At 37.9% G+C, this 72,089-nt stretch overlaps 1 protein-coding gene and 1 non-coding gene across 5 annotated transcripts; both read left to right on the top strand.

The window, feature by feature from the left end:
• Positions 1–13,134: 13,134 nt before the first annotated feature.
• Csnk1a1 (casein kinase 1 alpha 1) lies at positions 13,135–54,336 on the top strand. Of its 4 annotated transcripts, none has more exons than XM_047554695.1 (11): positions 13,136–13,759; positions 14,385–14,491; positions 32,784–32,910; positions 35,272–35,373; positions 37,694–37,777; positions 41,884–42,023; positions 44,194–44,272; positions 44,495–44,569; positions 45,366–45,472; positions 46,162–46,274; positions 53,574–54,336. In XM_047554695.1, exons 1-11 carry the CDS (start codon positions 13,637–13,639, stop codon positions 53,579–53,581), a joined length of 1,065 nt encoding a protein of 354 aa, XP_047410651.1. In that variant the 5' UTR covers positions 13,136–13,636; the 3' UTR covers positions 53,582–54,336. The 4 variants fall into 4 exon arrangements, with proteins under 4 accessions (XP_047410650.1, XP_047410651.1, XP_047410649.1 ...); XM_047554693.1 differs by having other exon boundaries at positions 13,137–13,759; positions 46,162–46,310; XM_047554694.1 differs by lacking the exon at positions 53,574–54,336 and having other exon boundaries at positions 13,135–13,759; positions 46,162–46,315.
• On the top strand, positions 29,557–29,629 carry Trnav-uac (transfer RNA valine (anticodon UAC)). The gene has a single exon. It is a non-coding gene; the product is annotated as a tRNA-Val (tRNA).
• Positions 54,337–72,089: the final 17,753 nt, after the last annotated feature.

Here is a 72,089-nt window from a genome sequence, read left to right as displayed (position 1 = left end):
AGATGAAGTGTGAAAGAATCAAGGTGATGTGTTAAAAGGAGCCAGTTATGGTGGTGCACACCTGTAGTACCAACAACTCAGGAGACTAAAGCTGGAGGATCTTGAGTTCAAAGGCAGCCTCAGCATCTCAGCGAGGCCCTAAACAACTCAACAAGACCCTGTCTCTAAATAAAATATTTATTAAAAGGACTGGGGATGTGACTCAGTGGTTCAGCACCCCTGGTTCAATCTCCAGTACCAAAAAAAAAAAAAAAAAAAGAAAAAGAAAAACCCAAATGGATGCTACAGTGAAAGTTTGATGTGGAACAGGATCTTTACATAGTTTCAAAATATTTACTTACACATTACTGATTAATTACAAAGACAAAATGGTAGCTTTACAGTGGAGTAAACTTGTGGACATAAAAGCTAATATCACCAGCTGTTAAAAGTTAGTATCTCCAAGTATGGAGATACCCTGACATCATGTGAACCCTAATAGGATGCAAAGGAGATGATACAATGTTACTTCAAAGGTATTCCTACCCCAAATGTAGAACCTGAATCTAATCATGTGGAAACATAAATAAACAAAGTAAGGAAATTTTACAGAGTATCTGGCCTGCAGTCTTAAAAAATGTCAAGGTGAAGAAACAAAGACAGCCTGAAGATTCCAGGTTGAAGAAATCTGAGATGACAAGAAATAATGTCATGCTTAACACTAAACTGGATCCTGAACTGCCAAAAAAAAAAAAAAAAAGTAAGTCCTTATTGGAATGATTGGTGAAATCTGAATATGGACTGTGGATTAGTTGATAGTATCATATTGTCATTAAATTTCCTGATTTTGATAAGCTGCTATAGTTATAAAGACAATGCTCTTGTTATTAAAAATACACTGAAATATTTAAGAATAAAAGAATATGAATATACATATTTATAATTAGAAGATTTGTGTGTATATATATACATTCATGAATGAGATGAGAGTTCTGTTGGATTGATAAACCTGCAAGAATCTATGAGTGAATAAACTGGTCTGTCACATAATGGCAAGACAGTGAACTTGAAAATTTATGAACTGGCCCATCTACTTATCTTTGTGACTTTGAACAAGCTAAGTAGCCTTAGACTTAGTTTATTTTTATTTTGGCATTGAGGATTGATTCCAGGGGTGCTTTACCACTGAACTACATCTCTGGTCTTTTATTTTTCTATGTTGAGACAGTCTTGCTAAATTTCTGAGGCTGTCCCTGAACTTGTGATCCTCCTGCCTTGATCTCCTGAGTTGCTGGGATTACAGGTATGTGCCACATCACCTGGTAATTTAGTTTCTTTAGTTATTTGGAGTGAATATAAAAATCTTTACCTATTTTACAGAATCAGTTGACAAAAACTAAAATAATCTATGAGGAAAAATATCTGTAAACTTTAGAATGATGCAAAATGGGGTAATAATGATACCTGCCACATAGTTTTGTGAAGATTCGGTGAGTTTGCACTAATTCTGAAACCATAGATGAAGGAGATTTTTACCCTGTAATACTAAGACCAGATCTTGGAAAAAGATGTCTTTGCCAAGCAATGACCCCCAGGAGAGGCCCTATTTGATCAGTAGTATAGTCTAGATCTAGACTGTAAACTTCCTAAGGACAGGAGGAGTGACTGATCCAAAATTGAACTTAATAAATGAGCCCAGTGCTCATAGCCTCAGAGATACACCTAATGACCACCCTTCTCCATCACCTAGCAGGTTAGGTGTATTTCAGTTTTTCTTAGTAGCCAACATACATTGGCCACTTACAAACATATGTAAGCATAGGGGATGGAATACTCATCTGGACATTCGAAAAACTGGCTCTGCCACGACTCTGAATTTGTCCTCTGCTGCCTATGTCCTTTATTCATTAAGTCACAAAATATGTACTGGATACTTATCAAATATTGCACTAAGGCTGAGAATACAACACCGATGTTACTATAAACAGGACTTGATCTGTGCTTTCATAGTTCATTGTTTACTGGGAGAGAGAAACCAGTTGAGTGATTATATACAATGTGGTGGAGCCGCACTAGGAGGAAGAACAGGGTGCTTTAGAAGTACACAAGAGGCCCCTTCTCCTGTCTGCACATATTATTTGAGTGTACCCTGATTTGGTCCTTTTCATTTACCTTTTTCTGAAAGCCCCACAAGTTTTCTCGATCTTATGACATGTACTAGCTCCTCAAGGGTTATTTTAACCTGCTTGAACATTTAACATTTGACTCTTTAGATTCAACTAGGTAATTCTGACTCTACATGCTGACACACAGGCCTGGCTAAAATAGTAATGAATGATCATATCCACAAGATGGCAGCATTGTATAATCATTGAAAACCATGACGTTGCCTATTTCTGGAAGAGATTCTTTTGTGGCATGTTCTAGAATCTATTAAGTGGATATTTGTTTTTGTATCTTCTCAGAATCTTAAAACAAGTGAGCAGTTTCTTTCCAAAGATGTTTATCAGTCCTGAGATGCAGATTGGGGAAATGAAAAAGCAGGGTCTTTGAAGTAAAAAAAATCTTGATTTGGCCAGGCCTGGTGGCACACTCCTATAATCCTAGTACCTTGGGTGGTTAAAGCAAAGGATCACAAGTTCGAGGCCAGCCTCAGCGACTTGGTGATATCCTGTCTTAAAATTTAAAAAAAAAAAAAAATTAAAAGGGTTAGAAATGCATCTCAGGGTTGGGTATCCCTGGGTTCAATCCCCAGTACCACAAAAGAAAAAAATAAAATAAAATAAAATCTGAGTTCAAGTACAACATGCACCATAACTCATTTAGTATACTTGGACAAATTAAGGAAGATCTCTGAGCCTCATCTATCATATCTAAAATTTAAAACAATGAAATTTCCCCATGAAATCTTTTTTTGTGTATGATATTTGATAATATAGGTAAGAACAATGTTGTATAAAGTGTTATATACATTAACTATAGAAAATATTTATGCTAATTTAGCATGGGAATATCAATCAGGATAGATGGCAGTGATAACTCAATATCTTCATGTTGATTAGAAGAAAGTTTCTGAAGCCTTAAAATAGCCTAGAAATTTTGATGGTTCCTGAGATACATTTAAAAGCCTATGTGGACCTTTTTGAAAATAATTGTTTACACAAAAAAAGTCCATTGTAGTAGTGTCATATTTGTTAAGCATTTCTTATTTTGGGCTTCGGACAATAATTGTGAACTTTCTATTTCAGCTGACAGCCTGTCTCCTTCCACCAAGAAGGTTAGAGAAAGTCACCTTTGACTTGAATTGCCTAATAATAACATCAGCAAGTTATATTTCTATGAGGTTTATGGCTTAAAGAGCTGTAACATATCCTATTTCAACTATGGTAGGAGCAATGGCAATCAAAGATGTAGTGTGAGACAGTAAAATATAGGCTAAGAAGGATCACAGAACTTGAAATTCCAAACATAAGAAAATATCATAATCTGAGTTCCATATAGGTTAGAGAGGCTAAGAGATAAGTAGAAAGGGTTTAAAGTCCATCATCTGCCTGCATAGAGAACCAAAGATAAAAGAAATAATTTTAGGAGTTAAGATCAGGTTCAGAATCTGACAAGAAGTAAAGAGGGTCTGGAAAGTCTGGTAGTAGCTAAGATTTAAATAGGTTGGTTGGCAGGAGGAGAGACAGGAGAAATTAATACTCCTAAAGCAGGAGTAAGCAGACTTGTCTAGGGAGGTTGGCTGGTGGGGAGACAGATGGAGATAAATAAAGAAAACTAGGTATCCAGGATCAGGAACCGGACAGAGAGCCAGAGGCTTCTGGGTTTGAGACTTTGACATTGAGGAGAATGGGCATTAGCCCTTAAAAGTGCTTAGGAACCCAGACCCTGATGAAACACCAAGCTGCAGAACACAAACAATGAGAGTCAGTCATCTGAGCTGCAGATGGGTTGATTGAATAAGTTGGAAAGGGAATGACTTAAGTAAAATGTAGGCCTATGGAGGTATTCACTGATAACTTTTCAGATCCTGATTTAGAACAGGCAGAGAGAACTGGACAGGGCATGCTCCCTGTGAAGGTGAACAGACATACATCATAGAACAGGAGTGTGGAATGCAGAAAGTTCTCAAAAACTGGTGTTCTTGGGAAAATCACCACACCTTTCCAGAGCTTCAGCTTCCTCACACATTAATTGCTCTACCTGGTTCTTAGAACTGGTCAGGAAAAGCATGAGTTAGTGCACCACAAGATACTTTATGAACTCTAAAGGGCTATATCAATACAATCTCACTTTTCATGCATTCTGGATTAGGGATCTACAATTCAAGTTCTTTTTCTGTCCAGTCATCATCCTGGTCCTGTTCACAGCGGAAAGTCTTTCTGTAGTGGTACTAGGTTTAACTGAGACCAAGTGATGCACTTACTCCATTTTCTGTGATACATATCAGTGCTTTCTGGTATTAGTATGGAGAGTTGAGAGTTAACAGGATGTGTTCTCAGGACCAGCTCCCCTCAGGAATGGCAACTCAAGCGTCTTCCAAATTTAGTTCTCACAAAGAAGAGTAGATTACTACAGTGAGCAATAATGAGTCACAGGGAGCACAGTTTCATGCCCTTGCTGATGAACAATGCAGAGGAAGAGAACAGGGACTGAGAAAAGAAAGAAAAGAAAGGGACATAGAAAATGCAAAAATTCCAAAACATTAATAATAGTCTTCCAAATAAAAATAACTAACACAAATAATCCAAAATGTCATGCATGTGAGAGCACATTTCCAGGAATTAATGGTTCATATGATTAAGATAGAAATTTTTAAATATTATTTGATTATCTAACTATTGTCAAGTCAGTCTGACCAGAATAAAAGGAGTGGGGTAATAGATGAACTGCTACAATTCACTTGTGTATCCCAATAACAGGAGTGGGGTACAGGACTGGCCTCAGTAAGTTTTTTCAATGAGTATACGGAACATCAATGATGTGCGCTTCCTTCTTGTCAAGACATATATCCAGCATTTTATATATTATCTTACAGAATGTTCCTTTCAGTCATTATTTCAGAATAATTCTGAAGGGGAGGGGAGAGGCTTGTGGAAATAGTATTCCAAGAGGCTACGAAACATACTGTTGGATTTTTCACTTTGTTTCGATATTGGGGATGGAATCCAGGGATGCTCTACTACTAAGCTTCATCCCCAGCCCCTTTTATTTTGAGACAGTGTTTTACTAAATTGCTCAGATTGACCTCAAAGTCCTCCCACCTCAGCCTCTTGAATAGATAAGATTATAGGCATGCACCACCACACCCAACTGACTTTTTCTCCTTATAAGTTAATCATCTCAGGTATTTGTGCATACTAGGCAATTGCTGAGCTACATCCCCCGTCCTTTTTATTTTACTTTGGGACAGGATCTAAGTTGAGGCCTCAACTTGTGTTCCTCATCCCTTAGCCTCCTCAGTTCCTGGATTACAGGTGTGTGCTACTGTTTCTGGCAGTGAATCTTTCACTGTTGAATCTCATTTCTTTACTGTTTGAAGGGTAGAAGTTACTTCCTGGTTTCTCTCTATGAAAATTGAAGCAAGAATTTTTTTAAACAAAAAGGGACTTATAGAAGTCATTTAAGTGATGTTCTTCTCTGACTTCCTGGAAAAGCTACACTGAAAACTAAGGTATAATTACTGCCCTTCTTAAGTATTTTGAAAAGGAAGATAATTCCCAATCTTTTCTAATTCAGAAGTCTCTCCTAGGTATCCATCTATTTCTATGTTAAAAGTTCTGATTTTCCCGACAGTTTAATACTAAGGAAACACAAGTGAGTATCTGCCCATCATAATTTAACATTTTATCTCAATTTTTAAAAAATTATAAAAGGGAAAGAACATGTTAGTTTCTTCCTTCTATAGGAGTCATCTTCAGTAAAACAGGATTTTTAAAACTAGGAAGAACCTTAGACTCTGACTTCTCTTTTCAAAGATAACACCATTTAAGCCTTTAGATTTCTTTCTTTCTTTCTTTCTTCTTCCTTCCTTCCTTTTTTGGTCTTGCTGGGGACCCAACCCCAGTCTCTATGCATGCTAACTACTTAGGTCAGGACACATTTCTTACAAAAATTTAGCCTATCCCTTAAGTACACAACTAAAGAGATTATTTGGTTTTTCTTCTCCCACGTCAAACTAATTTTAAACAATAATTTTCACTACTTTAGAATTATTACTATAGGCATTTTGCTTGGAGTTAGGAAAACTTCACTGTCTTCTACATACTCTAAAAGTAGAGGGCAACATTTGACTCATCATGTAGATCAAAAAGCACATTTTCTCATTTAACAGAGTTCACTGAAATGCCTAACTCAAGCATTTTAAAGGTTTCTGTAGCTGGGCCTGGTGGTGCACACCTAAAATCCCAGCCACTCAGGAGACTGAGGCAAGAAGGTCGTAAATTCCAGGCCAGACTCACCAAATTAATGAGACTCTGTCTCAATATAAAAAATAAAAAGGACTGGGGATGTAGCTTGATGGTAAAGTGCCTCTGGATTCAATCTCCAATACCAAAAATGAATAATAATAATAATAATAATAATAATAAGGTTTCTGCTGTAAAGTCTGTATTAATCTCATTTTGGAACAATGACAATGGAATTCTTCTGTACCCCAAGACCTTATATATTTATTTCTGTAGGAAGACTTGAGCTCACACAAAATGTGGAAGATTACACGAAATTATTCTTTTTTCATTCTTAATTAACTGTATTTTTGATTGAGGCCCCTTGATCACCATTCTTTAACAGGAAACTCATTTCCCACTTCCTTCAATGGAATCAAAATATATGTATAATTCAGTTGCTTCATTAATGGACAAGAAATGTCTTGTTAGCTTGTTATACAAGGAACATTCCATAGCATTGGTATAACCTTGTAACACACAAACTTGCAAAATTCTTGAGACTGTAAAACGGAGGTGGGGTAAGGGAATTGCAAAATTAATTTTATTAGGTTTATAACAATATGCTGGTCAGAAAAGAAAACTCTTTGGGGATAGAACAAAAACATTAGAATTTAAATTTGTAAAGTTAAGTGAGAAGATCAGTATCTCATGAATAGGGTCTAATTACCATAAACTGTACCAAAAAAAATCAGAAGCTGGTTTTTATGATACCAGTGTTTTTTAAAATTAATTAATTAATTAACTTATTTTTGAAACCAGAGGCACTTAACCACTAAGCTACATCCTCAGTCTTTTTTTTTTTTTTTTTTTATTTTGAGACAGGGTCTCACTACATTGCCTAGGGTCTTGTTAGATTGCAGAGGCTTGTCTCAAACTTGCAATCCTCCTGTCTGAGCCTCTTGAGCTGCTGGGATTATAGGCATGTACCACCCCATCCAACTGATACCAGGAGTTTTAAGACTAGTAACATTTCTAGAAATATGTCTTAGAGGTGGGCATGGTGGTGAACACCTGTAATTCCAGTGCCTTGGAAGGCTAGGGCAGTAGGATTACAAATTTGAGGCCAACCTAAGCAATTTAGGGAGACCCTATATTATGGTTTGGATATGAGCTTTACCTTGAAAAGCTCATGGAACAGGCAATGTTCAAGGGTGAAATGATTATATTATGAGAGCTATAACCTCATCAGTGGATTAATCCATTTGATGGATTAATAAATTTGAATGTACTTGGTGGTAACTGTAGGCAGGTCGGGATGGCTAGAGGAAGTAGGTCTCTGGCTCCCTGTGCCACCAATGAGCTCTGTCTGTACTTATTGACTGCCAAGAATGGAGCAGCTATCCTCTGCCAAGCCCTTCCACCATGATGATCTGCCCACCTCAGGCCCAGACAATGGAGGTAGCTACCCATGACTGACCCCTAAAACCATGAGCCCAAAATAAACTTTTCCTCTCTAACTTGTTTTTGTCAGGTATTTTGGTCACAGGGTGGAAGAGCTGACTAATATATCCTATCTTGAAACAAAAATAAAAAGGGATGGGTGTGTGGCTCAGTGGTAAAGCACCCTGGGTTCAATCCCCAGTACCACAAAACAAAAACAAAATTATATGTTAATCATTAGTTTTGGATGTGAGAAAAAAAACAGAGTAATATTTATCAAAGCATGGTTTATGCATACCAGCAAAGTCTAAAACAACAGAAATAGTCAACTGGAAACGGTCAAATTTTGTTCCAACAACACAAGACATATTTAATAACAGACATTGAAAATGATATATTAGAAGATTATTTTAGCTAAATGGAAACATGTCTCAACAAATCATCAAGTGAAAAAACATAGGTCTCAAAGCAGAATGTACACTATGACCACTTTCTGTTAATTTTAACAAATAAATTTAAATATATTCATACACACATATATACTGATACATATACCTGCTAGGACTTAGAGAACAATACCTGATAGTGGAGGCCTAAATATAGCCTCAGAAAACAAAGTTTCTGATCTACGCTTTTGTCTCTTGCCCCTTGTTCGCCTCTAAAACAAATCATAGAAAGCAGAATCCCTTTTCCCCAAAACCAGCCATAAAAAACAGAATCCCTTTGCTCCACAACCAGCATAAAAACTAGAATTATTACTTTAACCTCCCCCACCTCCTCCAACCTTTCTGTCTCGGAGGAGACCATAATGACATTCTTGAACCTACCTTTTTGATACCAGGTAATAAGAAACCCCCCTTTCCAGAATGAGTACTACCCTGCTGGAACTGAGGGGCCAAAAAAATTCTTTACAGGCCTTGTTGGGTTTTCCTACTCAGTCTATTCCTATTAGCTCATATCTTTTTTGTCCAGTCACATTTCTAACATGATCACCCCTACTTCATCAGACCTAAGCATAAAATCTGGGGATTTTGGGTCACATAAAACTATAATAAACATTTTCTGTTTTGGCTTTTCTCCTGTGAATCTTTCTATTGCCAGTTGTTTTCATAAGACTCACATAACAAACCTTCAGAGGGAGAATCTGATCTTCCCAATCACATGCACACAAAAACGACTGGACATTTATATGAGGAATTATCAACATTTGGCGCTTATCTCTTAAGAGATTTTTGTTTTCTTTTCCTGATTTATCTAAGTTTTCTAAAATTTTTCAAATGGATATTTGCCATGCCTGTGAGGAAAAACAACAATAAGCATTTTATATGCATACATGGTTTTTAAAATATTGTTGGGTAGTAAACACATGGAGCTCACCTTTAGAGTCTAGAAACCATATGAGACAAAAGAATATATAAGTTCAAAGAATGAAATAAGTGTATGGTTAATAACTCCCTAAAAAGTAAGAAATGTTTGCAGATATCTAAAATGTGTTTGAAGTTGCTATCACAGATGTTGCAATCTAAGAAAACTCCATGAACAATGCAAAGGGGGAGAATAGGGGCTATAGGAATTGCTCTCACTGTCAAAAACTGGAAAAAAACATTTCTTATGTCCTCATGTTTTCTTTTCCTTTTCTTTTCTCTTCTCTTCTCTTCTCTCCTCTCTCTTCTCTTTTCTTTTGGTACTGGAGGTTGAACCCAGGGGCACTTAACCACTGAGTCAGATCCTCAGTCCTTTTCACTCTGTTTTGCGACAGGGTCTCACCAAGTTGATTAGGGCCTAACGTGCTGAGGCTTGGCAACCCTCATGTCTCAGTCTTAGGAGTCACTTAAATTACAGGCTTGTCCTCATGTTTTCAGTCACTCCAATAACTCAGTTACCTGATACTTACTATGCACAAGGCTATGAAACAGTTAAACAACAGGGACAGTGTTTGCCATATTTTAAGTCACTGCATTTTTCTACTTATTCGTACCCGGAAACTCTAGAGAGGGGCAGGTCACCCTTGTGTATTTAGCATACAGCTAAAACTTCTTGTGCTTGTCCTTATCATTTTACTTAAGACACATGCTGGTTACTAGTAACCTTTCCTTGAATAAATACTAGAGGCTTAAAAAAATTTTTTTTCTATTCATCTAGACCTCTCTATGAACACAGAAGTAATCACTAAGATGCGATTGTCCCAGCTGTGTTCTTCCCTTTCTAAAATTTTTCTCTTTCTTTTGGTTAGGTAGTTGGGGTGAGGGGTCTAGTCCTGTCTTTGCCACCAAAATCCGTATGATCTTGGGCAATTCAGGTTGTTTGGGAAGGGCACAAGTGATATGTGTGAAAACACTGTAAACTGCATTTGACATGTGATGATTACTGAACTAGATGATCTCTAAATTTCTCTCAAGGCCAAAAGTTTAATTTAGTACTTTTATTTTTAGTGAATTCATCTATTCTAGCCAGCAATTGCATTTTGGTACATTTAAAAGAGGACTTCCACTGTAGCAAAGCTGCTGCTAATTCAATAAATATGGAATGATTTGTGACTTTAAGACAGCAGGACTAAAAACAGGCAATTTTTCAATTATTTAGGATGAAAGTTATTGCAAATCACACACAATTTTAAGGTTGAGTCATAACCAACACATAAAAACATCATTATCTACATAAAAGCACACAGTTTGCCCTCCTTAATTTTATAAATTTAAATTAAAGTTTTAAGATGTATCCTACTAAAATCACATTTGAAAAGACTGTGGACATTCATATAGCATTTTAGTACATTTAGTACATTACCAGTGCTGGAATAGTGACTCTAGTTGGCAGGAAAAAAATAAAGATACACATCAAATGCATATAAAAAAATTATAGAATCTCAGAATTAGAAGCCTAAGTCATTTAGACTAGTGGGTCCCAGAAGTGGGATTTCATGGGCTTACAACAGTTCCCCCTGCCCAAAAGGAGGCCACACATATAAATAACATTTTATTATCAAATAGTTATTTTTAAAACAATAAAGCAACTATCTACCATCAGTACCATTTTATAAAAAGCCATTTTAATGACATGTAGAAAGATAAAATCTAGGCTAAAGTATAATAATAATAATTAGATAAATGAAAAATGTATTATATTGCTCTTATTTCTCCAATATCTTTATGGAAAACACTGTTAGACTTATACCTGTGCATACTCAGACCTTTGGGGATCACTCAGTCCATTCCATGCTCCCCCATTCTACCATACCATTTGAACATGTGTCAGCATGTCACAGGAAAGCAGGAAACTGAAACTCCAAATCTCAGTTCTTGTGTTCCAATGAAAAAAAAAAAATTTAAAGTCAGACACCAAGTCATACAAGAGAACTTTATTAAAGGTGAAAGTAAAGTAAAAGCAAAGTATGGCTTAAGCAGAAAGCACTTTTGAGAGAGTGGGCTGTCTCCAAGCAGAGAACAATGAAGGAAACAAAGCTGTCTCCACTTTTATTACTGTTTGATGTTAACCAGGAGAGCTGGGGACCATCTTGTGTACTCTGCCAATCAGGTGTTCAACTCCTCCTTCACACAGAGTTTTTGACCTTAGTTGGTCTTCTCCAGAAATGTCATGATGGCCATCCTATTTAGGGGGGGGCTTCATTTACAAGTCAATTCCATGTTATTGTGGGTACTGGGGTCAGTATTTGGTCCTATGCCTGTGCTACTAAGGGCATCTTCCTTCCCTGACAAATGGAGACACTTATAATTTCTAGTTTCACATCAACATCAATGGACCCTGTCAAGAGTCCCATTAATCTTTTTATCTTGACATGAGTTTCAACCAGCTCTCTTGCTTCTATTTATTTTCTACAAATTAACTACACCCTTTGCTTTCTCGGCTACTTTGGAAGTTGTTTAAAGAAGACCCTAAAGTAATTTAAAGAACACTTGTGACCTTGCGTACATTTACTGCTCATTGTTAGCTACTCTCTAGCAATTACACCATAAATCCCTTTAAATGTATATATCCCATTCCCTTATTCCTCAAAGTGAGGACTTTATTAAACTTTGTATGACTACGATAGAAAATCAGCAAACAGTGGTTATCCCAGGAAACCTCAAGATGCTTAAACCTGGCTCTTTTAAAATTTATTTATTTTAAAGGTACTGACAATCGAACTCTGGGGAATCCAGAGGGAACCAGATTTCCTGGTTTAGGAACCTCCCCCGCTTTTTTCCCTAAAAGGAAAAGGGTGGTCTACCTCTGAGCTACACTGCCATTCCTTTTTATTTTGTTGTTTTTTTGTTTTTGTTTTTGTTTTTGGTACATGGGATTGAACTAATGGGTGCTTACCTACTGAGTCGCACCCCCAACCATTTTTTAAAAAAATTGAAATAGGGTCTCGCAAAATTGCTTAGAGCCTCACTGAATTGCTGAGGCTGGTCTTGAGCTTGCGATCCTCCCCGCTTGGCCTCCCTAGTCGCTAGGATTACAGGCATGCGCCACCACGCCCGGTTCGGGACAAGGTCTCCTTAAATTGCCAAGATTGGCCTGGAACTTGTGATCCTCCTCCTTCAGCTTGCCGACTGCATCACCGCAATACTATAGTTTTCAACACTACCGAGAAATGATTCTTCGTTATGGGGGTGAGGGGGCGAATAACAACTGTTCCTATGTACAGTTCATGCATTGTCTACTTTCTCTGTTGATTCTGTCACTAATGCTCTTTAAAAAGTAGCTACTAGGATTTTTCCTTGAAGATCAAACGTATTGTAGGGCGACAATGCAAGGACAGAGGGCAGTAGAGCAATTTCTGCTTCCTTTTTTTCTCCATCTGTAAAAGAAGGGCCTCAAATACTCCGTTAGTGAGCAGAATTCTAATTACTCGTCATCAGGTACCCAGGTCTGTTTTTCTCTTCCTCTCCACCAGAGGCGACCACCTCTTTCCAAAAAGAAAATAGGCTGGAAAAGACCAGTCCTGAGGAGTGGCCCAAGAAAGATCAAAGACTAAAAACCGCCTTAAACAAACAGCAAAGGTCAATACCCAGCTCCCTAAGAGGCCTGAGGCTTCCCTCCGCCACAAAAAATGAAGGTGACCCTTCCCTGACTTGCTCTCCAGGCCTAGGGCCCCGCAGCCTTAAAGAGAGCGGGCGGGTCCGAGGTGACTAACAGGTAGCAATAGTACTGTCGACGACCGGAAGTGGAAGAAAGCCCGGAGCGGGGGTGAGGACAGGCCACGCCACGCTTGCGCAGACGGCATACATTGCAGTGCGCGCGCGCAGCTGGGTGGTGACGCGATGACGCTTGGAGCGTGGGCCGCGACTCTCACGGATCCGGTTCCGCCCTCTTCTCACTGCCGACCCTTCGGGGCTAGAGCCCGAGATCCCTTTCCCAGAGTGCTCTGCGCCGTGAAGAAGCGGCTCCCGGGGACTGGGGCATTTTGTGTTGGCTGGAGCTGGAGTAACAAGATGGCGGCGTCGGCGGAGTGACAGGGGTCCCCCCGGGCCGGAGCCGGCGGCAGTGGTGGCAGCGGTATCGCCGTCCTAACTCACCGCGCCCCTTTTCCAGCCCGCGAAGTCGCCGTGAAAGCTAGGCAGCGGCGGCCTCCCAGAAACAAGTGGCCTAGCCTAGTAACCGCGAGAACCACTCACGAATTGCGGCCTGGCTAAAAGAAACCTGACTGAGCAGCGGTGATCGGGTTTCCCTTGGCCGATTCTGGGCCCTCTACCCCGGGAAAGGCCTCCGTTTTCCATTCCTGCCGCCCTCCTCCGGAGCCTTGCCCGGTGGACGAGCCCCCGAGGCCTCCGTCCTCCCCTCAGAGGTGTCGGGCTTGGCCCCAGCCTCCATCTTCGTCTCTCAGGATGGCGAGCAGCAGCGGCTCCAAGGCCGAATTCATTGTAGGAGGGAAATATAAACTGGTACGGAAGATCGGGTCTGGCTCCTTCGGGGACATTTATCTGGCGATTAACATCACCAACGGCGAGGTAATCACCCGGGGTGGGGTTCATCCAACGCTGCGCCCCCCAACCCCCAAGCTGCTCGGGCCTCTTCCCACCACACGCACGCACCGGGGAATCCAGAGGGAACCAGATTTCCTGGTTTAGGAACCTCCCCCGCTTTTTTCCCTAAAAGGAAAAGAGCCTGATAGAGAGGTTGCTAGACTGTGAAGTTTCCCAGCTTGTTACAAATGTCCCTTGGTCAAACTTTGTTTTTTTAATCGTGTTTAAGGTGAGAAGGGTAGAATCCTGAGAGCCCCGTTTTTCTTTTGTGTTTCCTATATTAATTCTACTGGGGTTCTTGTTCCAATGAGTACAGTTTCCGATTGCCTGGTTCCTTCAAAATCTCTCATTACGTTCAGAGGTTGCCTGTTTTCTGGATGAATCGTTTTCCTGCACTTTAGAGGACGTGCGGATTTCGTCACTGCCCCCTGAAGAGGCCTTTGAGGCTGGTTGCCTCGTTTTATAATTACAAAGGGAGCTTTCTCTTCCCCAGCCTTTCACTTCGTCCTAGTAATAGTGACTTGGAGCTTTGCTAATGTCTCCTTTCCTCTCCCAAGTGACATTGAATCCATAGGGATGTTGATGCCATCATCCCTTCTTTCCCCTGCAGGAAGTGGCAGTGAAGCTAGAATCTCAGAAGGCCAGGCATCCCCAGTTGCTGTACGAGAGCAAACTCTATAAGATTCTTCAAGGTGGGGTTGGCATCCCCCACATACGGTAAGAACCCGTAAGCACTGAGGCGATCCGCCCAGGGAAGAACGGAGTGGGGCAGTGGGGAGAGGCAGCAAAAGGGACCAGCCGAAGCTAGGTCTTGGTATTGAGTGCCCTGTAGTCGGTGATTGTCCGACGACCGTAAGTCACTCGAGTCACCGAGTAAATTTTAGTTTGTTTCACTCATCTCCATTTAGCTTCCGTCATTTTTTCCCTTCCCGAGGCTTTCCTTTGCAGTTACGTGTGCAGGTCATCCCTACGTGGAGAGGTTGACTGCTGCTTTCTTTCCTGCGGCACCTCTCATGTTCTTAGGTTTGTCCAGTGAAGTGGATTTGAAGGTGCCCAAATGACCGGGCTAGGCCAGTTCGGGTTGATACTGGAGCTGGCTTGGGAAATGGCTGCTCTTTTGTTGTGTTTTTGTTCCAACATGTCTTCCTCCTCCGCTTAGAAAATGGCGGAACGACGTGACTCAACCCATATTCCTGCCCCTTTTTCACTTGGAGTTCAGAAGTTATGCTTCTTGAATCCCCCGTTAGCAGCCCTGAATGGATTAACCCATTGTAAAGCCAAGAATAAAGCTTCAGGAGGCGGTAGGGTTCAAGGAAGGAGTTAGCAGAGAGTATGTATCTCTGCGCAAATGCGACATGACATTGTTAAGTTATACTGTGTAAAAATCCTTCTCAGAGATGTTTATTAGCCTTTTGTGAATGATAATGTTTGGCACATTTCAGTTTACTAAAATTTTTATGGGTAATGGCAATGGCAGTGTGAGCAGCACCAACTTTGTTGAAATTTACTCAAAGTCAGTTGTGTTAAAAGAACGCTTCACTTAGCCACAGTTTGATAAGTAATTTTAACCTGTTGAATTATTTTGTCAATAAAACTTCACATTAAGGAAATTGTGGCCTTTTGGAAGATGGGATATTGTTGAATGCAAGTAGAAATAATAGGATAAAAGATGGCCAGTTTTAAAAAAATACGTTGTGTTCTTTTCAAATAGTCAACTTCTAGGGGTTTTAGAGTAATTTTTTTTGATTTGAGATTAAACAACCCTTTATGGAATAGAGACTAAAATATGGTTTAAGATTAACTGTATTCCACTAAAACTCAAAAGTAACATTTGCAAAAAGATGCTGAATGGTTGAAAATTAAACAGAGTTTTCTGTATCCTTTTCCATTCTAGTTTCTATTTTTTAAGTCTTAAACGTTGGATTACATACACTAATTCTGATTTGGAAACAACCGAGCTAACATTATACTTAAAAAAAAAATTCCAGTGCACATATGGCATTTTTAATGGAAAACTGATGAAATGTACTGTTGGTTATTAGTGATTAATTCTTTGGAAGAAATTCCAAATTTATCTTATGCAGCAAAGGTCGGTGTGAAATTGAGGTGTTCTGAATTTAAGATTTTCAATGAGTCTCATCACTTAAAAATCCTATGTGGAAAAATAAGGTCTCTGACCCCCCCACTGGTTTGCTTTCCATCACTTGTTTTTTCCTAGAATTTCTTAGCAAATGAATTGTACACTATGAGGTCATTTGTATCTGGTACCTTTCACTCAGTATATGCTTTTGAGATTCGTGGAGTGGGATATTTTAAAATTTCACAAGTCAAGTTGAATTTAATGTATTTGAAATAATTTCCAAAAAGCATTAAACATCTGGACTTTCTTTCCTAAATCCAAGTTAAGAGCATGCTATTTTATATGGTATCTTTTATTTAAGGATAAAGCAGCTACAAGCAAATAAGGGCAATGAGTAATACATTGAATAAACACATTAACAAATGAAATTAACTTGTGAGCAAGCTAATGGGTGCCTATTGTAAGATGGTGAGTGCAGAGTTGTGGATTATAGTTACAAGCTGCCTGTGGGTGGGGCCAAATAGATGAATCTGGCTTTCAATTTAAGGCTTCCTGGGAGAGGAGATGGGATTTCAGGGCCTGACACTAAGGAAAAAAGGTTGGTGAACTGGTTGGGGAGGACAACCAAGAATAGTGTGACTTTTGGGAGTAGTCTCTAAGGTAGAATGTATAATTGGATAAGAGCAGGGAAAGCATACATTTGTTTCAGGAATGGTAGGGACGGGTACATATAAACAAAAGTGGTTCATTGATTTTGTTTTATTTATCTATCTATCTATGTGGTATTGAGGATGGAACCCAGGAGCATTCTACCTCTGAGCTACATCCCCAGCCTTTTTTTTTTACTTTATTTTGAGTCAGGGTCTTGCTGAGTTGGTGAGGCTGGCCTCAAACTTGGGAACCTCATGCATCAGCCTCCTATGTAGCTGATACTCCACATGTGTGCCACCACACCCAGCTCTGGTTCATTGGTGTTAAAGTCTGAAAGAACAATTTTTCCACTGATGCATAAAGGATAAGAAAGATTTATATTAATGTTCTTTATTTAGGTAGCAGCATCTTCCCATACTCCTAGTTTAGTTAGTTTTCCACTATTTCTGTATTTGTGTATACTTAATATTTATTTGGTAAATATTAAATTAAGTTGGCTTTTAATTTTTCCTAGATTAAATAAGGCAATCTGTTAACCATTGTTTTAGACTTGTAAATGCTAAGTGTGAAAATTTTGATTTTTGCCACATTTACACTTTTTTCACAACATCTCTCACACCTGTCTCACTTTCATACACAAACTGTCACACACAGTACATGTTATCTATCTGTGGATTTGCTTAAGATACTTTGGGATATCCTAAAACAAAAGCTAAAATTACCTGGGTCTACCTAATCAGGTTCTTCCTGCATAATTCGAGGAACCTATTGTTAAGTTGAATTATGGCATCCAGTCTCCTGCCGTTTTAAACTAAATCTTTGGCACCTAGTGAATTGACATCTGGGTCACTTAAAATTACTGAGTTTCTGTTACAGTCCTCCTTTGTGCCACACAGAACTGAATTAACATGTTCTTTAAAAAAACAATTAAGCAGAAAAGAGTACTTACTAGGCATTTGGTTTTTGATGGTGTTGACTGGTGATCTAGGGTCATTTGGTCATTATAAAAAAAGATTTTACTAATTTAGTAATTTTCAACCTTTGTCAGGGTGGGAAAGCAAAGTGCTGAACAGAAAAGATTTTTGTTTTTTGTAACTTTCTTCTAACACCTGCAATCACCAGATTTGGGGGCTTCTACCCTCCCACTGGAAAAAAATAATTTCCACTGGCTTTGCATACTGAGCTTTTGGGTAGGGTTTTGTTTGAATAAGGGATCCCTACCTAAATAAAAGTTTCCTGCTTAGTTCTCTTAGACCTTTCAGTTCTGGAATTTCTTAAGACTTGTTTTCATAAGATAGTAGGTAAAAAGCATTTCATCAGTTTGATGTTATATCTAGATACTCTTAACTGTCCCAACCCGTGGTACTGGGGATTGAACCCAGGGGTGCTCTACATTCCCAGCCATTTTATTTTATTTTATTTTATTTTATTTGTTTTAAGGCAGGATCTTGCTGAGTTGCTGAGGCTAGCTTTGGACTTGAAATTCTCCTGCCTCAGCCTCTCAAGATGCAGGGATTATAGGTGTGCATCACCATGCCGAGCTATTTCATTTTCTGTTGACCACAGTGTCTGCCAAGTTGCCCAGGTTGGCTTCCAACTTTGGATCCTCTTGCCTCAGCCTCCCAAGTCTCTGGGATTATAGGTGTGTGCTACCACACCTAACTTTAAATTTTACGAGTGAGTACCACAGAAGACTTAAATATGTTATCTGCTTCAAGTAAACCATAGACTTAATAAAGTAGTAAAATAGTGGAATATACTTTTATAGGGAAACCATATACAAAGAAGATGGGTGGGTACGTAGGAGACTTGCCCTTGTCTTGTATGTTTTTTGTTTTGTTTGGTACTGGGGATTGAATCCAAGGATGCTTCTCTACCATTTAGCAACATTCCCAGTCCTTTTTTTTTTTGCTTTTGAGATGGGCATCTCACTACGTTGCTGAAGTTGGCCTCACACTTGGGATGCTGCTTCAAACTCCCAAGTAGCTGAATTTACAAGTATGCACTGCCACACCTGGCCATTGTGCTTTTTACCCATAATTTTTTGCACTCTCTGTTCAAATGTCAGATGTTCTAGAAGATAATTAAGAAGTAATAATTATTTTCTTCAGTGTTAAAAATCAGCTTAAATTTTAGCCATGTGTGGTGTCACGCACCTATAAACATGGTGGCTGGAAGACTGAGCCAGGCAGATCACAAGCTGCTGAGGCTAAGCAAGGCCCTAAGCAACTTAGCAAGACTGTCTCAGGATTAAAAAAAAAGAAGAAGAAGAACTGGGAATATGACTCAGTGGTTAAGTACCCCTAGTTCAATCTCTAGTACCAAAAATAAAATAAAATCAGCTTAAATTTTAATCTTTTCAGCACTGAGCATATATCCCATGAATAAGATTGTAATGCTGTTAGAGAACAAAAATGACAACTGCCTTGGGTAAGTCTTTACTGATATTTGTTACAGATTGTGAGATGAATGAGAGATGTAATTATTAGTGTAACTGAAATCATAACATACTAGGGACATGTTCTATTGCAGTTACTAGTCTGTGGAATAATGTTATGCTAGGTAGCATTTTTAGGTTGAATAAAACCTGAGAGATGTATGTAGCCCAGTTTCTCATTGTACAGATTAGACTGAGTCTCAAAAGAGTACTAGAATCTACTAACTTCTAGTTCTTCTGAGAGCCATTATAACCTTTGTCAAGGTCACATCAAGCCTGCTCACATACTCTACACCTTTTCATTTGATGCTGGAAGAACCACTTATGTGTTTCATTTTGATATTTCACTTCATTTAGAAAAACCGAAAAGCTCTTCCATAAATTAAGCAACCTGGACTGGAACTGTAGCTCAGTGGTAGAACATATGCTTAGCATGTGAGAGGCCCTGGGTTCAATCTCCAGCATCATCCACCCCACCAAAATTAACAGACGGTTAGAATTTGAAGCAAATGTTATAAGATGAATCTTTAAAATCAGCCCTTGAATTTAACAGAAGTTTTTCTGAGGTTATGTGAATACCTTGATAGCTTTCAGTGAATGAATATCTAGTTAAAATGATACCCCCTTTTTATTTTTAATTTTAGTTTTATTTATTTATTTGTGGTACTGGCAGTGAAACCCAGGGATGCTCTACCACTGAGCTACACCCCACCCCTTTTTTACTTTTTATTTGAGTCTTATTAAGTTGCTGAAGCTGTTCTTGAATTTGACAATCAGCCTCAGCCTCCAATAGTCACTGGATTACAAGAGTGTGCCACTACCCTGCTGATGTTCTTTTTGGTTAACTATTTTGTTTCCAATAACAAAGCAAGACGTTTTTATTGGCTATTTTTCAGATGGCTCTTAATATATGGATTAATAATATTTACATACACAAATTGATGCATGTCTTAAAAACAGTTAAATTTTTTTAAATATATTTTTTAGTTGTTGGTGAACATAATACCTTATTTTTAATGTGGTAACTGAGGATCAAACCTGGACCTCATGCATACTAGGCGAGCGCCCACTACCACTGAGCCACAGTCCAGTCCCCAACATTTAAATTTATGTACAGCAAAATGTACACATCTTAATGTGTGTTTGGATCAGTTTTGACAAATGCATTCAGTGGTGTAACCCACACCCCTCTTGAGATAAAGAATAATTTTTGTATGCGCATGCGCGCGCACACACACACACACACACACACACAAAATCCTTGGTAAGCTATATTCTGTAATGACATTGTTTATTTTTAAGAAAAGGTGGGTTTTTAGATTACATTTACACATTCTGGATTTGTTTATCATTGTGCAGTTCACTATTGTATTTACCTAACAGAATAATCAGGTGTTTTTGGTGTCTGCTGCAGTGAATGATCGTTGATAATACTAAAGGGAAATGGAACAAGCTTTATATTGAAAGAGTTGAGGTTAGGGTTCCATCATGTAATATAGATCTGAACCTAGAATGAATTCCATAGTTTTTAAAGTTGACTTTAATTTTAGAAAGGGATTTTCTAAGACTATATAGGTCTTCAGAGTTTTAAAATGCATTATGTAAATTGAAAGAATCAGTATGCCTGGAAGATGCTGCTTCCATTCTCTGCAGTAATTTGTTCTTTGAGATTTGATTGCCTCTGATTTAATCATAACATTGGTAAGTACTATTGAAATAAGGGAGTAATTGTTTGAAACCAATAGGACTATTTTTTTTTCCTTCTACCTCTGAAGGAGGGAAAAAAAGTCAAACGTTTGGGCACTGTATATGGTCTCTTTTAATAATTACAACAGTCTGTAAATTGGAATTTCATATACAGTGTGTCAGTAGTTAATTTGTATAAAGTCATATAGCTAATGTATTATTTCAATATCTATTGCTCCTTCTTTGAACAATACCAGTGCTTCCCGAATGTTCTTCCCAAAAGCACATCCCCAAATTTATGGGGTTGGGGATGTAGTTCATTGGTAGAGCACTTGCCTAGCATGTAGGAGGCTGTGATGTCAATCCCTGTACTACCAAAAGAAAAAGAAAATACTCATGATTCCTAACCTGATGTTTTTATTTGACTTGGGGTATGGCCTAGGTATCATGATTTTTTTAAACTTCCCAAGTGATTTTTGATGTGCAGCAGAGTTTCAGGAACCACTGTATTATACCATTATCTTGTGTATTAATAATTAACTGCCTCTGCCCACTGTCATCAACCCTGTCTTTACCTGAACTACGTCTCTTTCTTTTTGTGGGGGAGGTGTACCAGGTATTGGACCCATGACACTTAACCACGGAGTCACATCCCCAGCCCTTTTTATTTTTTATTTTTAGACGGGATCTTGCTGAGATTCTTAGTGCCTAACTGAGTTGCTGAGCCTGGCTTTGAACTTGTGATCCTCCTGCCTCAGCTTCTCAAGCTGCTGGGATTACAAGTGTTATGCCACCACATCCAGCTACATTTATTGAATTTTGGAAGTACCGGATACATTTACATTTCAGTTTTTGATTTCTTGTAGGAATGTTCTCCAACCCTGGTACTTCTGTTACTTAAGTATTTAGCTGAACCTACTAGGCCCAGCCACCATTCACAAGTGGAAATGTGGTTGTACTAGTTTCATTAGCTGTGAATACTGTATAAAGATTATACTATATCATTAAAATATAGTGTCCTATCACTTCACAGTGAATGCTTATTATTGTGGATGTTCGTGGCTTACAATAACCTATTAGCATCTGTTAGTAGCGTGGCCCTTTTAAATTTCTTTGATTCTAGGTCAGCAATACTAGGAAGTTGCTTCTCCAGCAACTTTCATACCGAAGGATTTTTTCCTTGGTTAGATGTTAACAGTGGCTGAAGCATATGTTGTATAAACCATCCATGTTGCATTTGTGTCATTCTTAAGTATACTGTGGAAAGTTTGCAAAGGAACCTTCTGAAGTTGACTCAGTCTGAAGTTGACTCAAGTCTGTTTAGGTTGAGTATCCCTTACCTGAAATCTGAAATGCTTGGGACCAACAGTGTTGTTTTTTGTTGTTGATTTTTTTTTCCCCCCAGAATATTTGCATAGACTTTTGTAGTTGAATATCCCTAATTTGAAAATGGTAAATGCTCTGAAACTGGTTGCATCAAGTTGGCATTCAGGAAGTTTGGGATTTGGGATTTTGGAATTACGAGTGTGCTTAGGCTGTATTCAGCAAGTCTGGAAGCTGCTCTCAGTACTTATTTTCCTACACTGCCAAACAATTCTGTTCTCATTGACTTTTATGGAACAGCAAGTGTGAGATCTAATTTAAAGCTACTTTGGAAAATAATAACTTGAGATTTTTGTAGGTTTTAAGTTACTAAATTTTCTAAGTCTCAGTTATAAAGAAGTGTCTAATATGTTGTCCTTGATAACAACTGAAATAATGAAGAGCATCTAATTAAACTGGAGTTCATACTTGTACGTAATACCATTCTTTCCTTTTTCTATTTCTTCAGTATACTTTTGCCTGCTAATGGTTTGTTTTATGTTTGGCCATTCACATTTGATAGAAGTTAGTCTTATTATGTTCCACTTATTAAAATCCTAGTGTTCCCATTTCTGAACCTTCACAGTATTAATATTTGTAATCCTATTGCAGAAATGTTTAATGAAAACTGATGATTAAGACTGTCTTGATGGACTTAGCATACTTTATAACGTCTTGTACAGTACCGTCTTGTACAGTACCACGTAGGGATAACAAGTACTTTCTTTCCATTTGTGTGGGTGTGTGCGTGCATGCCTGCCTAACTACTGTGTGCTGACAGAATTGAAAATACTGGATAATTTCAGTTAAGAGACAAAATTTTGTGAGGCTTACATTTTGAGCATCTGCAGAAAATCAGGAAAGATGTTCGGGTTTTTTTTTTTTTTTTTTTTTTTGTACTGGGAATTGAACCAAGGGGCACTCTTAAAATTGAGCCTACATCCCCAGGCCTAATTTCCCATTCTTAAACTCAGCTGCTGGTTTATTGTAGCACTTTTAAGTTGTTTGGTCACTGAAGGACTTTACTTTTATGAGTACTGCATAATTCTGTATTATTCAGGCTTGCACAGGATTTATGGGGTTGGTTGGTGTTGGGGGAGGGGGTTTCAGGAGATTTAACCCAGAGGCACTTTACCACTGAGCTACATCCCCTGCCCTTTATTTTGAGACAAGGTCTCACTAAATTACTTAGGGTCTTGATGAGTTGCTGAGGTGCTAAGGCTATCTTGAACTTGGAATTCTCCTGTCTTCCATGCCACTGGGATTACAGGTATGTCCCACCATGCCCATTGGGTTATGATTTACTATTCATGTATGCATAGCTTTGGGTGATATTTGTTTTTTTTCCAGATTATAGTGTCTCTTTGGAAATAGGGATTGTTGCTTCTTCCATTTTTCCCTTTTGGTACACCTTAGGTAACATTCCCAGCCAGACTTTGTATCTTTTATACCTGTTTATTTATTATTTTTGGTGCCAGGGATTGAACCTAGGGGTGCTTAACCACTGAGTCATATCCCCAGCCCTTTTACATTTTTAGACAGGTATCACTGAGTTGCTTAAGGCCTCACTACATTACTGAGGCTAGTTCTGATTTAACTATCCTCTTGCCTCAGCCTCCCAAATCACTGGGAGTATAGGTGTGCACCGTCTTATCTGACACTTCTATGCTTTTTTTTTAAACAAAAGTTATATCAAACTTTAGAATAATTCACCATTTTCTCTTTGTACTCATTTTCTCCACTAAGGTAGAGGATTTGAGTTAATTTTGTCCTATGTATTTTGCATATACTTATCTGCAAATACCTCTTTTTAAAAAGGGTTTACTAAACAAATTAGTGTGGGGGAAATACTCAAATGTTTTAATTTTTTTTTTACTTTCGTGCTGGACATTCAGTTCAGGGCTTTGCATGCTCAAACGTTTTTGTGTGCATCATGTTTTTTGTTTTGAGGGGTGGGGAGTATATCATTTACTTGAGAATTTGTGGTTTGATTTAGGGCATCAGGAAGGAGGTCCAGTTTTGATATTTTGGAAGTAGGATAGATTATTTTGACTTTGGACATATTGAATTTAAGGTAACATGATATCCCAAGTTTAACTCTTATGTAGTTAATTAACAGAAAACCAACAAGATCCTGGCCAGGGGGTTAGGACTGAGGGTTAGATCTGAGCACGATTAGCATACAAGGGCTGAGGATATAGCTCAGTTGGTAGAGTGCTTGCCTTGAATGCACAAAGGCCCTGGGTTCAAGCCCCAGCACCCCCCCTACCACCACACACACATACACACACACACAAAAGATTAGCATACAAGTGAAAACTTAATCCCTTAGTGGAAATTCAAGTTTAAAAAAAAAAAAAAGTTGGGATAGTGGGCTATTGAAGACTGTAAACCAGGTTTTCAACAAATGAGCTGGTGGAGAAGAAAATAAGATCTTATGCACATTATGTACCAACCTATACTGGCTGTTGTCAGTATATATTGAAAATAGGTCAAGATTTCAGGCAAACCCCCTAATTCCACTTACCTCTTCACCTCTGCCTCTTCCATCTTTTCTTTCAGAAGCAGCCTCCTTCCAAGGAATTGGATTCTCATAATTTGTTCACCCTTCTTTTCTTGTGCTTTTTTATTTTAGGGGAGTGCAGTCTCTGGCTGGTCTCAAAGTCATGGGCTTAAATGATCCTCCTGCTTAACCTTACTAGTAGTTGGACTGGAGACTTAAATCACCAAACCTGATGTGTATTTTGCTTACACACACTGTATTGTATATAAATGGGATTTTTTTGGTTTTGTTTTGTTAGCTACTATTATTATTGGACTAGTATCTTTGGTGGGTAGTGATATGTATGAAAGTTTTTGTTTTGTAGTTTTAGAGAGGTTTTTTTTGTTTTTTTTTTGTTCTTTTTTTGGTTTTGTTTTGGCAGTACTGGGACTTGAATCCAGATTCTCACTCTTGTTAGACAAGTGTTCTGCCCCTGAGTTACATCCCCAGCCTTTGCTGGGTTTAGACCACACCTGGCTCCAATATTTATATTCTTTTCATTTCCTAGAATTGTTCGATTTTATATTACTTACATGCTTTTTAGTACTTTTCCCAGGGTGTAAGATCAGTGGTATGGGGAAATGAGCCAATTTTAAAAGATTGAAGCTATTCTGGCAGAGTGGCACTTGTCTGTAATCCAACTACTTGAGAGGCTAAGGCAAGAATATTGCAAGTTCAAGGCCAGCCTTGGCAACCTTAGTGAGACCTTGCCTTAAAATGAAAATATAAAAAACGACTGGTGGTATAGCAGTAGTATAGCTCCTCTGGGTTTAGTCCCCAGTATGGGGAACCGAGCGTGGGGACTGAAGTTGGGCCACATGGTAGGGTACCTACCTTTAGTCTCAGCTACTCTTAATATTAAAACATCCTTTGAGCCCAGGAGTTGGAGACCAGGCTGAGCAACATAGCAACACTCCATTGCCAATACAGAAAAAAAAAAGTGGGGGGGGTGTGTCTTGGGGGGTTGGGGGGTTGGGATGTAGATGACTGGTAGAGTGCTTGTCCAGCAGACATGAAGCCCTGGAGTCAGTCCTCAGCAACATACACACACACAAAATGGTTGAACAGGTTCGTTGACAAAAAATTGAATTAATATCCAATCATCTTGATCATCATATTATTATTTTTACTTTGATAGGCACACCCATATCTAAAACTATGGTGGTTTTTGCAGTTGCCTTATATAAATCAGTTGTCAGTATGGATCATAAATATATAAATTGGTATAATCTTGTGTTTATGGTTCTAGTTGGTTTTAGTGTTTGTGTTCTTTCTTTATTCAATTTGGTTATCCAACCCCCTGCAGTAGCTAAGTAGCCTTGAGTGTTTTTTTCTAGTGAAAATGTTTTGGTTCCCAAACCATTGTAAAGATGTTTGTGAAAATTCCAAATTGGGTTTTGTTTTCACAGAAATTGTGTTAATATCAAATCCAAAGGATGATGAATAAAGATTGTTACTGATCTTTTAAAATCTGAATTGTACTTTAAATGTGAAATTGAAAGAGAAGGAAATGACTTGATGCTTAATTTTCTATGGCAGGAGGATTCAGGTTTAGATAATAAAATTCTTGGTATCTATATTCAAAGTGTAATGAAGGCCACAAATTAATGAAGCAAATAAAGTCAAGGAAGTTTAAGAGTAATGAGAGTTATACAGTATGCTTGTTTATGAAGACATAATAGAAAACCAGAAAGAAGTAACCCATATTTAGTCTGGTTCTGGTTCTCCTTTATAATATAGTTGAGCCTGCCTTGCATTATAGGCTCTTTTCATGATGAATACCAAATAAGATGGGCTTGATAAGTACTGACAGTTGCGGAATATTCAAGTTAGTCAGTGCCTGCAGCTTCCAGAAGTAATCAAGTGAATGTAGTACCAGAAAGATTTGTGACTTTTCAGGCTTTTCATTAGTTTGTTTTTTTAGAGGTTCTGAGGATCTAACCAGGGCCTCATGCATGCCTGACAAGCATTCTACCATTGAGCTATATCCCCAGCCCTTTTTATTGTTTTGAGACAAGGTCTTGCTGAGTGGCCTGGCTGACTTCAAGTTTGCAGTATTTCTGCCTCGGCCTCTGGAGTAGTTGGGATTGCAGAGCTAGCTGTACCACCAGGTCCAGCTTAGGTGCAAGGGTTTAAATTGAGACTAGAAGGGGTTTGGAAACCAGGTGATTTAGGAGGATGAGTCCAGCATGCCATTCTTCATTGCTAAAGAATGAATTGTTAATTATTAGCACCAAAATAAACACATACCCCACCCCCTGCCAAAAAAGAAAAAGAAAGAAAGAAAGAAAACTAGACACAGATGTAATCCCAGCTGCTTGAAAGAATGAGGCAGGAGGACCACAAGTTCCAAGCCAATCTTAGCAATTTAGCAAGACCCTGTTTCAAAATAAAAATAAAAAGGGCTAGGAACGTACTTCAGTTAGTTGCAGAGTTCTTCCTGGTTTCCATCCCCAGTAACACAAAAAAGGGAAAAGATATCAACATGGCATGATTACACTAAGAAGCCAGAGGTGCCAGGCATAGTAACCCACAGCAACTCTAAAGGCTGAGGCAGGAGAATTTTAAGTGCAAGGGCAACCTCAACAATTTAGTGAGGCCCTGTCTCAAAATAAAAAGGACTGTGGATGAGACTCAGTGGTAGAATGCCCCTGGGTCCAATCCTCAGTACTGGGGGCGGAAATGGGAAGAAAGATTATGATTTTTGAGACTATCTGTATTATGAATAGCAAAATTACACTATTAATAATGCCATACACAGGGCTGGGAATGTAGCTAAGCAGTAGAGCACTTCCCTACCTTGTAATAAAAAGGTCATGAATGTGATGCCCAGGACTACCCAAAAAAAAAAAAAAAAAAAAGCTGTGTACATGAATATTATTGTATATGAACACTAAAAGGATTTTAAAGAAAGAGCTGTGTAACTGGAACTGTTATCAATAGCATTCTAAAGAAAGAATTTGACCTACCCTATAAAAAATAACAAAGGTTGGGTGATAAGGAATTGGCAAGAGTCTTAGTTTCAGAGTCTGTCTTGAGAATACCTCATAGATGCTATTAAAACTGTATTATAGCACTAACTCAGTGTTTATACTTTTTATTTAGTTTATGAAGCCTCTGACATTTATAACCTGAAGATGAGAAAGAGAAATAGCTTGGGGAAAGACTTTATTTTTCTTTTTAACTTTGTTAAAAATTTCCCACACCCCTCAGTAATACTGGGGGTTGGATCCAGGGTCTCCCAGAAGAGCTGATGTGCTATATTTGGTTAAAACTATCACTTTTAAACTTTTATGATTATTTGACCTGTTAATCAAAGATGAGTAGATGCTTCCTGATGCTATTATATTATACCTTGAGTTCAGGGAATATTTTTATTTTCCTTGTATTGTTTTCTTCTTCTGCCAACTCAGGTACTCCCTAGCCTGTTACAGCATTCCATAGCTTTTTATTCTTTCAACAAATGTTACTGACCATTTCATGTGTAAAAAACAGTAGGTGAGGGGCTGGAGTTACGGCTCAGTGGTAGAGCGCTTACCTGGCATGTGTGAGACCCTGGGTTTGATACTCAGTACCACATACAAATAAATGAAAATAAAAGATCCATTGATAACTAAAAAAGCATTTTAAAAAATGAGGGAAATGGGGATGTGGCTCAGTGGTTAAGGGCCCCCAGGTTCAATCCCCAGTACCAAAAAGAGAAGGGCAGGGAGAGCAGTAGATGATAGGACTACAGAATTACAAACAGAATGGCTGCCCCTATCCAGCTGATAGTCTGAAGGGAGGACCTCTATTAAATAATTACTTTTTTTTGGTGCTACTTGTGTCCTAGTTATAGTGATGGAACCAATAACTATGAGTACTTTGAGGTGTATAAGAATTCTACCAATTTATTGTTCTTGGAATTCCTAGTTCTCATAGCAATACTTAAGTACTTTGATTTCAGTCATTTGATATTTCCGTTTTCATAAGGAGATTTCTCAGAGAAATAAAACCCCTAACTTGACATCTTCAGCTATCATACAACACTTCTTTTGTGTGTATGTGTGGTGTTAGGGATTGAATTCAGGACCTTGCTGCCTAATCATTAACATCTCCAACCCCTATAATATTGTGTTCCAACTACGAACTCTCCGAATAGTTCTCCTAGTTACTTATAGAATATAAATCTCTTTAACCTTGTATTTAAGAGTTTATAAACAGGGCCAGGGATGCAGCTCAGTGGTAGAGTACTTGCCTAACATGCAGGAAACCCTGTATACTATTCACTTTACCATCCACCACCACCACTACCACACACACGCACACACACAAAATGAGTCTACAATATAGCCTCAAACTGTTTGCCCCCATTATGGAGTCCATAGTCCAGTGTTATCTTAAATTTGCGCTTTTCATGTATTTCTAATTTAGATTGTAGTTTGGATATGGGGTTAAAGGAAAGGAGATGAAAACAGAAAGGTGGTCCTTGCTTTCTCTTAGCAAATTATTAGGACCTTAATGTGCCCTTTTTTATGTACTCTAAGTAATGATATATAAATTGTGAACTTAGCCTTTGCTCTATTTCAGGTAACACAGAATTCTAAAGGTGTTGGTTTAAAACAAATAGAAAATGAGAACCCTGAACATCTTGTTTCATTTTTTTAACTTTTCATTTATTAACATAAATTATTAGGAAGAATAAGAACCAAATCCAACAATTATTTTTAAATATTTTGTATTTTTATTTTACAGACTGCATTTTAATTCATTGTACACAAATGGGGTACAACTTTTTGTTTCTATGGTTGAACATGATGTAGATTCACACCATTCATATAATCATACATGTATATAGGGTAGTGATGTCTGTCTCATTCAACAATTTTTTTAATCTCATAGATATCCTGAGTATCACAATATATATATCACTTTACCATGGCATACTTATTAGCAAGCTTATCATGTCTGTAACCTAAACAATACCTAAATGTAAGGCTGTGTTATTAGCTTGTAGACACCTAAAAAATGAAGCATAGAGGGCTGGTGATGTAGCTCAGTTGGTAGAATGCTTGCCTTACAAGCACAAGGCCCTGAGTTCAATCCCCAGCACCACCAAAAAAAAAAAAAAAAAAAAAAGCCTAGGAAGGTTTTTGTGTTGATATAGTTCAGAGTGTCCACAAATTTAAATGACCTCACTGTCAGGTTAGTGCTTATTCATTACTCACGTTCTATAAAGACTATTAAAAACCAAATCAGAATAGTAAGCTGTCTGCCAAACACTGAAGTAACAGTATGTGAATATTGTATTGCCCAAGGGTTAGGATTTGGATACAAGTAGTAGGCAATGGTTGAGGGAAATTCTGTGAAATGGGAGACCAGTGTGAGATAGGCTACATAAAATTTCTTTGGTATCTGGGGTTTAGGAAGTTGGATTGAAACAGTGAAAAGCTCTCAAAATAGGAGTGGAAAACATGAGGTGATGGTAGAAATTAAGAATGAGTAGGATTTGAATAAGCAGATCATCCCTGATTCCTAATCTGTGTGCAATAATGTTCATGATGGGTGAGTCCAGATGGAAAGCACAGATGGAGGGTATGCAGTGTTAGCTTTAGAGAAATAAGCTATATGTTCCTTGAAATCAAGAGGAAATAGAAAAGATAGAAACACCTGTCTCATACTTTTAAGGAGTTTAAAGCACCAGTCTTTGTAGATCAGAAAGATCTAGTTATTTCGGAGCTTTCTTGCTGTTTTCCTCTGTTTCTCTTTCTTTTTGAGATAGGGTCTCCCTAAATTGCCCAGTCTGGCCTCAAACTTGAGATCCTCCTTCCTCAGGCTCCAGAATAGCTGGGATTACAGACATGTGCTACCCCCCACCCCTGCTTAGTTTTTTAACTAAAAAACTAAGTCCATAGACTTTAGTAAGGAGAAAAGTACCTAAATGGAAAAAAAAAAAATAGGTATTTTCTTCTTAACACTTTTTTGAAAGTATTTTTCTAGATTATCTGATTCTCCCCAGTTTCTAATTATTATGGGAATATTCTCTTGGAGGTTTACTTTGGACATTATTTCTTTTATTAAGGGACTTTATGAGATTATGTCAACTGGATAAAAATATGAAGTATGAAATTTTGCCTGTTATATTTCTGTTTATATTTGGGCTTAGGTGAAAGGTTGTAAAATTGCCTGTTAGTTTTATGTCTGGGCCATCAATGCACATTTGCCTGGGTAAAGATGAGAGTTGGCTTGTGCTTTTCCTTTGACCTATTAGATTTTTTATGCCTTCTCCTTGCTTCCTTTGTTCTTTTCTTAAAAACCTAGGTAAAATCAGGTGTGGTGGGGCATGCTTGTAATCCTGGCTGTAGGGAGATGAGGCAGGAGGATCACAAGTTCAAGGCCAGCCTGGGCAATTTAGTGAGACCCTGTCTCAACATAAAATATAAATAGGGCTGGAAGTGTAGTTCAGTGGTAGAATGCTTGCCTAACGTGCACAAGGCCCTGGTTCAATCCCTGGTACTATCCATCTTCCCCCCAAAACCAACCCTAGGTAAATTAAATTTATATTTAAAAACTGCGGTAACTCTCAATAGTGTTAGACATTTAAAATAGCAGGTTCCTGGCAACTCTAGCATAGGTTTGCTGTTGCAGTTAAATAAAAGGGAAGGAGAATACAATTTCTGTTTTTCATTCATCATTTACCTTTTAATGTCATGTGTTGTGCCCCTGCCCCCCCCAAAAAAAAAAGAATGTTCTTTGACCTTTTTACAAGTAAATGTTTGAGTGAAAGTGAAGGGAGTTGAATTCCCATGTGGAGAAAGTGAAAAAAGAACAGTCCAGTGCTGCTACTGTCACTTGGCACTGGTGTTTCTTTTTTTAGACATGTGGACTAGACCTCTACAGGTTTAAGCAGACCTGTTTCCCTTTCTCTTTATCTTTTTTCTACAAAGAAGAAATAAAATGGACTTTTTGTGCATTTGGCAGTTAATCCATTTAATCCATTTAGGCAGGATGTAGTTATGCCTGAAGCAAAAGTCATAGGAAGAGCCAGGTATGGCAGCACACCTGTAATCCCAGTGGCTAAGGAGGCTGAGGCAGATGGATCACAAGTGTGAGACCCTGTCTCAAAAGAAAAGGGCTGGGGATGCTGGTCAGTGTTTAAGCACCCCTGGGTTTAATCCCTGATACCATGAGAAAGAAAAAGAAAGGAGAAAACAAAAGCTTTTCTCTTTCTGCCTTTTGGTGGGAATGGGTTACCAGGAATTGAATTTAGGGGCACTAAACCACTGAGCCACATCTTCAGCCCTATTTTGTGTTTTATTTAGAGATAGGATCTCACTGAGTTGCTTAGTGCCTCAATCTCCCCAGCTGCTGGGGTTACAGGGGTGTGGTGTGTGGCACTGCTCCTGGCTTGCATAGGGCTTTATTTCTACCCTTTTAATGGATATTTTAAAATTATAAATGTTTCAGATGTGGAAACTCATGTATCTGTTTTATTGGAGTTAACAAACTAGTCCAGTTTTAGGCTTTAAGATCACTTGCTCTTTTTCCTTACACATCCTAAATATTGACCAATTTTCTTTTCCAGAAGAATTGATTATCTAGTTAAGTTTGAAATAAAAATTAATGTTCATAAGTGTCAAAATTTGAAATCACTTATTGTGGCGATTCCCAGTTGCTGAATAAATGAAAATAGCAGTGGTCGTCCTTAAAAGAAAGTACAGGTAATAAGCACGGTTTGGTGGGAAATGAGACAGGAGTTTGTTATTAGAAAAGAGGTCTTTATTTTCTGAAAAATTTTAAAATGACTGATTTAGTCTTCATTTCTTATGTAGGAAGTAAGTCCAGTAAGATTAAGCAACTTGACCAGAGTCACAGGAATCAGTGACAGCAGATGGGTGTAAAGAATTCAGCTGCCCTGGTAAAAGAAGTTAATACCTTCATGCTTGTCCTACCTTTATGGGACATTGGAGCCACTTGACAAAAAAGTCTTTATTACTCCTATTTTATGTTAGACAATGTATTTAATCAGTGGGATCATGTTCTGAATAGAGAGGTTACCTTGAAGGGCTGGAGATATAGCTCAGTTGGCAGAGTGCTTGCCTTGCAAGCACAAGGCCCTGGGTTCAATCCCCAGCACTGCAAAAACAAAAACAAAAAAACAAAAAAAAAAAAACTGTCTTAATCTTAGAGTTTAAGAATTTTTAAAGTTTTATGATATTAAGTGGTTATTGGGTTGTCACAGTAACCCTCCCTTCTTTTCTCCTTTTGATAGGTGGTATGGTCAGGAAAAAGACTACAATGTGCTAGTCATGGATCTTCTGGGACCCAGCCTTGAAGACCTCTTCAATTTCTGTTCAAGAAGGTTCACAATGAAAACTGTACTTATGTTAGCTGACCAGGTATGTGAAATTTTGATGAAAGTGGAGACTAAGGAAAGTATTCACTATAATTTAAGCATTTCATAAGCCATGGTATCATGATCCCATTTGTCACTATTTATCTTAAAAAATTTATGCCAACTAGGCATGGTGGCCCACGCCTAGGTTCTGTAGTAGAAGTCTGTGTTGAGTATGCTGGCAATATGATAAAGAATATAATTCTGGTGACGAGTGCATTGCAAGAAAGCTTTTGTTTACGGAGGTTAATGGTAGTCTTGTTCTGTGCGTGATAGGTAACTCTTGAAGTAGCCTGTAGTTTTGAGACATTATCCATTAGTTGACCTTTTCCAGGTGATTTAATAGTCACAGGTTAATGATAGGTATTACTTAACTAAAGCAAATATACAAATTAAGTGATATAAATATATTGTTATTCTTCCTATAAAGTTGCTGCTGCACGCAACGATAGTTTTTGTACATTGTATACATATGCTTCTAGCGGGGATAAGTAGTTTAAGCCAGGGACACTGGTTTGGCTTCAGAAGACATTTGTCAAGGTAAAGGAGTATGATTTAAAAATTTGTATATTCAAGCTCTGAGGGACATGGGGACAAATAAAAAATAGAAACCTGATACATAGTAAATGAGAAGAGTTAAGAACACACAAGTAGAAAGATAATGTTGGCAGTCCCTGGACAGGGAATACATTTTAAAATATCACATAATTAAGTATCTTATACAAAAGACAGTGTATTTGATAATTGGAAAATTTAAAACTTCCGTTGTATACAAGATGCCATAAACAGTCAAAAGACAAATTTTTAAAATTTTAAATCTATTTACATGATAGATAAAAGGTTGTCCATTGTTTGCAGAGAGCTCTTAAAAAGTAACAAGAAAAGGTTAAGCCAAAGAAGAATAGGCATCAAGAGGTATAGTTTGGGGGGATATAGCTCAGTCGGTAGAGTGCTTGCCTTGCAAGCACAGGGCCATGGTTCAATCTCCAGCACCGCCAAAAAAAAGAGTATGGTTTGGAAGTTCATAAAAAATGATAAAGTGGTAGGGATATAACAAGTGAGGTAATACTTTTTACCTGCCAGATCTAGAAAGAATATTCTGATGACTGCTGGTGGAAGTATGAATTTTATGGGGCCTATTTGTGAAAGGTAGTTGGGATGTTAGCTAAAAAATTAAAAGCATATAGATACTCTTCATAATCCCGCTATTCTGAAGGTTAGGATCACAAGTCTCAGATTAGTCTGCGGCAACTTGGTGAGATCTGTTTCAGATAAAAGGACTAGGGATATAGCTCGGTGGTAGAGCTAGTTCAGTCCCCAGTACCACCAAAAAGAAAATGTGTCTGTATACCCTTTAACCCAGGAACTTCCTGGGTTGAGTTATGACCCACAGAAATAAAAGCTCTGATAAGTAAGGATATATATCTAAGCATATATTGATAGCATTATTGCACTATAGGGGAAATTGGAAATAATAATACTGTGCATAGGGGAATAATTGGGGGAAAATTTATTCTATACCATAGAGTATTTGTAGCCATTAAAAGAATATTAATGGGCTTACAGTTTAGCTCAGTGGTAGAACACATGCTTACTATTAGCTTGTGTGAGGCCCTGGGTTCATTCCTCAGCCACTAATACTAATGCTAATAATAATAGAGCTGTAGTGTTTGATTTGACACAGTTTCTAAGAAGAGCTTATTAGAATGACATGTTTAATATTCTGCTTTTGCATAGAATTCTATAAGCACAGAAGGAAGAACATGGGAAAGTCCCAATCCTTCTAACTCAGTTTGAAACAGTAACAAGTAACTTATCTACCAGTGGTCAGTACCCCCACTCCTAAGTGTATGTGTGTCTTTGTGTTTGTGTGTATAAGAATAACTTGGAACTAGATCTTGGTAGTACCAGACTGGTTGTTTTGTGACACTGGGGATCAAACTCAATGCCTCATGCATGTCAAACATGCTCTACCACTGAGCCATACCTTCAGTCCCCTACTAGACCATTTTAACATTTACCTTAGCACAAGATTGAGGGTAGAAAGCTTTTATTTCATGTATTGTAAGAATGGAAATAATTAATGTTGTATTACTTTTATAATTTGAACATACTGAACACCAACTCTTTCTTTCAGGTTAGAACTGTGTTTTTAACCATTAATACTGGAAGGACACACCAAAGGGCAGTACAGGCTTATGCTTAGATATTTGTCAAGCTAGAAATAAATGGAGAGCTTTTGTTCATCCCATTTAATTTTTTCTAATGCTCTTGTTGTGAACTTTAAATAATTGAGATGTTGAAATACTTGAGAAATAATTTGTTGGTTTCCTTTATCATTTAATTATCTTTTTTTTTTTTCCAGATGATCAGTAGAATTGAGTATGTGCACACAAAGAATTTTATACACAGAGACATTAAGCCAGATAACTTCCTAATGGGTATTGGGCGGCACTGTAATAAGGTTAGTCAAATGCTCTTTGCATGAGAGAACAAAGAGTAAAATATTGCTTTGATAAACTTCTCCCATCTTTAAGAAGCCATAGTAAAAATTGCTGTTGGTAATTGCTTTAAAATATTGTGCTAGAATAATAATCAGCTAACTCTATTAACTTAGTAACTTGAAATATATTTTCTCCAACTTACCCAACTGAGGTTGGTTATCTATGTGGAAATATAAAATTCCAGGGGCTTCATAATGAACTGTAATCGTCTATGTTATTTAACTGTTGAACAGTTGTATCTATTTTTCACTCACTTGAGTAGTGAAAACTTCTATATACTTTTCCTCCTGAATGCTAAAAGTCAGATTTTAACCTTTGGCTCTAAAGTGTGGGTTTTTGTAATATATGCGCTTGTGCCAGTGTGGGAACCACTGACCCATCTTGTCACCATGGCGTTAACATTTGCTGACTGAGCATGGTTGATATTGAGAATTCTCTGGTCCTTGGATTTGTGTATATAAAAGGATAACTTTTGGGCCTTCTTCAAAAGTAGTTGACAGTTTCTTACTTGGGCACCAAGTTGGGTGAGTTCTCCCTGCCCCCTTTTAAAGGAAAAGAATAGACAAGTGAAATAAACATTCATACAACAAAAATAGTGCTCATTGGGATTGCTGAGAATGGTTCAACTTCTGGGGCGATTGGATTTAGCTAGTGACGCATGATTATAGTTAGGAACTAATTCTGTTGAAATTTTTTTCTTCAATGATTAGTTTTATTGAGTGAACTGCTTTCTTTTATCCATTCAATGTTGAGCTCGGGCAGACAGGCAGCATTGGCAATGCACTAAGCATGTTAATGATTTGATGATCTGATAGAAATTCTCAACTTCAGGACAACTTGGGAACTTTTTTTGTTTTGCGCGTGTTTTTGTTTTGTTTTTGGAAGGAAAAGTCCCGTTTGTTTTATTAAATTGTAGGAAAGTTGGTGTTTTTAGGTCTGGTTTACCTTTGTTTGCCTGTATGAATGCCAACTTGGAGCTATTACCATTAGAATTGGTGTTGATTGGTTAATGTGTGAGATTTCCAAGTTCTAGGAAATCAAACTTCTTTCTTTAAATAGTGAAGGTGTTTCAGCCTGCGTGTAACTTAACATTCCAAATTGCATTTTCAGAGAGTACTATGTTGCTTTTGTCTTTGAAGCATCCAGGTTCTTAATTGTTATTGTGAAACCTGGTAATTTATCTGTTAAGATATTACTGATCTTAATTTTGGGGGCAATTTTGCCAGTTTGCCTCTTTAGCCAGTTTCCCAGCCCTTTTCTTCCCATTTTCTTAATCCTAAAGACCCATTATCCCCTTATGATCCTGTCCTGCAGGTTGACAGTGCAGTACTGGGGTTTTGCTTTAAATTTAATGATGGCCTAGATACTAATAACACTTTGTTTTTGTTGTGTTTTCTTCCTTAAAATAGCTTATTAATCATATAGTTTATGTTATGTTGCGAAGTCCAAGTTGCCTGGTGGCAAAAGATTTTTTTAGGATCTGTGTCCTCCTCACAGTTATTAAAAGATTTTGTGGGAGATGCTTATTGCTTCATGGTTTGAGAGAGACCTTAGGGTAGAAGGAAGTGTTTGCTTACATAAAATTCAAGTAATAAATGCTGAGCATTTTAGATTAGTATTTTGTTTAGTTTGGGTTTTAGTGTTTCTGTATTATTGTAGTTTGAAAATGCCCAGTTGTATGAGACTGGATTGTTTGGTCAGCTTGTGTCTAGTAGTTTCATATTTGGGGGAGGGGGAACATTTGAGGTCCAATTTTTATAAATTTCTTACTTGGAAAATTGTTCTGAATTTGATATTTAGGAGTGACCACTCCAATCTTAGTGAATTTACTCATCTCTTCTAGTAATCAGCCCTGCATGCTTATGAAAATAAATTTTAAGGTGACTAAATGCCTTCTACCTCTTCCTTACTGAAGATTTTTTTCCCCTGCATAATATTTTTTTGGGGAAGGGCAGATTGTGGTACCAAAGACTGCAGATCTAAATTCCCCATTTTTTATTTAAAAATTGAAGAGCCAAATGTCACCATTGATATCCCTGTTTCAGGCAGTGACACAATATAGTGGCAATAAAAACCTGAGTATTTTCTAGAATTCAAATGTTCTTGAGCATGTGATTTGTATTTGGAAATCTGAGAAGCTACAGTGCTTGGTGGAAGAAGGATGGCATTTGGCTACCCTGTTCTTTCTCTAATGCCTCGGTGTTGCCTGTCTGCGCCGGCCATTGTTGCAATGTAAGCAATACTGTTTGATGCACTGCCAACCCTCTATTGTCTGTTTACGTGTTAGAATCTCCAGTGGGGAAGAGGGAAAAGAAGCATGAAACTGTTAGTACTTCTCAGGACCCATCTTTCTCAGGATTAAACCAGGTCGGAACTGTCTCCTATTCCAACCTCAATCCCAAAATTCATGTGCTTTTCTTTTTTATTGTTTTATTTGATTATTTTTATTGTTTTAATTCTGGATAATGTAGATCTTGCTCAAGCACCCCTTACCGTTGGCATATTCAGACATACTTGGCAAACACATAACATTACTAAGATGTTTCTTGTGGCTTTTGCTTAAAACTTGTAAAGTTTAGAGAAAACCTAAATGGAAATAGGATATTGTCTTTATATCTCCAGCATCCATATGAGGAAATGATATGTTTGTTGTTCTAGTATTAAATTCTTTACCTAATAGTAAACTTCAGATAGACTTTTTTAAAAATGTATTTGGAGTTGCAAAACTCAGTACACAAAATTCACTTGTGTAAATGAAATTCTGTACTATAAAATAAATATACTCTGCCTCACCTCTCTCCTTCCCCAATGAATTTCAGGTAAGTATAAGTCAGATTTCAAATCTAGAGCTTTTAGAATTGAGTTATCATAGGCTGTAAAGTCTCAGCTTCCACCAAATGGATACTTAAAGACCAGTGTATGCTCTGGAGTCAGAGGACATCATATTTTTAACAGTATGATAGTAACATAATTTAAGCAGTTATCAAACTAAGTGGTAGATCACCATTAGTAATATGAAAGACGAATGTATAGCTTGCTGATTTAGATTTTGACAACTTAAACTACAATAAATTTGTTTCTGAATATTTAAAGAGAAATACAAGCATCTCTTCATATTTACTTTTGTGGAAGTTATATAGCTTTTTTGTTTCCTATGTGAATTTTAAGACAAAGGAAAGTAAATTAAATTCAGGCACTTAAATTTGATGCTTCTGAACAGATGAATCTTTAATTTTTCAATTTAGTATACACCGAAAAGGAGTTATTGGCATGAGGAACCAAAAGAAGAAACAGTACTGTGTAGTACCTTATTAATCCACATATATTTGAATAACTATTTAAAAGATTGCCGAAAATCAGTTATTTTTATTCATTCAAAGAAATACAACTATTAATGATTAGGACTTGGTTGGAAGTGAGCAGATAGATACATGGTAGGTAATTTGGTACATTATAAGATAATATAAATTTTTAAGCTTTAGAGCCTTATTTTTACTTACTCATTCATATATTTTACTTAACATTTCCTAGCATAACATTTAATAATTTTACATATGAAGTTATATTAAATTGTTTATATTCTGCACATACAGGCTAACTAGGGTGTGAGTTTAGATGATCTTTTCAAATTATTTGGAAAGTAAAGGAATGTCCCCTCTAGTTTAAAGAAAAATTGCTCCAAGTACTAAAAATTTAAATTAGAAATAGTGTTTTCTAAAGAAAATGGTCCCAGTTCTCAAATGTTTTCTATGTGCCTTGAATAGGTAAGCTGCATTCTTAAAACAGGTAATACAAACACAAATCTTAGACAACATGTAATCAGTAAAAGTCCACAGTAAAAGCAACTTGACCCATCCCCAGAATTCTGCTTCTCTTTGTATATGCAAGTCTATATACATACATTGCTTACCTTTATTGATACCAACATTGCTTATTTGGTTTTACCTTTACATATTCACACCTGTTGTATTCTTGATACTACTAGTTTCAAGCTCCAGAGCATACACTAGCATACTCTAGCTCCAGAGCATACACTGGTCTTTAAACACTTACATTATGTGTTAGTTTTTTAATTTGAAAACAGAGATACTAAGAGAAACTTTGATAAGTATCAAAGGTAATGAACTACCAAGTACTTCCATTTTATTTCAAGCAGCTTTCCTTTCATTTGTTGCTGAAAATAGGATACCTTTCTATAGCAGTGACACTTCTTTTCCTGATTTATTTTGGTATTTGTAAGAGAAATTTTAACTGATTTATTTAAAGATTGAAATATTTAAGAAGACAGTGTTTATATATTTTTAGGGGTTTTTTTTGTTGTTGTTTTTAAGTATGGTTTCCTTCTTTACCTTTCTGGAAGGAAAGAATTGTAGTGAATACTGGGTTTCTATAAAGCAATCATGGGTTGTGAGAAAGTGTCTGGTTATTGAGTCGTAAATGGAGCTATCAACCACAGATGCAGATTTGAATGAAACTAACAAACATAATCATGTCAGAGCTCTTCCCCTTTTCTCCTCCATTTTGAAGTACTAAAGGAAGCAATCCCAGAAAATATCCCCTAGAGGAAATTACGTGTACTGATTACTCATTCAGCATTCAGGAATCCTCAGATTTGCTACTGGTATTTTTGAAATACCATGAAGTTGAATGTCCTTTTGTGTTAATTTTTACCTGTTTTCTTTTCAATATGAATCTGCAGAACTTAATCATAATTTTGTTTTGTTTAACAGAAGTGTATTTCACTCATTTTAATGTTTGCGTACTGAACTGCTTTTCATAATCAAGAGAAATTTACAGTGTGAGCAGTTTATTTCTCTTAGAACTTTATATCACTAACTTTTTCATATTCCTGAAATAACTTGATTGCTTAGACAGGGAGTTTAATCCTATAACTTAACTAGCTTTCATTATCCAGTTACATTTTACTAATAATTTTAATCTTTATTCTTTTTAGTAGACTAAATGAAAATAAGTGTCTCATTGTTAACATGATGACAGAGCTCAAATGTTAACATCTTTACCATGCAAAGTATAACCAAGAATAGTTTGTAGGACCTGGCTGAAAATACTCATTCTCTTAAGAGAGGTGTTTGGTCTAAGTTAACAAATCAATAACTTGTATTTTTTTGAAACAGACTCTTAACAGTTTAGGCAAACAGGTTTTCTAGTATGTCACAGATTACAGACTGTGGCAGAAGGGACCCAGTAGTAGCCTTACAAAAAGAACTATAAAATTTAGGCCTAACTAGCCAGGAGCAGAAGTGTACACTGGTGTAATCCCAGTGACTCTGGAGGCTGAATCAGGAGGATCTTGAGTTCGAGGCCAGCCTCAGCAACTTAGTGAGACCCTGTCTCAAAATAAAGTAATACATTGTTCCTGGGTTCAGTCCCCAGTACCAGGGGGGGATTTAGGTATAACTAGAAAAAAAAAAAAAGAAAAAAGTCCAAGACCATGTAGTATAAGGGCAAATAGACCTACCCTTCTTGATAATGATTGTAGATCTAACTTTATTATAGCATAGTGTAATAAGTAGTTTTAAGATAAAGGCCAAATTAGAATTATTTGTTTTGCTTTAAATGTTAGGCAAATGTGAATGTAGTTTGGACTTCTCTTTGATTAAAAATAGGGACTTTTTTTTTTTCCTTCAAAAGTTTTAATTCTGGAGAATAAACTTGAATTATTTAGAAAAATTAGGTATGTTATACATGAGCACCATATTCCATGGGTTTAGGGGGATGAGATAAAACTAAAGATTTTTTCTGAAATGCTAATTTTGTTTTTGATTAGCTAAACTGCTAATTGTAAGCTACCTTGTTTTAATTGCTAAGTACATTTTTTAGATTGACTTGTTAAATTTTCTAGAAGTTTAACCTGGTCACTTACTGTCAGTGCAAAGTAGTAGAATACAATGTGTGCTTGTTTGTGAAAGTCTTTATTTTTTTAATTAATAAAAAATCTTGGTTTCTGGCAATATCAGATTTCAAGGTTGTCTTATTTTAGATAATGAGTATTCTATTGGCATATTGAACAGTGACTTTTGAGGGCAAAGAAATTACAGATAACTTATATCTAGATTCTAAAACATGTTTACAAGTAGTAACAGATGTCAGATTTCATTATGGCAACCTGTGTACTTGACAACTTTGCCATCAGGCATGTATCCATTTATCCACTATTTTATAAAGACAGGATCCTGTGAAGTGCAGATAACAAGGTTAAACTACTAGATTTAACTCTGTGTGTGTGTGTGTGTGTGTGTGTGTGTGTGTGTGTGTGTGTGTTTTATTTATTTATTTTACTTATTGGTGAGGACTAGTAAAAGCTTTTAGGAATGTAAGTCTGTTCAATATCTGTCCTGCTTATGATACCTTATTTTGACATAATTTGAATATGTAGATACGTGCTATTAAATGGATAAGAAGCAGTTTAAACAAGGTTGAAAACCTAATGTCTTCTTATTTCTCTCTTAAAGTTATTCCTTATTGATTTTGGTTTGGCCAAAAAGTACAGAGACAACAGGACAAGACAACACATACCATACAGAGAAGATAAGAACCTCACTGGCACTGCCCGATATGCTAGCATCAATGCACATCTTGGTATTGAGCAAAGGTGAGTCTGAAAATGTAATGACTTATCAAATACATAGCAGAAGCTATTAACAGGGTTGTGAAATATTTTAATTAATATCTTTCAATATGTAAGGATGCCTATTGACTGAGGATTGAAGGATGCTTTTAATCATTCTGTCTGGTCCTTTTAACCAGTGCAGAGAAGCCGATTATAGGAGGTTTATTCCTTTACCTGCCTTCTTGGTACTACGAATTGAATCCAGGGGCGCTCAACTACTGAACTTGAGCCCTTTTTTAATATTTTATTTAGAGACAGTCTTGCTGAGTTGCTTAGGCTGGCTTTGAACTCGTGATTGTCCTGTCTTACCAGTCTTTTTTATTTTTTAGTTTGAGAGAGTGTCTTACCAAGTTGCTGAGACTGGGCTTAAATGTTTGATCTTCCTGCCTCAGCCTCCCAAGTCGTTGAAATTATAGACATGCCCAGTGAGGTCATTTGTTTTCTTTGTTAAAGGTTGTTTCTTGGGGAGAAAATATTGTATGATCAAGAGTTAGAAGTGTAAATGCTATTTTGACATTTCAAATTTTTTTTTTTAGTTGTAGATGTACACAATATATATATATATATTTTAATGTGGTGTTAAGAATCAAACCCAGTGCCTCACACATGCTAGGCAAGTGGTCTACTAGTGAGCTATAACCCAACCCTATTTTGATATGTTTGATTTTGCAGCTGAATATAGTACCTCTTTCTTTTTAAAGCTGATTTTGAATATTTTATATTTTAGTGATGCAAGTTGAGTTTGGGGGAATAATGCATTGGCTTTTTTTTTTTTTTTTTTTTTTTTTTTGCATTTGTTATTTTTACAAGGAAAATGTTATGAGGGTTCTAATAAAATAAGGGATTTGGTGGACTGTCTCCAGTTCTACTTTTCTACTCTACATAAATCAATAGGATCTACTTTAAATGATAATTTCATAATTTCTGATCTTTTCAAGTTCCCATTATCTTTTATTACAATTGATTTTTTTTTTTCCCTCCAAACACATACAGAAATAACATATTTTTCTAGGGTAGGAACTTTATGAGAAGAATTTCAAACTTAGGAAATAACCACAAATATCTGAATAGTCTTAACTTTTCTATATGCTAAAATAATACCTATCTTATTTAATTGATATATTTATCTGAACTGGGAATGTAGTTCAGTGGCAGAGCATTTGCCTAATGTGCTCAAGGCCCTGAGTTCAATTCCCAGCACTGCAATGAGTGAATGAATAAAATATGATTGTATGAGGGCTGGGGATATAGCTCAGTTGGTAGAGTGCTTGCCTCACAAGCACAAGGCCCTGGGTTCAAACTTTCAGTACCACCAAAAAAAAAAAAAGAATGTATGTGTCTGAATATGTTTGTGTGTATATACAGATAAGGTATATATGCATTCATGTAGATTTTTAATTGACTTTAAAATACTAATTAATTTCAGCATCCCTAAAAACTTTTTTTAATTGTTGGTTGTATTTTTTGTGTTTTGTGTTTCAGTCCTGGGGCTTAAACTCAGGACCGCTTAACCACTGAACTACATTGCCAACCCTTTTTATTTTGAGTCAGGATCTTCCTAGGTTGCAGAGAGTGGCATTGACCTTGGAATTCTCCTGCCTTGGCATCCCTAAAGTTTATAAGCTCCTGCAAAGTTTAAAAGTGTCTTGTGACTTTGTTTGCAGTTTTATTAACCTGTTTTAGAGCATTGTTTAGCTAAATCCTTTTTTTTGTTCTTTAGAAAATTATATTTTAAGATTTTCAGTATTATAATTTTGGATTCCATGAGAAAAAAAATGGTTAGGAGGTAATCCATTATAAACTTTTTATTACCTTCATTGACTGTTTTATTTTTCCTCTTTTGGTGCTGGGGATTGAACCCTAGGGGACTTAACCATTAACCACATCCCCAGCTCTTTTTATATTTTTATTTTGAGACAGGGTCTTGCTAAATTGCTGAGGCTGGCTTTGAATTTGCGATCCTCCTGCCCCAGCCTCCCAAGACAGTGATTACAGGTGTGCACCACCATGTCTGGTCACAAATTACCTTCTTGCATAAGATACCAAATGGTTCTCTGTCTTCATTTGGGAAAATGTTTCTTTGTATTCCACTTGTTTTTTCTTTCATATTTTCTGTAATCCTGTTCATAAAATTACATTTCTTTTTTTGCAGTCGCCGAGATGACATGGAATCATTAGGATATGTTTTGATGTATTTTAATAGAACCAGCCTGCCGTGGCAAGGACTGAAGGTAAATCAGACTCAAATTATTGGAGTTTTGTTTTATTTTAAGAATGAAAATAAAAGTGGGTGAGGAGGTATCTAAAGTGAATTTAACCCCACCCATTTTTACTTAAATCTCACATTTGGAATTCTAGTTTGTATTTGTTTGCCTAGCAAGCTAAATTGTTCAGGTTCTTCTCCATGTTGCTGAGAATATCAGATCTTTATGCTTGATTCTTATCTTCCATAGGCTGCAACAAAGAAACAAAAATATGAAAAGATTAGTGAAAAGAAGATGTCTACTCCAGTTGAAGTTTTATGTAAGGTAAATATGTATTATTAGAATTATTTTAAAAATAAATGATTCAGGAACACAAACATTTTACTTGACAGTCCTAGGACCTAAGCATCCTATTAGGTAGCTATTAGTCCTTTTTAAGTTTTTATTTGGATTCTCAACAACTTACTTTTAGCAATGACTTAAACATTAATCATTTTAAGTAAGTGTTTTATGTCTCTGGTTTGATAGAACTTTCTGATCTGTATTTTAAAATGGAGGAAATTAAATGGGGCAGGTAGTTTCATTGATCTGTGAGAGAAATTAAGAAATATTCTTATCATAAATTGATGTCAGAAAGGAAAAAATATCAGTAGTTGGCACATCATAGAATGGAGAAATGGGCAGACAGATCATAGCAATACAAAATAGCAATTTTCCAACAGAAATATAAAAGACAGTTTGAATCAGGCCTATTTCTCAGAAATCGCAAACTTCATATAGAATATATCATGTATGCAATATGATAATGGCTTCTTAAAAAAAAATCAATATATTCCTAGGAAGTATTAGATACATGTCACAGATATTCACAGTGGTTACTTTATAGATTGCACTCTTGGTGATTCTCCTTTTCTGTATAAATAGGTATACACTAACTTTTATTTAAAAAAAAAAAAAGGAAAGAAAGCTGTCAGTCTATTCCATCTACTAGTATAAAAAAAATATAATGAAGTGGGTAGGATGATGGAATTTTGTTTAAATTTATGGGGTGACCAAGCCATAATTACTTTGTCATATCTTCAAAAAAATAAGATTTTTGTCTTAACTCTTGAACCTATAGGGGTTTCCTGCAGAATTTGCTATGTACTTAAACTATTGTCGTGGGCTGCGCTTTGAGGAAGCCCCGGATTACATGTATCTGAGGCAGCTATTCCGCATCCTTTTCAGGTCAGTTTTTATGGTATTTTTAGGTCTATGAATTCCAGTGAGGGAAATGAGTTAAATCTTTTTATCTGTTCTGATAATTAGCTAAAGTTAGGGAGGCCTAATCAATATAAATAATAGTTTTAAACTGAGTTCTATGGGAATTAAGCTGGCATTTGTCCATCTGTAGTACAAATATATTTGAGATGGTTTTAGTTTGAGATACAGTTGAATCAAAGTAGAATCTAATTTTTCTAAATTCATTGCAGTTCACATTAGATATGTGACTGTCAGTGCCCCCTAGAACTCTCTTTGGTATAGAACCCTAATTAGTACCAAACTAAAAAGCAATTAAAATATTGCATAGCCATGGACTGATGGTGTGACAGCAGTACCAAACTCTAAGGTTCCTTTAGAGTACCTATAACTCAAATTCTTAGTTGGAAGAGAATAAGAATTGAGGTGATCTTTAATCCCAAAAGTCTTCCCAAGGCTTCCCAGACATCTCCCTCACAGACTTCAGTTCTATACCTACTCTTGCTTCTAGAAAGTACCTTCTTTTACAAATGTTTGTCTACAGAAAGAGAAATGTTGTAGAAACCACCACATTTAAGACAAAATAAAGATTGTTCAAAAGAAATGCCTCACTTTCTTGAAAAGTGATATTTAACTGGACGCTCTTATAGGTTAACATGTGGTTTTATATTTTCCAGGACCCTGAACCATCAATATGACTACACATTTGATTGGACAATGTTAAAGCAAAAAGCAGCACAGCAGGCAGCCTCTTCCAGTGGGCAGGGTCAGCAGGCCCAAACCCCCACAGGCAAGCAAACTGACAAAACCAAGAGTAACATGAAAGGTTAGTAGCCAAGAACCAAGTGACGTTACAGGGAAAAAATTGAATACAAAATTGGGTAATTCATTCATTTTTAACAGTGTTAGATCAAGGAGGTGGTTTTAAAATACATAAAATTTGGCTGTATGTTTTTTAAAAAAAGACGTCCTTGGAAAATTTGACTACTAACTTTAAACCCAAATGTCCTTGTTCATATATATGTATATGTATTTGTATATACATATATGTGTGTATATTATTATATCATTTCTCTTGGGATTTTGGGTCATTTTTAACAACTGCATCTTTTTTACTCATTCATTAACTCTTTTCCAAAATAAACATTTGGTGTTGGGAATATGGTATTATCAATCAATCCAAAATCCTAGACCTAACACTTGTTGATTTTTAATAATGAATCTGGTTAGCCATGATATTTTGCTTTCTTTGAGACTAACAGTGTTAAGATTTTTATTTTTATTTTTTTTGCATGTTAATGCTTTAAAATGGAAAATTATGAACATGATCTTAATTTCAAAAGGTGAGTCTGGCATTGCTCCCAAAGTGTCTATCTTCTCAGATACAGAGCATCCCCTTTACTCCTAAATGCTCAAGTAACTGCAAAGCTCAACATATCTCTCCTAATCACAAAAATAAATCTCTTGGTTGCTGTTTAACTACAGAAGTTCTTAATTTCAAAATGATTCCTTTGGTTTTGGCTTCAGTTTTTTAAATGTTGCAAACATCAGCAGTTTACTATGGATTTGAAGCCTACAGTTAGGCCTTGCAAATTGAAGATAACTGGGGCAAATGCCATTGAACTGCTCCATCAAGTTACTTTCTTAATCTTAGTGCTTCTAAGGAGTAGAACTGTTAGGGCACAGCTCTATTCCTTATCACTGTTGCCACACAGTTCAACTCCCACTTTCATGTTTTTTTTCCCCTTTTGGGGACTTACCTCCTGATACCTGCCTATTTTCTGCAAGTGGTGGGCAGGTAAGGTTTGTTTTTTTGTTTTTTTCATTTCTAATTATTAAATTTCTGAATGACTGCTCTAGTCTGAACTTATTAGTCTTCATCGGTTAATCTTTGATCCGTATTTTCAGTGTTGTATTTAAACAATGTTGTGATTTGAAAATAGATTCTAATCTGAGGATACTTTTCAAGAACTCTAATTAACTGATGTCATCCTCATCCCAGCGGCTCATCTATTAGAAGTGAAGTCGAAGCCGGGCATGGTGGTACACACCTGTAATCCCAGCTTCTCAGGTGGCTGAGACAGGAGGATCACAAGTTCAAGGCCAACCTGGGCAATTTAGCATGATTGTTCTCTCAAAATAAAATTTTTTGAAAGTGGCTGGGAAGGTAGCTCAATGTTAGAGCATTCGCCTAGCATATGTGAGATCCTGGGTTCCATCCCCAGTACCAACCCTTCCCCCCCAAAAAAAATGAAGTTAAGGTGTTTTCCTTCCATGTTCTATATTTGAGAAAGATTCAAAGTTAAAGATTGAATTTACCAGGGTTTCTTAGGTGATTAAATTTAAGGTCAGGGTTGCAAGTGCTAATGCTTTCCCAGTGCTCTCTGCCTTTGCATCTCAGTTGGGACTTTAGCCTCTTTTGAGTGTCTTAATCATCGTACAGTAATTATAGGGCCATGAGGTTCATAATGAAGTAGGTAGCTAGCATCACAAATGGTTCTTCTCTTTAGGTAAGGCCAAATAGAGTGTCTCAACCAAGAACTTGTTATGTGACACCAATAGTGTATTTGCTTTTTCTCACAAAATGAAGCCATTTTTTGCCAAAAACTAGTTGGGGTAATAGGATCATCATGAGCTACAGTTTCTAGAACTAAAATGAGTTGAATTCTCATCTGACCTAGAACAATGTTACTTTAGGAATTCAGCAGACTTCAGAAAGAATTGCCTTATTTGAGCTAGTTTCATTGTTAGTTTATTGTGTGTTTTTTACTCAGTAAATAAGCAGAATTTTTGTCCTGCCTTATCCAGATCTTAAAGACGAGAAGTTGGATCAACTGAGTATGTTTCCTTGAAAAAGAAAAATTGTAATTAAACTTAAGTTTAATCCTTATTTTGTATTGTAGCTATTTTTCATAAAAGTAACTTAAAATCTTAGAAATATTAACAGCATCATTAAGTGTAGTGGTAATGCAAATCAGTACATAAACATTGACTTAACAAATTCTGGAAAGTCAAATTTTTCAATATATAATCACATATCATTGATTACTTTCAAAGATGTTTCTAAGGCCAGGTACAATGGCACAGATACTTATAGACCCAGCTACTACTGAGGATGAGGCAGGAAGATCACTTGAACCCAGGGTTCAGGGCTGGACTATGAATAAAGAAAGACTGCCATTGCAAAAAATAAAGTTGGATTACTAGGTAATATATTTTGACATCAAAGATTGCTGTTAAAAGATGCCATTCTACAGATTACAAACAATTTTTTTCTACACTTTTGACTTGGAAACATCTGTATTGTTTGTGTGTAAAACTTGGTTCCCAAAGCAAATCTTACACACCTCCCTCCCATGAAAATATAGCTGGCCAGAGGGTGGCATGAGATAATCATGGGAATTCTATTGCCCTAATCTATTCCCTATCACATTGTCTATAGTTTTATAGCATTTCCCTATGGAATTATACTTTCTTACATTTTCATTTAGTGAGTTCGGTTTCATAAATGAATCTTCAGCAAATAGATCTCTACTGTAGGATTATCTGTTACTAGAAAACTTATGGGAATGGTAGTATGCAGTAATAAATTTTATATGGTTATTTTGGAGAATCTTTATCTAATGTTTCTTCCATGGAAAATTGTAATAGGTTGTTATAGCAGTTCACTAGAATGTTTAAAGATTTTAATTCTGGCATATCTACAATTGGGGAAGATTCACTTGTAATAGCCAAGATGGACTTATTTAGGCCTTTTCAAATACTTTATTCTAAAACCTAGCAAAAGATCAAGTAACAAAGCTTTTCTCCTAATGCCCATTATGATCTATACTAGTTTTTCAATGGTAAAATGTCACAGGATTATAATTTTTTTCATGTTCAAGAGAAAAATCCAAATTCATATTTGATTCGCACTTCCAAATCCATTGCATTCTCTTTTCTTCAATTGTATGTGATTACCAGAAAAGTACTGTTAAAGACTTTGAAAAAGTAAATAAAGGAAAGGGAAATATTGTTAGGACATTGAAAATCCTGTTAATGTCATTGGTGGGGAGAATTTCAGAAGTAGAGAAGCCAAAGGTGAATCCTCACATAATTCTACTCTCTGTTCCCATCATCTTAACTCATCTGCACTATCCCTACCAAAGGTATCAAGCACAATTTTATTGTCACAATACACATGGATATCAAAATTGTTACCATTCAAAGATTAAAAATATTTTCCCATCATATTAACCTACCACGTCCATGTTTTTCTTTGAATTACTTTCCAGTGTTTACTGGGCTTTACCTACTGTTTATATCTAGCTTAACTTTTTCTGACTTCACTAATTGCTGCCCAGGAACATGGCTGGTCATTCAGCAGTGTAACCCAAATCACAGAGGAAGACTGTGAAATATCTGGAGAGACTGATTTGCTCTGAATACATTCAATCCAAAGAAGTACCAGGAAACTGCATCTTCTCACTGAATTCTTGAATTTTTGTCAGCTTTTTTTCATTGTGAATAGTAAAGCGGGAGAGAAGAGAATAACCCAGTAGGAAATGAAGATGAGAGTTCAAGAGCTGATTTGTGGTGATATGGAACCCATGTCTCTAAGGCTTGCTTGCTGGATCTCTCAGACTTTTCATTTTGTCAGAGTGTATGATACCATAACTGTCAGAAGACCTAGAACATAAGTAGTTGTGTATGACTCAGTAGTGTGTAATGCAGACAGACCATCTACCAGTTGGGGAAAATTCACTTGTAACAGGTATTTTAAAGCTTAACAACTCCAGAAATCTGTTGCAAAAATTTTTCTATAATTGGGAAAACAAAAGAATTCAGATCATTTGTTGATACAGTTTAGGGATGGTGTAGCATACTGCCAGTCTTGATTCAGAATTCTCCGAGCTTAATTCTTTGCAACCAAAAACATCACACATGCCTGGTATGGTAGTGTACAACTATGATCCCATTTACGATGAAGCTAAGGCATGAGTATTTCAAGTTCAAAGTCAATGTGGGAAACTTGGCAAGACACCATCTCAAAAGAAAGAAATGGGATTTAACTGAGTGATAGAGTGCCTCTTGAGTTCAATCTCTGGTACTGCCTCTCCCCCCAATAGCATACACACATATGTTTTAGGAAAACTTAGTTACTGTAAATAGCACTATATAGTGAATATTAACATTTAAAATAACTTTCAAGCTGGTTGTAGTAGTCTATACCTGTAATCCTAGCTATTTGGGAAGTTGAGGAAAGAGGATCCCAAGCTTGAGACCAGTCTCAGTAACTTGGCAAGACCCTGTCTCGAAATAAAAGCGCTAGGGATGTAACTCAGTGGTAGAGTGCCACTGGGTTCAATCCCTAGTGTGAAAAAAGTTTTGTTTCGTACTAGGAGAGGATCCTAAATTTCAAAAACTCCATCACAAATTTATAATCCATAAACAAATACTCTTCCTTCCATTTGAAGATTTAAATGCACCTTTTTAACTCCTGAATAATCACATTGATCCTCCAACTCTGTGTCAACTTTTCCCCCCTTTTTTAGGACAATACTCTTCCTTCCATTTGAAGATTTAAATGCACCTTTTTAACTCCTGAATAATCACATTGATCCTCCAACTCTGTGTCAACTTTTCCCCCCTTTTTTAGGACAAAGGGAAAGGGGGTTTATCCCTCATTTTAACTGATGTTACAGTGAACATGTTCTTGAACTTTTGGAAGCCAAGAGCTGCTACCCCATCTACAAGATAAAAACCAAGAACTAAAGTGTGCAAGAAAAGAATGTTTATTAGTTCATGAAGTTTGAATGTTGGATACCTGATGAATGTTCCTATTGAGGTTTTTCCTACTTTAGTAACATCTTAGGACAATTCACTGGAGAAACATTACTCCCGCCTGGAGTTCCTGCCATTGACACATCTAAAGAGTTAAAACTGCTGTATTCTACCAGGAAGATTATTACACCAGCCTTTAACCAATCCCTAAGCAGTTGTAGTCATTCGGTGACCCAGCAATTCTGAACAGATGAAAATCTTATCTATAGTTTGCCTCTTATTAAAGACAAAAATGTTTTCTTGTATTTTGACTAACATTGCAACTTATGTTTCCTTTTTAGATGTGTTAGTGACTGGTTTTCCATTTGTAAAACATTTGGGGAAATAGTGTAACAATGAAATTAAAAAGAAAACATGTTTTAGTAATTGTAAAAATATTGTTTTTGAATCATATTTAAGAATAATTGCAATACTTGAAAACAAATCATGATGGAATAGGGGTAATTTCTACTTACCTAATCCATAGTTTCTTGTATAGCTTCTTATAAAATTAAAATTGTCACAGAATATGCTCAGATGTTTTTAGATTTAATTAAGGTTTGATTCATAGCCTTTACGCTTACCTTGCTAATTCTATTTAATAGCATGCATCAAACATAATATTCCTCAGTTTCATCATCCTTCATTTTCAGTTGCTTCCTGTGCATTTGATACTTGGGCAACAACAACTATTAGTACCTACTCTTTGTAGAAACTATGGAGAGAAAGTAGTAGTAAAAGAAAGACAAAGAAGGAAAGCACCCTTTTCCTACTGGATTACCAGATGTATTATCAAATGAGTGAAGATGAGTGTTTCTGCCCTCAGATGAAAAAAAAACTTGATAACGAGAATATCTACTATATCTACTAAGAAACAATGTATAAATGTTTAAATGGTAGTTAAAAAGAAACAAAGGCATACTTGCCATAAAAAGTAAATAATAGTAATTTTATTTATCTTATGTAACGTGGTCCAACAAATGTTTGAGAAGTAAAGAAAATGAGTTTGTGCTAAAGTGAGGATGGTCAATGGCCATCTTAAAGACTTGGAAGCAGGTTGGCAAAGGACATTATGTTTCAAGGGGTGGCTGTTAGTGAGAGGAGAAAGTGCTTATGTCGGGTTTTCATATTGTTTAAGAGAAAGTTTATACCCTCTTCTTAAACCATAGATAATGCCTATAGCTATTATGACCTGCTGGCTTCTTGTATTCAAACCTGCTATTACGAAGAAAGCCCTAGGATTAGGATCTGCTTTGGGGGGGAAGATGGAAGTGTGTTCAGAATGAGAGGAAATGAAAAGTAAATGAAGTCGTCTCCCATCTCCCACCTCCCACCAAATTACTTGTTTATATTTTTTCAAATCAGTGATGAAATCATCTTTTTTGTTTTTCTTGGGGTCCTGAGGACCAATCCAGAACATCAGAATGCTAGGCAAATGTTCTACCACTGAACTGCATCCCCCCAGTCATTAAACCATTTTTTTTTAAATGTGAAAATAAAGTTTTAAAGATCTGTGTAAGGTTTCTGTATGGAAGTCAAATACTTCTTAGGTCTGTGCAGTGGAATAACTCAAATAATTACACCTTATATACATTTATTATTAAAGCTTACCTAGTCCCTGTCAGGTGCAGTAGACCGTGTCTAACCCCAGCAACTCAGGAGAATGAGGCAGAAAGATAGAAAATTTAAGACAAGCCTGGATAACTTAGCAAGACCCTGTCCCTGTCTCCAAAAAATATATATGAAAGGGACTGAGAATGTATCTTAGTTGCACAGCACCTCAGGATTGAATCCCCAGAACCCTCCACCACTACCAAAAAAAGCTGTACTTGGTTCATTCCTAATTAGTATCAGAAATAATGTATGTAAAAATTCATGCTCATAATATGATTTAAACTATTCTGTCTAGTTGTTGAGGCAAGGGAACCTGTTTTTCATTTAACAGATTTTTGAAAGCATTAAAATAGGTACTAAAAGAAGTGAACTGAACATGCTTATTTAAACTGCACAGTATTTCTCTAGTTTGAGAATCATGCTGATACTTTAATTTATTGTACACCATACCTTCCTAGTCATCCAAATCAGAAAAATTTATTGTAGATTTTTTTTTTAATTTATTTTAAAAAGCTGAGCCTAGTGATTTTCAAATAGATAAAAATATCATGAGCCTCTATAAAGTGATTACTGTCCCAATTCCATACAATTTCCCTATTTTGGGTGTAATATAAAATTTATTTTAACTTGAAATTTTTAACGTTCTTTTTTTCTGTTTTGATTTTTTAAATAGGTTTCTAAGCATGAATTGAAGAACAGAAGAAGCAGAGCAGATGATTGGAGCAGCATTTGTTTCTCCCCAAATCTAGAAATTTTAGTTCATATGTACACTAGCCAGTGGTTGTGGACAACCATTTACTTGGTGTAAAGAACTTAATTTCAGTATAAACTGGCTCTGGGCAGCATTGTTGATGCTGTATCATGAGTTGTAGCCGCTGTAATTGTGAATATTAACTGAGATAGTGAAACATGGTGTCCGGTTTTCTATTGCATTTTTTTCAAGTGGAAAAGTTAACTAAATGGTTGACACTCAAATTGGTGGAGAAATTGTGCATATGCCAATTTTTTGTTAAAACTTTTCATTTTGAACTATACTGCTTTGAGATCTCATTTCAGAACGGCATGAACAGTCTTCAGCCACAGTTGTGATGGTTGTAAATGCTCACAATTGTGCATTCTTAGGGTTTTTCCACCCCTGGGGTTTGCAAGTTGTTCACTTAAAACATTCTTTAAATGGTTGGCTTCTTGTCTGCAAGCCAGCTGATATGGTAGCAACCAAAGATTCCAGTGTTTGAGCATATGAAAGACTCTGCCTGCTTACTGTGCTAGAAATAACAGCATCTAAAGTGAAGACTTAAGAAAAACTTAGTGACTACTAGATTATCCTTAGGACTCTGCATTAACTATAATGTTCTTGGTATTAAAAAAAAAAAAAGCATATTTGTCACAGAAATTTAGTTAACATCTTACAACTGAACATGTATGTATGTTGCTTAGATAAATGTAATCACTGTAAACATCTATACGATCTGGGATTTTGTTTTTATTTTGAAATGGGAGCTTTTTTGTTTACAAGTTCATTAAAAACTAAAAATTGTTTCTGTAAGGAAATGAGGTTTTTTTTTTTTTAACAACAAAATGCCTTGCTGACTCACTATGAAATAAAAATCTCCCCAATTTTTTGATAGACTACTTTAAGCCATTTGTTACATGATACTCCTTTGCAAGTCTATTAAGATTTAGTGTTATAAATTCTTGATTTTAATTTAATTTTTTCCCCCCTTTTGGTCTGAAGGGAAAGGCATTCTTTCACTTTTTGTTTTTTTAATGACTTGCAGGCACAATACCTAGTACTGCAGCTGCCAGAACTTGGCATTGTAACTCTTGCTGCCACTAACAGCTAGACTGATTTTGAGTAAGAATGAAAGCGTAAAAGGGTTTGACTACAAAATGTTTTTATTTAAAATACTTGTGAAATGACTATAAGTGTTTGACTCTAAACCTTGGAACAGAGTCAGACTATGTGAAGTTCAAGTGCTTGTTGACCTCTCTATCTAGCCCCCACCTGCTTCTATAGGTTACTTGTGTGTGTGCGCTTTCAGTCTTATTTGCGCGCTGTTTTTCTCTGACCCAAGAGAAAGGAAACTTACCGACGATAATTCTTTAGTGTAATTTATTCATTTATAGCATGTCAGGATAAATTAAAAGTACATTTGTCTGAAAAAAAATGCTGCCGGGAGCCTATTGTGTACATGTAGGTGTTTTGTGAAATAACCTTGAAATTGTAAATCGACACGTGTGTGGTCAGGTTGTGTCAAGTTTGTTTTTGGGTTTTTTCCTTTTTTTATTTGAAAATACTTTAGCAATAATTAATTCCATGATTGCCACATTCTGCCATTAAGGGATATGTTAGTTCCATAATATTGAAGAAATCTTAGTAAGTCTGAAGTTTTGGGGTAGGCAGCTTCTTTGTTCCTTTTCTAAGCACCCTGTCAGTTAAGGTTATTTGTTTCTTGACTAATAAACCCTTTGATACTTTTAGCCAGAAATCAGTCTCATAAAGCTATTTTTGAGTATAGTTTGTGTAAAATAAAACTGTTTAGCTTTGGTAATAAATTTTCCAAGCTGAACTCCCTCTAGCAAGATATTTTTCAGTGCTTTTATTTACTATGCACTTAGACTATGCACTTTTTCTGAAATATTTTTGTAACACTTTTTTGTATTTTTGCCATTTGAAAAGGTTGTGGTGTAGTTGGTCTGTAATTAAGTTGCAGATTTAAAACTGCTGTTAGCTTTGTAAATCAAAATATAGGTGTTTTGTCCTGGTATATTGTCATTCCATCTGCAGCTGGAGCTGGAATCCCATTGATCTTCTAGCTACCATTCATTTTCTTCACAGTTCACAAAAGAAGAATGTGATTCAGTTGAATGCTGTTACTAATCCTGTCGCGAGATGAAATTCATGTCACCAAAATTAAATTATGGTTTTCCAGTAAATGATGATACAAGTTGAAGACACATCACTCTGAAATTGGAAGACCTCACCACTTAAGGCTGCACAGTGGCTTACTCAGCTGAACTCTAGGTTATTCCTCTTTACTTTGTTCACCCATTGGGGGGTGTAGTTTTTTTGTTTTGTTTTGTTTTTTGTTTTTGTTTTTTTAATGTTGGGAGATGGCCATTCTAACTACTGTTGAATGTCTGTTTTGGGAAGGTATAACAAGAAAATAAAAAATATATATGAAGGGAGAGACTGGTTATCTCTTCCCATATGGTTGTGCTTATGCTCTTATGGCCTATATTTTCAGGTTTCAATTATAATTTCCCATCAACAAATTCTTAGGAGATTTTCCTACTTCTACTAGTTCTTACAATACTAGTAGAATTAAATGTTAAGTATTTTGAGCAGAGCATACTGTAAATACTATAACTTAATTCCATTATAAAATTCTCAAATAGATTTTAGAATCCAAGCCAATGAACTAGTTTCCCTAGTTTGCTGAGATATCAGGAACATTGATATCTTGAACATCAAGTTTAATTGGGCTTGGTATTCCCTGCCACTCATGAGTGACTGAGGCAGGAAGACACAAGTTTCAGGCCAACCTGGGAAATTTTAGAAGGCCCTCTCTCCAAACAGGCAGGCTAGGCACATTGTAACTCTGTGTTCAAGCACCCCTGGGTTCAATCCACAGTACTGCATGTGGAAAAACTGGTTTTTTGTAACTCCTTACTAGAATGAGCCACAGGTATACTAAGTCTGGTCTGACCTAACATTAGCCTAGCTGAAAATTCAGCAGCACCCTGGTAGCTCAATCTATGATGTTTCTTTTGCTAACTAATCTAGAACAGTTTGGTTTGGCAGAGTGGGGGTTGTTTGCAGTACTAGGGATTGTACTTAGAGGCTCTCAACCACTTTGTTACATCCCAGCCCTTTTTATTTTTTGAGAGGGTCTCCTTAAGTTGTCCAGGCTGACCAGCCTCCCTAATCACTGGGTTTACAGAGGTTTGCCACCATGCCAGGCCAGTTCAATTATTTCTGAGCCAAACTGGTATTTAGTAATATTTTTATTATTCTCTTTGCCCATTTATAAACAGGGATGACCCTATGACCAAGATATGAGACAGTTCTATGCAAAGTATGATGAAGAAATGTAAACAGACAAACCAGGCACTGTTTGTTGTACACGCCTCTAATCCCCGTGGCTTCAGAAGCTGAAGCAGGAGGATTGCAAGTTTGCCAGCCTCAGCAATTCAGTGAAGTACTAAGCAACTCAGTGAGATCTTGTCTCAAAATGGGCTGGGGGTATAACTTCAGTAGTTAAGTGCCCTTGGGTTAAATCCTCCGTTCAGGCCTGGGGCTGCAGGTGGGGAGGTATGAAAATATCCAGTGATGCTCAAGCTGTTAGAGTGACTAGCTGTCCAAGATTGTTAAGTATTAAGGGAAACTGGTTCCTGGAGAAGTATCTGATTTCAGGGCTTAGACAAGAGATACAGATAAAAGGTGAACCTGAAACTGCCAGAAAAGAAATCCCAAAATTTGTTAGATACACGTTTAAAGGATATAGGAACCTCTTGAAGGATTCATGGTGGCCAAATTTGTGTCAATTACATTATCAAAATGAATAGCATTTAAGAGTCCATGATTCCATATTGTTACAAAAGTGAAGAGAAAAAGGGGCTGGGAATGTGTCTTAGTGGTAGAACACTTGCCTAGCATGTACAAGGACCTGGGTTTGATTCCCAGCACCTGAAGAAAATAAAATGGACAAAAAAAATTTCCCTCCTGTACCAGGGATTGAGGGGGTGCTTAACCCTGAGCTGTATCCTACCCCTTTTTCATTTTTGAGAGACAGTTTCACTCAGTTGTCCAGGCTGGCCATCAGCTTGCCATTATCCTGCCTCTGCCTCCAGAGAGAAAACTTCTTGAACAAGAATATAAACAAAGTTGCAAAATCAGTTTGCCAACTGAAGTTTTCAGAGTTCTCATGTGTACCATCTCTTTAATTTTCATAACAGTCATATGAAACTTGTTTACACAAACAGTGTTTAAAAAAAGTATGGGATACCCAAGGTGAAGCATCTTTGTAAGCTTTGTAGAGACAATGGCTTCAATCTGAGTCCTTTTAGCTTTCATTAGTGTTAAGTTATGCTGTTCTTTTATTGCCCTTTTAAACCAAGGTGGGTAATATTAGCAATCATTTCTTGAGTACTTTGAGCTAGGCACTATTCTAAGTTCTTTATTATATATTGACGTTTAATTTTCAGTTTTCCATAAAATAGACCCTCTCCCCAATTTTATATATGAGGATACCAAGGTATGAAATTGGAAGAGGTAGTTATACTCAAATTCCTAAGATCTTATCTTTTCCCATTTGTGTATGTATTTTCTGGGGAAATGTGTGTTACTACTAAGGTGCATCCCTATCTCTTCTGATTTTTTTGTCTTGAAACATTTCCACAAAATTGTTGAGACTGGCCTCAAACTTGTTATCCTCTTGTCTCAGCCTCCCAAATCACTGAGATTATAGGTGTGTGCCACTGCATTTGTCTCCCTTTTTAAAATAGTTTATACTGTGCATCAAATATAAGTATGTGTCAAATAGGATGACAGCCCACCTCAAAAATCTAAAATGATGAAATTGGAGAGTTTTTTTTTGTTTTTTTAAACACTGGAAAACAACTAAGATTCGACTCAATGTAGTTATTTTCATCATAGATGTATTGTGTAGTCCTCATTATCTAAATTGAGAACTGGGGATATTAGCTATTAAGAGCGTGTACTTAGCACATGCAAGCATGTGCAATCCCTAACACAGATTATTTAGGTTGTACACGGGGCCTGCTTCATTCAGGTCCAAAAGTTTGAGAATTAGGAAAATGTGTGACTGTTCACACACACACCACCCAGTTAAATTGTAATAAGCAAATGACCAGACTTTACATAAACAAATAGTGAGCATTTTTCATCTGTATGATCCAGACACTTTAAATTGTCAAGGGCAATTGGTTGCTGCCCTCTACCCACACCAGAAAATAAAAAGCAGTCTTAAAGGGGCTTAGATAGCAGATTTGAAGTGACTTAGTTGTTTCTTTATAGCATTTGATGTATGTCTGCTTAGAGAATATAAATTTGCTTATTGTAACTTTACTGTGTAGTCATGAATTATTCAATATATTCATGAGATGGAAATAGTCTCATGCAAAAAGCTGCTGTGCTGGGGATTGAAGTGGGTAGTAAAAGGAATATGAATGGTTGGAATAATTGGAGGTAGAAGGGTGTGGGCCACTGAATGAGGGACTGGCTTCAGGAGTTGCGGAGGTATGACATGCCATGTGTATATTGTGGAAGTAGTTGTGCATATTCTGCAAGGTTATGTAGTGACTTGGTTCTTTGGTCTTCAAACAACAAAGGTTTGCTGTTCTAAGAGTCTCCCCTTCATCTACCCTACTAAATTAAGCACTTGGCATCCACAGAAGACCTAGGATCTATTAGAGGAACAAGTCAAGCTTTCTGTTAATTTACTCACTGAACTGTTCAGTCATTTCAAGTCTCATTAATATAATTTAGAACCAAATATGAGTTCATTAAGTCTCTGAGATCTATTCAAGTGAAACCCATAAAGATGTACACAGGTGCTCAAGTTCCCCAACCAAGACTACAATTGAGGCCAATTGTGTTGACAAATGTCTGTAAACCCAGTGACTGAAGGCTGAGGCAGGAAGGTTACAAGTTTGAGACCAGCATCAATAATTTTAAGTACCTCCTAGTGGCACCATTAAGCCAAAACAATGTTTTTTGTTTTTTCCAGGATCGAACTTGAGCGTTCTACCAGTGAGCATATGTATCCGAGCCCTTTTTATTTGTAGACAGGATTTTGCTAAGTTGTCCAAGCTGGTCTGAAATTCAAAATTCTGCCTCAATCTCCTGGGTAGCTGGAATTACAGACTTGTACTGCCATTATTGGCAGCCAGAGCAATTTTATGTATTTCTCAGCCTTCCGAGTCTCTGGGATTACAGGTGTGCAGCACCACGTCTGGCAAAATGTGTTTGTTTTGAATCAGCTTAAAACTATTGACCAAGTTAGTATTGGACAGATTTGAGGTACATTATTCTTATCTGGTGATCAGGAATGGAATGCATAGGATTTGCATTCAGATATATGAAACAGAATTTGATCAAGTGTTTTTTTGCCTAAACAAGTGCATACACAAAGATTTTCTTTCCCTTAGTTTTAAGTTGTAGAGTACAATATCTTCTTTTGGTGCTGGGGATGAAACCCAGGGCTTCATGCATGATAAACACATGCTGTACCACTGAACTACACCCTTATCTCTTAGAGTATGATACATTTCTAATCTGTAATTTATGGAGCAGAATATCTTGGTTAAAAAAATAGCCTTTTCTCAACATTACCATATTAAGTCTGCAATATTACTGATTCAGAGAGGGAAAATAGTTTGAATAACTGTCGGAAACCATTTCTTGAATTTCGGGCAGCCAGCCATTGGTTCGGTGTGCCAATGAATAGTGGCACAAATCTTGGTGATAAAGTGCCGTGTTAAATATTTAGAATTGGAAGAAAGGGAGGAAGGACATGGGTATTTTTAGAAACTGCTCACTAACAGTTGCTAGGTAAATATTTATCAAAAACTTACTTGCACTCTGCTAACATGTGACTCTGTTAAAAGTGTAATATTTTGGTCTAGATTTAGATGGTAAAACAAATTAGCCTTCTGTGGGTGTGTTACCAGAAAAATTGAAAGGAAATATTCTGGACAATTTTAGTATCATTGATCAACCACTATGTCCCATATAACATGGTAAAGAATACATAAGCTGTTGCTTACTTGAATTTTTTATTATTACATGTATGATTTTATTTATTCATTCATTTTCCCCTGACTAGGTATTGAACCAGACACCCTCTCTCACTCCCAGCCATTTTTATTTTATTTTGAAACATTATTTCAATGAGTGGCCCAGGCTAGTCTTGAACTTGCTATCTTCCTGGCTTAGCCTCTCAAGTCTCTGAACTTGTAGACATGCACCACTGTGCCCAGCTCAAGACAGAGTTGCATTATGTTACTCAAGTTTTCCATTTCCTACATTCAGGCAATCCAGCCTAACCCTTTCAAGTAACTAGGACTACAGCTGTGCACTACTACATCTGGCTTATTTTAGCTTATGTACAAAAGTAAATTCCACACAAACAGTAATAGGGATTGATTTTACTCAGATGAGCAATTAAAGAGGATTTATTTAGTCTCAGTTTCAATTTTTCCTGGGAATTCAGAGAATTTGGAGGTGACATTTCACTTAAAGTATATGTATTTGTGTACACAGTATTATACACACATAGATACATGTATATTTATGTGTATGATTTGGGGGGATACTGGAATTGAACCGGGATTTGCTTTACCACTGAAGTATATCTTCAACCCTTTTTTATTTTTGAAACAAGATCTCGCTAAGTTGCTGAGAGCCTCACTAAAGTAGCTGGGGCTGATATCAAACCTGCAATCCTCCTGCCTCACCCTCCCGAGTCACTGGGATTACAAATGTATGCTCCCATGCATAGCTTCAGAGGTGGCATTTCATATTGGTCTGTTTGCAATATGGAGTGTTACCAAAACATGTCTTAACGCTAGTGGAACAGATGGAGACCAGAGAAGTTTTCTGAATTGCATCAGAGAGAATGAGTAAGATTTTATTAGGCAATGGAGATTTTGTACTCATCTTAAGGAAACTAATCTTGGAGAAATGGTAGCAAAACACACTCCCATGGATAATTTCCCCCAGCAGAGTATCCATTCCTATAGCAAAGAGCCAAGTGAGAGCATGGAAGTTTAAGTACTGGAGGTTCTTTGTTAGAATTTTTTACCAAATTTTTACCAAAAGTTGAAATGTGGAAATACTTAGAATGAGAGGGAAAACATCAACCAGTCATGTTCCCTATTCAGTAAGTTTCACTGACCTGTAAGTTTTTATATCACTCTTGAGGAGATGGAAGGAGAATAGATCATGTGACCAAAAGTGTTAAGGGCAAACAGCAAGTGTAAACCCAGCACTAGGAAAATGGTATGGTTTTCAGAACAGGTTAACAGTCTCGGGTAGAAAATAGATGGGATGCCTGGCATGGTGGTGCACACCTGTAATCCCAGCAACTCACGAGGCTGAGGCAGGAGGACCACAAGTTTGAGACCAGCCTCAACATCTTGGGCCTTAAGCAAGTCAGTGAGACCCCGTCTCAAAAGAAAAAAAGGACTGGAATGTGACTGAGTAGTTAAGTGCCAATGGGTTCAATCACTGGTACCAAAAAAATAAAAAATAAAAAGATGTGGGGTTCTTTCTTATCCTTTCCAAGTCCGATGTATGGTACTAACAACCTCAAAAACCTCAAAAAAATGGTGGTGATTCATTGGGTTCAATTACATATTAAAAGTTTTGGATTTTAGGGCTGATAATCTGTCCCTATGGGATTAATATCACTTAATGTCTTTTAAAATGCCACTTGTCTTTTCTATCCTTAGAGGAAAATGTACTGTATTTATATGATTTCACAAAGGAGATTGCCTTACATTACTAAAGTATTTTTTTACTTCTACATATTTTATGTATTAATTTTTACATATTTTTATTTATTTATTTTACACTTTTTTTAATAATAATTTTTAGTTATCAGTGAACCTTGATTTAGTTATATGTGGTACTGAGAATCCAACCCAGTGCCTCATGCATGCTAGGCAAACTCTGTACCACTGAGCTGTAACTCCAGCCCACATTAATTTACTATTGAGTGAATGCCAGAGCTTTTTATAAAGCCACATTCAAATATGCATTGTCACCAGGAGAACAGTAAGCCTAATAGGGTGATTCTTGATGTTGGCAAGGTCTAGAGATACCCTACTCTGTGCTTGTCTCCAGGTATGAGGTGGCAACAGGCTGAGAGTGATCTGAGAAAAAAGTAGTAATGTATGAAGAGAGAGAGTAAACAATAAGACCACTGAACCTTTTTTCTTTTTTTTTTTTTTTTTTTTTTTGAGACAGGTTCCCACTAAGTTGCTGAGGATCCCAAATTTAAGATCCTCCATCGTAAGCCTCCTGAGTCGCTAGGATTACAGGCATGCACCACCATGCCTCTCTAAAACCATTGAATCTTGAATCTCCGATGTTTCTTTGAACAATATCCTGTTCACTGGCACAGAGCTGATTAGTGGCAGAGCTAGAAAGAAACCCCTGACACCCTTTTGCCACTAAACTGCTACTCTGTGCACAGAGCAGTGGTTTTATTGAGTAAAGTTCCAAGACTAGCAGCATCAGCATTATCTGGGAATTTGTTGGAAAAGCAAATTCTCATGCTCTGCCTCATGCCCAGCTGATTCTCAAACACAATAAAGTTTGTAAATGACTGGCAAAGGGGAATAAGGGCAAGTGTGGTGGTGTATGCCTTATAATCCCAGCAGCAGGGGAGGATGAGGCAGAAAGATTGCAAATTCAAGGTCAGCCTCTGCAATTCAGCAAGACTCTGACTCAAATAAAAGGTCTGGGGATTAGCCCAGAGGTAGAGTACTCCTCATGAGGTTCAAACCAGTACCCCCAAGAAAGAAAAAGATGAGGCCTACTGAGCCTGGTGGCCCACGTGACCTGTAATCCCAGCAGTTTGGGAGACACGCTCCTCTATGCCACTGGGTCTCCCTTCTCCCTACGCCCCTTACTGGTCTCCCTTCTATTTTCAAGAGAGCCCCTTCATTTCCCTTTTTTCTTTCTAGCTAGTGTTCTCATTTTAAATACTTTTTATCTTTTTGAGTTTTTTGTACTGGGGATTGAACTCAGGGCCCTTGGCCACTAAGCTACATCTCCAGTCCTTTAATTTTTAATTTTTTAATTTTTGAGGGGAGGTTTGGATTGAACCCAGGGGTACATAACCACTGAGCCACATCCCCAGCCTTTTTTTGTATTTTATTTAGAGACAGGGTCTCACTGAGTTGCTTAGGGCCTTGATAAATTGCTGAGCCTGGCCTTGAATTCTTGGATCCTCCTGTCTCAACCTCCCAAGCTTCTGTAATTACAGGCATGTGCCACCGCACCCAGCTGTTTAAATTTTTTATTTTGAGGCAGGGTCTTGCTAAATTGCCCAGACTTGTCTCCAATTTGTGATCCTGGGATTACTGGATTACAGGTATGTACCACCATATCTGGCGCACGTGAATCCTGTGGAGCCCCACATTCCAAATGACTTCAAGGTGTGGGGTCAGAAGTCAAGTGTCCCAAGTCAGGGGTTGGGACACTTGGTAGGTTTGGGAGTTGTCATGATAAAGGAGATAGTTGAAGCTCTAGAGCTAGGTACATTATTTCATACTGAGAATTTTGATTTGCAAAGGAAGAGGATTGAAAGTAACTCAAGGGGATACAAGGATAAAGAGTGATGAATCAGCTGAGCACAGTGGCACACACCTATAATCCTAGTGGCGCAGGAAGATCGAGAGTTCAAAGCCAGCCTCAGAAAGTGAGGTGCTAAGCAACTCTGTGAGACCCTGTCTCTAAATAAAATACAAAATAAGGCTGGGGATGTGGCTCAGTGGTCGAGTACCCCTGAGTTCAATCCCTGGTGCCAAAAAAAAAAAGATAAATCAGGAAAGGGAAGTGATCACAAAGGAAGAAATCCAGCAAGTTAGCATTGCCATGTGGAGAGGGACAAGAGCAAGTTGTATTATTTAATTAGGATATTTAATGCTAATTATCACAAGGGACAAACTTAAATCTTTGTAAAACGTTTCTCCTTAAGCCAAGTAGTGTGCCTTCCATTTTACAACTGCATCATCTGAATCTTGAGCCACCCAGATTGATGCAGAGGGAAAAAGTGATGATGGCACACCAGCAACAAATTATGTCACCTGGATAGTGACAACAGTTCTCCATAGGCCGGTAGCCAATAGTTGGCCCATTTGCAATAGAAGCTTTAAAATGTAGGGAAGAACTGGGGGTGGAGGGGCACTCTAGTGGAGAAAGGAGGATTTCAAGTTAGAATCCAGTGTCAGCAATTCAGCGAGACCCTGTCTCAAAAGAAAAACAGGCTGGGAATGGAGCTCAATAGTCAAGTGTCCCTGGGTTAAATCCCCAGTACCACAAAAAGAAAAGTAGGGAAGAGGATAGATAGGTTTGGGGTTTTTTGCAGTACTAGGGATTGAACTCAGAGGAGCTCTACCACTGAACTACATCTCAGTCTTTTTTATTTTTTGGAAACAGTCTCACTAAATTGCCCACCCAGACTGGCCTTAAACTTGTGATTCTCCTGCCTCTGCAGATTTACAGGCATGTGCTGTCACACTCAGCATGGATGGGTGTTCTGTTATTTTTAATGCTTTTCGTTGCAGACTCTTCACATGTACTAGTGTGGAGGATTTTATTGTTGCTTTTTTGTTTGTTTTTGTTTTGTACTCATGTAGAGACAGTTGGATGTGTCAGAGAAGCAGTCTCTAGCTGTTTGAATCCTCAAAATCCAGGCTGAATCTTCAGGAAGGCAGAGCCTGGGCCTCATATAATGATTCCTGGTCTTCCTTTCACAGCTTGTCACAGGAAGACAAGCCAGGCAGCCACCGTCTCCCCCATCCCCCAGGCCGTTGCTAGGAGATGTATAAACACAGCAAGAAATAATACACTGATCTGCTGAGGGTTTAGCATTGCAACTTTCCCGTAAATGACCAACAGCTGTTTGACCTTTGGGGTGCTATATCTCTGTGTTGGTGGCATGGAAATAAAGACAAAAGGACAGGCATATTGTGGAGTGAGAAGCTCATTGTATTCAGAGTCTAGCACAGGAAGGTGACTAGTAAAGCTGTTGTTGAATATTAATGTAGATCCAATTGGTGCGACTTTCAGCAGTTTTATGCTGTTGACTTATTGAGTTTGTGTTTAATTATAACTGCATTATTTTATTTTACTCAAGATCTGTTGCCAGTGCACATCTATCTTGGACCTATGAAAAAAAAAAGTATTATTTTGTTTCATCTGCATGCTAATTTTAGATTCAAAAGTGGACCTGCTGGTGCCACACTATGCAACAGTGAATCAGCAAAAGCCCCCAGATTCATCTCCCTGAAAAGAGAACTGCAGTCCTCTCCCTAATGGTAAAAGGAATTTTAACAAACACTTGATCCAGGACTTCAGGGTTTTTTTTTTTTTTTTTTTTTTTTTTTTTTTTTTTTTTTTTCTTTTCCCCACTGCTGGGGATTGAACTCAGTTCCTTGGGATGCTAGGCAAGTGTGAGGCTAACCTCAGCAACTTAGGGAGACCCTGTCTCAAAAAATAAAAAAGGATGGGGAAAGTAACTTAATGTAAAGTGCCTCTGGGTTCAATCTCCAGTATAAAGATGCACACATAATTCAACCATCTCTAAGAAGCTTCCCCATACCCACCAGGAAAGCTGAGTTCTCCCTCCTTTTCCCTCACTGTAGTACTTTCCTAACTGTATTTACAATTACATTTCTGCACTTGCTCAGATACACATTTCTCCCTCGCCAGATTGAGACTCCTAAAGGGCCAGACTCACCTGCAGCTATACCCCTAATGCTTGAGGGAAGGTGCACAGGTGAGCATTTCCTCAGTGATGGTCTCACTATATGGCAGTCTTGGGGTGGGGATGAGATGACTTCTAGCCAGAAAGAACTCCAAATCCATTGGACACAAGGTCTCCCTTCCTACCCCACCTTTATTTTTTTGAAATTGGGGATTGAACCCTGGGTGCTCTACCACTGAGCCATATCCCCAGTCCTTTTTATTTTTCATTTTGAGACAGAGTCACTAATTTGCCCAGACGGGCATTGAACTTCAAATCCTCCTGCTTCAGCCTCTTGAGTTGCTAGTATTACAGGTGTGTGCCCAGATTCCTTACTGTCTTAATAATCATAATATCATATTTTTTGTAGCAAAAATATGCACTTGAATTCCAAGTAAAACTAATCTCAGGACCACTGTCACTGAAGTGTTTTTTACTTTTTTATCCCCTCGCACTGGGGATTGAACCCAGCAGCCCTTTACCATTGAACTAGGTCCCCAGCCCTTCTTATTTTGAGACAGGGTCTCGCACAATTCTTATGCTGGCCTCAAACTTGTGATCCTCCTGCCTCAGCCTCCTGAGTCTCTTGGATTACAAACTTGTGCCACTGCCCAGCTCCTACTTTTTATTTCTCTCAACATGTGAATAGGAGCATTGTTCACATAATTATATGGAAATGAAAGGAGTTTTACTATTGCAGTGTCTCTCTGTTCTTTGGATTCTTCCCAAGGTAACTGTAATAAAAGAAAAAATTCTGAGATGTCTTAAATGTGATAACAAAGGCCAGAGGGTGAAGGGGGAAGATATGAGGGAAGTTAATTAAACGCAACTGATGAAACTAACAAAAAGAATATGTTGAAACTTGAACTAAAATCTCATCAGAGCCACCACCAAGATCACTGGGGACCTGTTTACATCAAAACTTTCAGGACTGATAGGCCCTACCAATCCAGAAGCAACAGTTCCTTCTGAAGGCCTGTCCTTCTGTCCAGAGCTTCCTCACTTCACCTTACCTTTTGTTCTTTTTTTTTTTTTTTTTTTTTTTTGGGTGCTGGGGATCGAACCCAGGGCCTTGTGCTTGCAAGGCAAGCACTCTACCAACTGAGCTATCTCCCCAGCCCCCACCTTACCTTTTGAATAGGCAGTGAAGTTTCCAGTGACTTCGCTGAATTTGAAAAAAAAAGTGCTCTTGGATTTTTCCTGCTAACATCTTCCAACTACCACCTCGCTCTACTGCTGGTAGTTGTGGAAACTTGTTCTAGGACCTGGCCCTTTCTTTTTCTGGCCAGCATTGCAAGGGTTCAATAAACCCTTTTTATTGCAGAGGACCCTTGGTTTTCTAGTGTTTTGGCTTATTAGCATGTTCCAAAAATCACTGAAATCAGTGTACAAGCCAAGTGTGGTGATGCAACTCAGGAGGCTGAGGCAGGAGGTTCTCAAGTTCAAGGCCAGACTCAGCAACTTAGCAAGACCCTGTCTCAAAATGAAAAATTAAAAGGACCAGGGCTGTATCTCAGTGGTAAAGAAACCCAGGGTTCAATCTCCAGTAACACACACACACACACACACACACACACACACACACACACACACACAAATCAATGTAGAGTTGTATCAGCTCCTCCTTCCTGCTGTGTCATGGCAACCTCTTTTCCTCAAAACTCTTCCCTTGAAGGAGTGGTTTTGGTTTTCTTTTTTGGTACTGAGGTTGAAGTCAGAGGTGCTTTACCACTGAGCCACATCTCCAGCCCTTTGGTTTTCTGTTTTTGTTTTTGTTTTTGAGACAGGGTCTCTCTCTTAGTTCCTAACCTGGCCTTGAACTTGCAGTTCTCCTGCCTTAGCCTCCCTCATTGCTGGACTTGCCAGTGTGAGTTATGGTGCCCAAGCCTGGAGAAGCTTCTAGAATAGGACAGTGGGTTTGCAATGTGCCCACTGTAGGTCTAGAAGAGTACTGCTCTTCAGCTGGGCTGCCCTCAGGCCACAGGTCCCAAGTAAGGTGCTGCAGTAGTTTACCTCCAGGTTTGAAACTCTGGATCTGGCTCCTAAAACTCCTTTGAGCTGAAAATCAGGATTGTTTCCTGTCTCCCACCCTAACAATCCCTTCTCATAGTGAATTCTCTCTGCCAGACAAAGACTCACACTGTATAACAAATTAATCCAGTGATCTCAAATGTTTGTCTAAAAGCAACACCAACAGAGGAGGGCCTAGCCTACTATATTCACCTCCCCTCCAAAATGATGTGCTTTTCAAAGACCAGTTTGCTGAAAGCTTTCAGTGTCAGCTGTTTGAGCCATTTACAGTCAGCTCCTGCACAATGCAGGAAACCAGCAGCCTCTGCCAGTCCACTGAACCGTTGGGAATTGTGTGGAGCTGGCTGGCCCCTAACACGCCGCGTTAGCATGTTTGCTCAGGCCATTAACCTCGCTTTTGTATCTGGATCTACTTGGATTCTTGCCTCTTTTTGACCACATTAATTATCTCAGGTTTCATCAGGACTCTGCTTGGCTTGTTCCCATTTCTAATAAAAGGCGAAACCACAACATCAAAGCTGTGTACGTTTGGTAACTTTCTCTTGATTAACCTTTGCTGTGAAACAGAAGCAGTATTCTCTGCTCCTAGGAGGCAGCTCTGTCTCTTGGAGGCCGCATTGAGGCTGGTGGGGACAAGAAACCCAGTTACTAGACTACACTCTTTTGCGGGGGACGGACAATGTGGGGCCTAAGCAGGCACTCTAACCACCAAGCCCCAGCCCCAGCCCCAGCCCTCTCTCTGAGACTGACAGTGCGTGATCCAGGTTAACTCCCTTCTCTACCCGAGACTCAGCTTTCTTTGGTTTGTGTTGTTTGGTACTGGGGATTGAACCCAGGCATGCTCTACCACTGAACTACGTCTCCAGCCCTTTTTATTTTTTTATTTTGATGCAGGGCCTTGCTGAATTGCTGAGGCTGGCATTGACCTTGATATTCCGTCTCAGCTTCCGAGTCACTGGGATCACAGGCGTTTGCTGCAACACAGGGCTCCTAACACCCAGTTCTTATGTCTAAACAATTGAAAACAAATTTCACACTGAGCTAAGGCCATAACTCAACTGTAGATCCCTTGCCTAACATGTGCAAGGCCTTGGGTTCGCTCCCAGCACACACAAAAAAAACAAAAACAGAAAAACAGACATTTGAGCTTCCTCAAGGTTCAAGGCAAAAGGTTTGTTGGGTTTAGAATGGTGCCAAGCTCACAGCTGTTGATGAAAGTGAGGGGCTATTATTGTTACTGTTATTATTTTGTCATGGGAGATTGAACCCGGGGATACTTTTGCCACTGAGCTCCTATTCTAGCCCTATTTTATTTTTGTTTTGAGGCAGGGTCTCACTAAGTTGCTTAGGGCCTTGCTAAGTTTCTGAAACTGACCTCAAACTTTCCATCCTCCTGCCTCAGCCTGGGATTATAGGCATGTGTCACCATGCCCGATGTGAGGGGCCATGATTCACATTCAAGTGGAAGGTATTCCCCAGAATTTGAAGCCTGGTTCACAAGGAACTCTAACTCAATGTCTCAGGGAACATGGGGCAGTAGGATTTTGATGAAGGAATACAGCTCTGACTAGCGTAAAACCTACAGGGTTGAAGCTTTATCTCCTAAGTCCTTTGTCCAAGTGAGAAAAGCAAGGGCCATGTTGCTGAGGCCTGGGCTGGCAGGGACGGTGAGTGGACCGGCTGCTTTGCCAGCTCGAAGCCTCCCTCTGGTTTCCACAGCTTCTTTCAGAGGGGCAGGTGTGCAGTGCAGGTTGTGGTGAGTCACTTTAGCTGCACGTCCCCACACGTAGCCCTATTTGCCTAGCACAGGAAATGCAGGGCCACCTGGGAGAGCCAGGTCTGTGCCAGGGTGACTGCTGGGAAGAGCCCCTCCCAAGCCCTGAGGTGGATGATGGGGCCAAGTCCAGAGAAGCAAAGAAAAGAGCAGGCCCTGGACAATAGTGGCCCACACTGGGGGTAGAGAGGCCCAACCCACCCTCAGACAACTGCGGTCCATCCAGGCAGAGACCCCACATCTGATCAAAGGCAGGCGAGTCAGCGGATGTGGGAGAGCTCTGCGCTAAGGTCTAAGGAAGGACATTCTGTCCATGTCTGAACTGTGAGACTTGAGGCAGATGGAACTTCTCAGCCTAAAGGAGGAGATCCATCAGACATGGCTTTGGAGAATTTGATGTTTTTGGTTTTGTGCTTTCCCATGCTGGGGATTCAGGGGACTCTCTACCACTGAATTCATCACCAACCCTTTTAATTTTTTATTTTGAGACAGAGTCTCGTTAAGTTTCCCAGGCTGACTAAGTTTCCTAGGCTGACCTCAAACTTGGGATTCTCCCGCATCAGCCTCCTAAGTAGGGATTCCAGGCCTGTGTGAACCTAAAAAGTCAGAGTTATGTAGAATCCAGGTAAATATAAAGGACTATGCAAAAATCTATTAGGTGGAGTTGAAGCTTGAAAAGGATGTCCTCAGGAGTGTTGCCAAGTCACAGAGTAACCCACAGGGCTGGGCCAGCAGGAGGAAGTACCTAGACTGTGGGAGTGGTGGATGCCAGACACAGAGACAGGGAGCCTGGGAAGGTACTGCAGGCGGTAGAGACTCCTGGGTTCTGTACTCAAATGTAAGGCTTGGCATGGTTCCTTGAAAAGGTGACATGGACAAAGCAAAACATCAACCAACCTGGGATGTAACAGCCTCAAACCTCACCCCTGGGGGAAATATGAAGCCCACAGGCAACTCTACAGGTGACTACAGGAGACCCCCAGACTGAGCTCCTTTTTTTTTTTTTTTTTTGGTGCTAGGGATTGAACCCAGTGGTGTTTAACCACTAAGCCTCATTCAGCCCTTTTTATTTTTTATTTTTAAATAGGGTCTTGTTAAGTTGCTTCGGGCCTTGCTAAATTGCTAAGACTGGCTTTGGGAAATTGTGATCCTCCTGCCTCAGCCTCCCAAGTGACTGGAATTACAGATGCGCTCTCTTGCACCTGGCTGGACTGAGCTTCTTGAAGAAAAGGCCCCAGAACAGAGATCAGGCATGCAGTGAGCTTTCTGGATACAGCTATAGGATGGAAGGAAAGGTTGAAGCCTGCAGCCCAGTCCTAGGCTTCAAAGAAGGGAGAAAGTCCAGAGCTGAGCTTGGGGGTACAAGCCACGTAGCAGGCAGCCGGAAAGCTAGGTCTGTAAGTACAGAGGCCCCCTGCACTCCAGGCTACCCCCTCTAAACACACATTCCCCCACACCAGCCCCCTGAGAAAAGACCTTGCTGCAGCTGGGAGCAGCCTGTTCTGCCAAAACAGGACTCTCCAGACCCATCCCAGGTCCAAGAGCCCTTCTTTGGAGTCTCTCCCCTCTGGGAGAGGAGTGGGGTCAGCAATTGCAGGAGCCTGAAGTAGGGTAGGGGTCTGCCCTACCAAGACAGTTCCCACCTCACCTTCCATCCCGGCTGCAGTTAATGACAAGATCTCTGAGTTGCTAAGTGCCTCACTAATTTGCTAGAACACTTTTGCCTCCCTTTGAAGCCCCCAGAAGAAACACAAGGAAGCAGAGTGCATTCCACAAGCCACACTCTGCAGACTTTCCTATGCCATGTCCAGAGAGGCTGCTCCTCAGCCCCTTCTGCCTCTCCTGTTGGCCTCCATAATGCCACCTCTTTTCTCCCCTGCCC

This window comes from Sciurus carolinensis, chromosome 6, assembly GCF_902686445.1.
Source record: "Sciurus carolinensis chromosome 6, mSciCar1.2, whole genome shotgun sequence".
Taxonomy (NCBI): Eukaryota; Metazoa; Chordata; class Mammalia; order Rodentia; family Sciuridae; genus Sciurus; species Sciurus carolinensis.
This window is presented reverse-complemented; position numbering and strand designations above follow the sequence as displayed.

Bases quoted from the DNA above. Each gene is read 5' to 3' on its own strand.
- Csnk1a1 (XM_047554693.1), top strand. From the start codon at position 13,637: ATGGCGAGCAGCAGCGGCTCCAAGGCCGAATTCATTGTAGGAGGGAAA. The intron at 37,778-41,883 runs GTCGGAACTGTC...TCTCTCTTAAAG, and splicing joins CTTTCTCAGGATTAAACCAG to TTATTCCTTATTGATTTTGG. The intron at 42,024-44,193 runs GTGAGTCTGAAA...CTTTTTTTGCAG, and splicing joins CATCTTGGTATTGAGCAAAG to TCGCCGAGATGACATGGAAT.